This window comes from Lolium rigidum, chromosome 1, assembly GCF_022539505.1.
Source record: "Lolium rigidum isolate FL_2022 chromosome 1, APGP_CSIRO_Lrig_0.1, whole genome shotgun sequence".
NCBI lineage: Eukaryota > Viridiplantae > Streptophyta > Magnoliopsida > Poales > Poaceae > Lolium > Lolium rigidum.
In genome coordinates this window covers 325949156-326021244 of record NC_061508.1, presented here as the reverse complement: position 1 = coordinate 326021244, position 72089 = coordinate 325949156, and the positions used below count along the sequence as shown (strand labels likewise).

General features: G+C 43.4%; 1 protein-coding gene and 1 pseudogene across 1 annotated transcript; one reads left to right on the top strand and one right to left on the bottom strand.

Moving 5' to 3' along the window:
* Window positions 1-40855: 40855 nt before the first annotated feature.
* Window positions 40856-44056, top strand: LOC124684329 (annotated as a pseudogene).
* A 23623-nt stretch (window positions 44057-67679) lies between these two features.
* Window positions 67680-70933, bottom strand: LOC124684328 (plasma membrane ATPase-like). Its single transcript, XM_047218667.1, has 5 exons — window positions 70889-70933; window positions 70660-70779; window positions 70001-70552; window positions 68405-69898; window positions 67680-68324 (listed from the first exon to the last, which is right to left on the bottom strand). The coding sequence occupies exons 1-5, from the start codon at window positions 70931-70933 to the stop codon at window positions 67680-67682; spliced, it is 2856 nt and encodes a 951-aa protein (XP_047074623.1).
* Window positions 70934-72089: the final 1156 nt, after the last annotated feature.

Below are 72089 nucleotides of genomic sequence, written 5' to 3'. Positions count from 1 at the left end.
CTTAGAACGTTTCACTTTGATAATCACAGTTTGATTATCACAGTTCATGAGGATGGCCGGTATTGGTTTTTCAACCATAGGCAAGTCCATCAAGAGCTCACGAAGCCATTCCGCTTCGACAGTAGGCTGTATCTAATGCTGTGAGTTCTGCTTCCATAGTTGACCTCGTTAAGATGGTCCGCTTGCAAGACTTCCGGGAAACGAGCGCCACCACCAAGAGTGAAAACATATCCACTTGTGGCCTTCATTTTAGCATCGAAATCCAATTGGAATCACTATACCCTTCAAGTCCTCTTGGATACCCGGTATAATGAATTCCATAACTCATGGTTCCCTTTAGATAGCGCATCACTCTCTCAAGAGCATGCCAATGATCATCTCCCGGGTTGGCCACAAATCGGCTAAGTTTGCATACAGCAAACGAGATATCAGGCCTCGTAGCGCAAGCTAAATACATGAGTGAACCAATGATTTGAGAGTATCTCAATTTTGATCTCTAGTTGCCTTTTCATTCTTTCGAAGCAAGACACTAGGATCATAAGGTGTGAGAGAAGATTTGCAATCAGCATAGCCAAATCTGCTCAACACCTTCTCAACATAATGAGATTGCACAAGTTTAATCCCATTATTCTCATCTCTCAATAACTTGATGTTCAATATAACATCAGCTTCTCCAAGATCTTTCATCTCGAAACATTGAGATAAGAAGGTTTTTACTTCCTTAATCACTTTGAGACTTGTCCCAAAAATTAGTATGTCATCCACATACAAGCATAGGACAACTCCCTCACCCCCACCATAGCGGTAGTACACACATTTGTCGGCTTCATTAACAACAAATCCCACAGATGTCAAAGTTCTTTCAAACTTCTCATGCCATTGTTTGGGTGCTTGTTTGAGACCATACAAAGATTTCTTTAATTTACACACCTTTCTTTCTTGACCTTTTAGTACGAAACCATCAGGATGTTCCATGTAAATTTCCTCGTCCAACTCTCCATTTAGGAAAGCCGTCTCAACATCCATTTGATAAACGAGAAGACCGTGTGAGGCAGCCAATGACAGTAGTACTCGAATTGTGGTCAATCTCGCCATAGGTGAGTAGGTGTCGAAGAAATCTTCGCCTTCCTTTTGGGTATAGCCTTTGGCTACAAGCCGAGCTTTGTACTTCTCAATAGTACCATCAGCTCGAAGCTTCTTCTTAAATACCCATTTACATCCTACAGGTTTACACCCATAAGGACGCTCAATTAACTCCCACGTTCCATTAGCCAAGATGGAATCCATCTCGCTTTGAACCGCTTCCTTCCAGTAGTCTGCATCAGGAGATGCGAGAGCTTCTGAAATGGTAGTGAGAGTATCATCCACAAGATACACAATGAAATCATTACCAAAAGACTTTGCAGTCCTTTGTCTCTTGCTCCTTGTGGGAGCTTCATTGTCATCTTCATCGGAATCTGAACTCTCATCATCGGATTCCTCATCGGACTCCATAGGAGTTTCATGTATTGGATCAGATTCCCAACTAGACATGCCATGCATATCTCTCATAGTAAATATATCCTCAAAGAATGTAGCATCTCTTGATTCAAAGATGGTGCCAACATTCATATCGTCCACTCCAGATTTCACCACAAGAAATCTATAAGCAATGCTATGGGCAGCATAGCCAAGAAAGACACAATCCACGGTTTTTGGTCCAAGCTTTCGCTTTTTGGTGATTGGCAAATTCACTTTAGCCAAACAGCCCCAAGTTCGTAGATAGGAGAGTGTTGGTATTTTTTTCCCATTCCTCATAAGGGGTAATCTCTTTATTCTTGGTTGGAACACGGTTTAGGACATGACACGAAATCAATATAGCCTCCCCCACCATTCCTTGGATAAACCCGACACATCTAACATGGCGTTAACCAAATCTGTTAGAGTACGGTTCTTCCTTTCCGCAATCCCATTGGATTGTGGGGAATTGGGAGGCGTCCTCTCATGGATTATACCATGTTCCGCACAGAATATATTGAACTCATTAGAAAAGTACTCTCCACCACGATCGGACCGAACCCTTTATCTTTCTTCCAAGTTGGTTCTCAACTTCAGCCTTATAGATTTTAAAGAAATCAAGAGCCTCATCTTTAGTTTTCAGGAGATACACATAACAATACCTAGTGGAATCATCAATCAAAGTCATGAAATATTTCTTTCCACCTCTTGTCAACTCACCATTCATCTCACATAAATCTGAATGTATGAGCTCTAGTGGTGCCAAATTTCTTTCCTTCGCAGGCTTGTGAGGCTTGCGAGGCTGCTTTGTTTGCACACAAGCATGGCACTTAGAGCCTTTGAAAAAGGTGAATTTCGGAATTAAACTCATATCAGCAAGCCGCGTCATACAACCGAAATTAACATGACAAAGTCGTGAATGCCAAACATTAGTTTCATTAACACTAGTGCTTACATGGTTCACAACATTATCACAGAAGTCTTCTAGAGAGAAACGAAACATTCTCTCACATTCATAGCCCTTTCCAACAAAAGTTTCATACTTCGAAAGTACAACTTTATTGGACTCAAACACCGACTTAAACCCATCTTTTATAAGACGGGAGCCACTAACGAGATTCTTCTTGATAGAAGGGACATGCGCATGTTCTTCAGTTGCACGATCTTTCCCGAAGTAAACTTCAGATCTACCGTGCTAACACCACGAACAGTAGCATGTAACCCATTCTCCATCATCACTGAGGAACCTCGTGCCTGATAAGAGGTAAACATGGAAATGTCAGCACACACATGAACATTGGCACCTGTATCAACCCACCATTCTGTGGGCTGAAACACCGAAAGAATAGTAGGTAACATGTTACCATACCCTGTAGTTCCTTCCTCTGTGTTGCCAATGATCATGCTGACAGACTTTGAGTTCTGTCCAGCTTGACATTTCTTTCCTTTGCGTTGTGGACAACGATTAGCCCAATGGCCTGTCTCGCCACACATCCAGCAAGGATCTTTCTTCTCCGTTTTCCCCTTCTTCTTGAAGTTGGTAGTCTGGGAGACTCCCTTCTTTCCCTTGGATTTGTGGGTATTTTTCTGCACCATATTGGCAGCAGAACGTCCCTCGGTTCCTCAAGTGTGTTTGTCTTTTGCCCTCGCCTTCTCCTCAACATCCAGAGAGCCCATGATATTCTCAACAGAAAACTCATGCCTCTGATGTTTCAGAGAAGTGACAAAGTTTCTCCATGAAGGGGGAAGCTTAGCGACAATGCATCCCGCGACAAACTTGTCCGGTAGCACGCACTTGAGGAGCTCAAGTTCCTTTGCCATGATCTGTATCTCATGAGCCTGTTCCACTACAGATCGGTTCTCAACCATTCTGTAGTCACTGAACTGCTCCATAGCATACAGTTCACCTCCGGCATCGGCAGCACCAAACTTAGCGTCCAGTGCATCCCACAGTTCCTTTCCATCTCGAATGTGTAGATAAGCATCAACCAACTTGTCTCCATGCACACTTAGGACGGCACCCACAAAGATTACGGTGGCATCCCCAAACGCTTTATCCTCTTCAGGAGTAAGCAGACCTCTGGGAGTAACTTCCGCAACTCGGTGCACGCCCATAGAAGTGAGCCACAAGAGGATCTTATTCTGCCATCTCTTGAAATGAGAACCCGTAAATGGGCTCGGTTTAAGCGCAGCAGCAAAACCAGACGGTGAAAATTGCCTAAGCAAATAAGGTTTTTGGATTGTTGGATTATTAGGCAATTTCCGTATGAGATCTTATCGCCCGTCTCCCGGTGCAGGATCTCAACGGACGGAGTTTCGGAGGCCTGCTCTCCCGGACAGCTGTGCACGCAGTCGCCGGGATGGGAAATACTAGAGAGTAGCGCAGCAAAAGGAACTTCGCGAGAGAGATGGACTAGAGAGTTATGAGAACTGTATAGACGACCCGACCGCATTGCCACGCGTAGGAAGCCAGGGACACGCGGCGAGCATGCACATGCAGGCCGACACGTACCTAACACAGTTGGTGCGCCAAGCAAAAATTTAGGCTTACTTGAGTGTGTCTCGAACTCGAACTCGAGTCACGAAACGCGACGAGCGTGCGTGACGAGGCGGGGCGGGCGGAAGATGAGGAGTGCACGAGGGCTCTTTCTATTCTCACTCACTTGGAAGGACTAGAACAGCAGCCCTTATATACCACTCCAACTCTCTCCCAACTAGCAATGTGAGACTAAACTTTGTCCCTCAAGGCTGTCTCAAGCTACCAACGTAATGGGTCTTAAGATTTCAGGAATTATACACTACATAGGCTGACTTACGGGACTGCAGCCTATCTACATTCAACATATGTTGCTGCAAAAGTTGGCCTTCATGATCATGGTGTGTAGCCGCGCCGTCGCGATGCCGCTCAGGGCCAGCCGTCCGTGCCCAGTTGCCGGCAGCTCGCTGGAGAAGTGTGCTCCAAATGCCCAGACTATCGGCCCTGGTGCCTGCCAATAAGTCGCCGACCTCCTGAGTTGCTCCGCCGTTCGCCAGTGGCCTGCCCGGTCGGCGGCCGTCCCCCGCTCGCACCGATTAGAGGTCACGTCGCCACCAGCACGATCTCTCGCTCGGTCTGGCACTCTGGCTATCTCTCTCGGTTGGTCACGCGAACAGAAGAGACGACAAGCAGTATGGAGATGAAACAAGTCGGCCAGTTGGCCCAAAGCCACACCGGCAGCCGGCCGAACAGGCCAAGTTTCTCGCTCTGTTAAGAATTCTTCCGGCCCAGCCGGCCCAACAGGCAGAGTAGTAGGTATAATCATCATTTTGTCACGAGCCATAAGCCAAGGTAGGGCGTGCGCCCATCCTTGTGTACTACCGAGAGCTTCGCCGTAGAAGTACTGCGGTACATTCTGAACTCCGCCGAGGGTATACGTCCCGACCGGTCCTAGGCTGTGTAGGGTAGTCGATCAATGCGATTGAATGTACAGCCACCCTCCCAAGCACGGGAATTCGGTGACGATTTTGAAGTCGTATATTGATTTACAAGATTCAATGCAACGTACGTACGTATACTAGTAGTGCTAGTAGCATCGTTGCGGCACAATCGAGCGATCTCTAACGGCTAGTTGATGATTACTCTTGATGCAGCATATCATGTGAAAATGCACATCATTCTGAAACTTTGGAGGAACCAATTTAAAAGCGCAGGTAGAAAAGTTTACGGATGCAGCAAACAATAATTATATACAGTACTATGATTAAAGAGTGAAAGAGCTATGCCAAAGTTGCTAATTGGTTCATCAGCTCCTTCTAATTCAAGAATGAAAACATATTACTAGTTTTTCCCCAGACGACTGTGAGGTTGGGTTCCATTAGCTCAGTGATAACTCAACACACGTACCAAATAATCCAAGTGCTGAAAGAGAAACTACTACTAAAAGTTCTGTCCGCTGGAAGCTAGATTACAAAGTCAATGTTTACGGCCCTTGGCGGAGCACAATAATGATATTAGAGCATCTTTATCGGCGGCTCTGATAGCGATTCCGATAGCTATTTGGAGCTGGCATTGTTTTTGCGCTTACATCGGGGCGTCCTAAAATACATCGGTGCGGTTTCGAGTCTAATAGAACAGCCAGCAACTCCGTGTTGGCCCCTCGCGAAGGGCGCGAATCGGGCGCGTCGGCGGCTCACGGCACGTCGGTTTTAACGGGTGGGGCCGTCTTGGCATCGACTTGAAGCAACGGCGGCATCATAATTGCGACGCCTCGGCTATTGTGCGGCCGGCCGCCGATGAAACCATCGGTCCACACGCAGAAGACGCCGTAAATGCGACGCCTCGGCTGCTGTGCGGCTAGTTGGCACCGCTTATTAGTATGCCCTCCACCGCGCTATTCCCTGTACTCTCCATCGCCACCGCGCTATCCTCTCCTAGTCTCCTCTCCACCACCACCGCATTCCTCTGCAGAACAATGTCGCGGCGGCTGCATACCACGTATTCCATGCTTGGCCATAACGGCCGCACGCCGCCATCGGCGCCGCATCCACCACCGCAACCATAGCCGCCGCAGCCACAACTTGACGCTGAGATCGACTTCAATTCGAACGACTCTGGCGACTCCCAGTTCGATGAGTGGGACGAGGCGTACATAACAGGTGCAAAAGCCGAGGCGGCGGAGGAGGCGGCGCAGTGGGGTGAGCAGCATCAGGTCCCCGGCGACCCGGATCAGGCGGTGATCCTGGCCTCCTTCAACACTTGCTTCCAGAGGCTAAAGGAGGCGCATGAGTTTTTCAATGACGCCAACTTCGAGCCCGCCGTCGAGATCACGCGCCAGCGGGCAGCCACAGAGGAGGCGGGACGTCTCCTAATGGCAGCCGAGCGGCAAAAGCTCCTTGAGCTCAACGCTCAACGCCAGGCCAAGGCGGCCGCCCGTGAGCAACCGAGGCTCACCCATAACGAGGCGTCTCACGAGTGGCTTGCGTCTTTGACGGGGCAGCGCTGCCGGCAAGCTCCACTGTCATCGGCGGCCATGCTCCACCCCCAGATGCGCGAAGCAAGCGCGGAGAGGCGGGACGGACGCAGGCGGCAAAGAGGAAGAACGACGACGAGGCAGGCCCATCGCATGCCCCAACCGACGGTCATTAGATTAGGGTTCGGTCTAATTTGAAGTTCAAGTTTCATTAAGTTTAAATTCGAGTCACTTTTGTATAAAACTAGCCTAAAATTCGTATGATTTCGTTTTTTTAATGTTTTTACATTTAATTCTTTTGGGGAGCAACGGCGTGCGAATGACATCTCCAAATACAGTATGCAGTGCCAGCGTCCCTCATACGACGGCGCCGACGCCCCTGCCGACGTTTATTTGATGAGCACCGGTGGAAATGCTCTTAGGTGGGCAAACTTCATATCGGAAAACCTTCCTAGCGCGAGACAAAATAGGATCCATGCTACAAGGTGCAGCACAGGACCATAGACCGTGCATTCAAAGGTTCCGGCGTCTCCGGCCAAGGCACCGAAAGTTTCTTTTCTACGAATCTGTTTTTTCTTCCGAGTGGCGTTGATCTGTCGGAGGAGGCGTTGTTCGTTGGCTTCAGGGGATCCTCACGGAAAACCTTGTTCGTGCACGAGCCTCTCTGCTAAAGCGCTGCCGCCGGGAGATCTCCAACGGAGCGACCTATATCGGACGTCTAAAAGTGATCGCGAGCGAGATCATTCGCGTCACACCGTAAACATATTTTATCAGCGCGTTCGTTTCCGTCTGGGTGTGCTCCCACCGAGGTTTTTAAATTTACAACATATTTAAAAGCATAGAAAGTAGTATATTTAAAAGCAAAAGAAAACTATACAAAGTAATTCTAGAAAATCGGCTGCTCCTCCTGCGATCAGAGGAGCCGGCCTCTCCACCACCGACCAGAGGGCACAGCAGCGGCGTCCTCGTCATCCGCGACCAGGGGCACTGCTCGTCGTCTCCCTCGCGCGGCCGCAAGAGGAAAACCTCGAAGAAGGAGGCCGCAGCGACCGCCGCCGCGTTGCAGCTCCCCGAGGAGGAGGCCAAGCGTGCTGAGGACGCCGCGGTGGCGGAGGCGATCGCCAGGTCGCTCAACGACCTCGTCCCCGCCGACAACGCCCTCCCCATGGACGCCGCGCTCGACTGGTCCAGACGGGACTGGGAGCGGCAGGAGGCGGAGCAGCAGAGGCGCCAGCTGGAGTTGGCTGCCGCGGACGGTGTGGCGCCCTGCTGAGTATGTGCTAATACATAGCACTATTACCGTGTTTCAAGACTTGGTAAAACACTATTGGGAATAGCTTCCGCAATACCTACCGCTAGCTACTGGAGTACACATCTATAGCTCAGACCTGAGCGCACGAAAAACACAATTTACAACCTTGTTAGAGACAGCAAAGGTATATAATGTCATATAGTTTTGCAAGATAAATACAATAAATAAGTGTCTTTGATGTTCAGTCCATGTATACACATATTAGTGGACAAGGTTCGAAAGCATGAACTGCCAACTTATTTATGCTCTTATTTATAGACAAAGTGAGTACAATATATACAATTAAGATGGTACATTCAACCAACCAAGCTATGATTTTTCGAACAAATAGAAGCAACTAAGTTATAGATATCCTTTGACAGTTGGTAAATCAATAATGGTTTGAATCATGAGCACGCTTTACATATTTGACTTGGTACCACACCGCATATATACATCCCCGGATGTTTAATATGCCAACACGAAGAACACATAACAGATTTCTCATCGCCACTATAAAATTCGAGAATTAGCAGTGGATGAGAATGGAAACATTGAGAGATATAACAATGCGGAGGAGTGAACTCCAATAGAAACAGGAGGCGTGGATTCTCACAAGTCAATCAGTTAGGGTGTGTTCGGTTTGGGGATGTGGTGAAATGGAATGGAACCATTCCATTACACTGTCACGAACCGTTTCATCTCTGTATTCGGTTTGGATAAAAAAATGTCACGAAACGGTTCCATCCCTGTGTTCGGTTTTGGAATGGAATGAGAATGGAATGGAATGGGTGAGATAGTCACCCGATTAATTATTCTAAACTCGATTAATTATTTGCTAAACTTGATTAAGTAGTGGTAAACTTGATTAATTATAGCTAAACTTAGTTAATTATTGCTAAACTTAATTAATCAGCGTGTGACAGTCACTCGTTCCACCTCGTTCGGTCGAATCGGGGGAACCACTTCATTCCAGATCTAGAGGGAATATTCCATTTGAAGGAACCACTTCATTCCATTCCAGTTTGCAACCGAACGCAGGAACGGGCTCTGGGTGCGGAACAGTTCCATTCCGTTCCACCCCATCCCCAAACCGAACACACCCTTAGGCCACGATGATGGAACCTGTAACAACCCGTGGTGCTACTACCGCCAAGCTTACCTCTACCTGGACTACGATCGGGCCAGTCAACAACGTCGATCTAGGTGGACTGCAAGTGGGTCAAACTGAAAGAGGATGCAAGCCCAATCCACTCTACGGGAAATCATGGCCAAGAACTCAAGAACCCCACGTTTACGCAGAGCCACCGCAGGAGATGGCGTGAGCTCGCGCGGGACGACGAAATCTCGGCGGGATGAAACCAGTCACCGCGTTTGAAATTTCACCACCGTATATAGGGGCGGCTCTCTCACCGCCAAATCCAAATCCCCCGTTTCCCCCCTTTCGAGCTCATTCACCCTTCCCGATCTAGCGACATGGCCGACTCTTCCTCACCCGCACGGTCGGCGAGCCTTGCGGCGGCGACGGTGGCTGTGCTGGCGGCTACTGGACACGGATGGTCGTCTTCTTCCTCTGCGTCGATGACTTCGGTTGTGGTAAGCTTCTGCAAACCCTATCCTTAGATCTAGATCTTGTGGGTACACATGGGTGGTTTGAACGAATCCATTGTAGGACATTCTTTCGTCCCGGTCGAGGTTGTGAAGGTTGTCCGGGTTGTATCTGACTCTACCACTAGGGTGGTGATGTCTGCATCTTCGTCATGGTCCCCTGCTTCCCCGACATCGGTGCTGCATGTTGCTTCTCTGACTGTAAGGCCGCTCTTATTTTTCTCGCTCTTCATTGATGTGGTACTGTTTAAGGATGTGGATGTGGTAGTGGTAGTGCTTAAGGATGTGGTACTGGTAGTTCATTGATCTGCTAGTGGTACTGCTTAAGGATGTGGATGTGGTAGTGATAGTTCATTGATCTGGTAGTGTTTGTCATGTAGGCGATCACACCATTGGGCTCCCCTGATCTTTCTGCTCCTACTGTCAATGCTGAGCAATTTCTGATTTCAATCAAAACTGACATGGTTTGGAAACCTGAGCTATCAAAGTTTGTGCTGAACTGGTTGGTTCAGCTCGTCCGTAGCGGCGTCTTTTTCAACATGGGATTCAAAAAGCAGTAGATGAAGAAGGTAGCTGCTGATGTTGTTGCATTCGCTGGCATACATGTGACCACTCTTCAGCTCTACATCCACATCAGAAACTAGAGGACCAAGTGGAGCGTCATACTGAAGATGAAAACCGATGGCAATCTGGACTGGAGCGAGGATGGTTGCTGTTTCTATGCTGCTGATGAAGATATGGCGGACGAGTACATTGAGGTTGTAAGCCTCATTGAGTTCCTTCATAGATCTGTATATGTGAATGTCATCCGCACTAACAGTTGTTCCTTGTGGATTGCTGCACAACCCGAGACATCGTCAGTGCCGAGTATTGTAACCTGCTGCCAGCGGAGAGGAGGAGCTGGCTTAGGACCTGGCTTCGCAACCAGTTTCCTGCTTAGTGCTTCTGCATCCTTGGTCATGATCTGCTCATTTTGAGAGGTGGTCTCGTATCCCTCCATTAGCTAGAACTTTCTTGAAACTGATCCCCGGTCTGTAATGATGAACTTGTTTGAGGTGGTATAGACTAACCCTCGTGTGATAAATTTGCGATGCATCACGAAGTATAGTTGCTTCGCCCGTGGAAACATCGCCCACAAAGTAGTTGTTGTGTATTACCAACACCTTTTCTAATGAACTGAATCTGTTGTTTGTAGTAACTAGCATAGTGGCCCTCACAAATGCGAGGACATCACTTTCATTCACTTGAAATTTCTTAAAATAAATATTTATAATTTCATAGACACACATTTCATGAGACTGGAAGCTAGTAGTCCTATTTTAGAATATCGTAAGAAAACATACATCTTTAATTTATGTCTTAATTATTAATATGTCATCTAGGAAAAGTAAAATTTCAACGATTTATTGTATGGTCCTTCACATATGTAATTATATATGACTAAAATAACATTCTAGAATTTTAATTCTTTTATACGTCTGGCGCTGCTAAAGACAACCGATCGGCGCTGCTAACAATGGCCTCAGATTATCCCTAGACGCTGACCATTTACTCATCGGCCGGCGTTTGTCGCTCCCCGATCATTCCTCTTTTTGGCCTTTCGTCTCTCCGCTAATTTTTTTACCAGAATTTACTTTTCGTCGAGAAAAAAAGGAAGTGCGGGGCCTACAACTTAAAATCGTAGAAAATCATCCCGTCCAAAATCACACTTTAAGTGTCCTAGATAGCTCGTCTGGCGCTGCTAAAGACAACCGATCGGCGCTGCTAACAACAGCCTCAGATTATCCCTAAACACTGACCATTTACTCATTGGCCAGCGTTCGTCGCTCCCCGATCATCCCTCTTTTTAGCCTTTCGTTTCCCGACATTCACTAATTTTTTTACCACAATTTACTTTTCGTCGAGAAAAAAGGAAGTGCGGGGCCTACAACTTAAAATATTAGAAAATCATCCTGTCCAAAATCACACTTTAAGTGTCCTAGATAGCTCGTCCGGCGCCGCTAAAGACAACCGATCGGCGCTACTAACAACGACCTCAGATTATCCCTAGACGCTGACCATTTACTCATTGGCCGGTGTTCATCGCTCCCCGATCATCCCTCTTTTTGGCCTTTCTTCTCCCAGCATTCGCTAATTTTTTTTACCACAATTTACTTTTCATCGAGAAATAAAGAAAGTGCAGGGCCTACAACTTAAAATCGTAGAAAATCATCCTATCCAAAATCACCTTTTAAGTGTCCTAGATAGCTAAGCTATTGCATCGATCACGTCTTTTGTCGTGAACAGACTCCTCTATTCTGATCCTATATACCAACCTGGCTTGCTAGCGATTTTTTTTCTTTTTAATCGGACTACTTTGTTTTGTTGCATTTTCCAAATAGACTTAGCCAGCTACAGTTTTTTTTTCCCAATCCGAGACCCTATTCCCACGGATATCTATCACGTAAAAGTTCTTTGCATGAGTCTACACGTTTTAAACGTGTCAACCGGAACCTACATGGTTATGTTATTAATTATCTTTCTTTAAATATTAGCCACAAAATTTAGATCTAACCATTAAAATAATTAAGATGATGTGGATTAATGTGGTATCTCTATTTTAAACATCCACATTTTGCTTTTAATATATAATAGATTTACACAAAACTCACCTTCACTCATTTTAAAAAACATATATAACAACTTAAATAGATCAAAAATATTTCATATGTGGTCCATAAAAAGACACAAATATTTTAAAATTGGAGTTATTTTTGACCTTTTTAAAAACATGGTTTTGTGATTTTTGTGTAGCCAAAAACACAATGCATTATTTGGAAAATTTCTGTATGCATGTCGAAAATATATGCATGTCTCCATATTATTTGGAAAATCTTCATGTAAATACTTTTAGAAAAATATTTAAACACTAAAATATCTTTTTTAATTTTTAAAATCCTAAGTTCACTGGAGCTCGCGAGCACTTAATTGAAACTCTACACTTATCCTTATATTTCTCTTATTCAGGTGTAACGTGTGAGCCATAACCATCGCATATGCAAGTGGTCTAGTATAGCTGGCATATATTGTTGTGATCAATTTACACAAAACTCACCTTCACTCATTTTAAAAAACATATATAACAACTTAAATAGATCAACATTCTCATGAATATCATGATGCTCAGCCGGTCGGCGTAGTAGGGACTCTCCTTCTCCCATCACGAGCACGGAGTAGGAGCAGCTATTTTTATGAGAAGAGTAGTATTTTCTTTGTGCTAAAATAAGTGTCTTATTTTTGTCTAGATACAGATATTTCCAGGTTTATTTTAATTATAGATTTATCTATATTTATAAAAAAATATTAAATATATATTTTAGATAGAGAAAACACATTCCAAGCTTGTTATATGATATGTGAAGCAGCAGGCGTTATTTCTTTACTTACATGCATTTGCCAGGTTTCTAGTGATCAGCCCACGTGACGGAGACCCTTTATTTTTTCAAGTCCTGGATGGTGTCCTAGCGATGCACGCTAGGTAGCTCTTTTCTTTTGTTTCCCTTTTAAATTGGAATCCCCTATCTATTTCTATTTGAGTGGTTCACGTATAGAAACTTGGATAATTTTGGTTGTTCCTAGCCAGCTAGGTTCTCCTGTATCTTTCATACGTGACAGTTCCTAAGAAAGGGACTTCTTATATATGTTATCCTTGACCACTGTACCTACCAACTACAGTTTTACGTAACCTTTGTTATCTTTAAATCTCCACCGTATATTATAGATCTAACAACCACAATAATTAGGATGATGTGGATTAACGTGGCGTCTCTATTTAAACATCCGTATTGTGCTTTTAGTATATAATAGATTCAGTTATTAGCAGTGCTAGGTAACCTCACCACTCTAAGGGGAGGGGTTACCACAGCCGCAACCAAACAACGTGTGGGCTGCACGAGCAGGGAAAAAAGTAGTGTGCAAACACCTAAACAATGGGATCTGGCTTTCCTCTCCGGCGCAGAAAAGGCTGCACAGGGTACCAAATGACCCGTGTTTCATGACCCATGGCCCGTTCGCGACACGTAGGGAGACCCATCTTACGCAGTGATGCATGAAATTCATGCAGGCTACCACCCGCCCTAATAGTACAGAGTACATGTAGAAGTAGGGCTGTACATTGATAGGATTGTTCATCACTGCGGTTTAATGTACAGCAACCCTCCTCCCAAGCACGAGAAATTGGTGAAGTATATAAGTCATATATTAATTTTCCAAATTCAATGTTCCATACGGTACACAGGTAGTAATACAATCTTCGTTACTTGCTTCATCGTCGCAGAACGAGTAATCCCTATACCGGCTAGTTGCTGATTAATCGCTACCGGCCGTTGCATATCAAGAATGAAACCATATTGTTTTAACACAAACGACAGTTTGTGGTCAAGTTCTATTACTTCGATATATCAGAGCCGCCGAAGAAAAAAAAAAGTCATGCTATACTTCTCCTTACAACACCCAATACATCGCCAGAAGATAATCCTGTTTACAGCAACTAACACAAAGTAAGGTTCCTATTAATTCAATCGATCAACATCTTTAAGACTAGTACTCGATTGCCACATAGACTGTTTTAGAGATACCAAACTATATATAATCCTAACTAAATCTCACGTTCTGAAATCAGATGTTAAACTGATGCAAGTTCAGAATTTTAACAAATATTTCGTCACTCAAATGTTACCCTATAAACATTTTTTTGAGTCAACAGCCAGAAAATAGGCAGGGACACTAGTTGTTTCAAAGCTTAGTTGAACTTTATTATATTTTTCATATTAAAAAATGTAACCTCAAAAGGTATATTGTATTTGCCTCGAAGGTACAAAACACTCTTCCGTGACATGACCATTTTCGAATGCGCTTTTTCACTTGTGGTACATTCATATTTTTTATAAAAAATATCAATTTTCGAAACACATATCCGAAATTTTGCGATCTATCGATGTTGGCTTGTATGGCTTGTATTGACCATGTGCTAGTCTACCACCATTCCATTTTGAATCACTAATAATGGCGCTAGGCCCACAACGAATGCATTTATTTTACATGTTACAGTATTAGTCTGACTTTTTCAGTGCTTCCAAACTTGATAAATGGTGTAGAGATATATTAGCACATATATATTACCATGCTTCCAGACTAGGTACAATGCTATTGGAAATAGCTTCTACAGTGGCCGTTAGCTATAGCTCAGACCTCAACACGAAAATGTGGTTTAAAACCTTCTTAAAAGTAGTAAATGTATATATTATACTAATTTTTTACAAGATATATACAACAATATCTTTATTGGATGATCAATCCATAAATGTTTACACATATTTGTGGTTAAGGTCTAAAGATATGAACTACACGTGCAATTTATGTCCTTGTATTTCTAGACAGAGTGAGTACATCATACAATTAACATGGTGTACATTCAACCAACCAAGTTATGATTTTTCCAATAAAAAAGCAACAAAGATGTCAATATCCCCTTAAAGATGGTAAACTAATAATGGTTCAAATCATGAGTTAACATATTTATTGATTCGGTGGCGCGCCACATATATATTTTTGTTGAAATATGTTAATACGCCATCATAATGAGTGAAGAACAAATTTATCATCGCCACTATAAAACCAGAGAAGTAGCCACATAGGAAAATGGAAACAGTGAACCATATGAGCAACACGACGTGTGAATTCCAGTAGAAATGGGAGGCATCAGAAGTTTGTGTTCTCACACGTTTAGTGATCTTACTACATGACTTTAGAAAACTCCTATTCAATGTCTTCGGTAGTACAGGAAGATGGGCGGAGAAGCCATTGATTAGAGTGATGGGTTATATTGGATATGGGTACTTGCGCTTTGTGCGGTTTAGGTACATAGGGTTTAATTGTCCTAGGCTTGAGAAGAGGATGTAAGCATGAGATTATCTTAACAAATATTTCGCTATATAGAGAACATAAAAGAATATTGTGTACTTTCAGTGAAGATACTAAAAGAATACATGTCCCTGTGTCCATTTCTATTCACTTATACGAAATAATTCGTGACAATTCATTGTGCAATCACCGAGTCATGAAGCTAACATTAGATATGTTGCGGCAAACCTCAGCCTTAATGATCTTGTTGCGTAGCCGCGCCGTCGCGGTGTCTCTCAGGGCCAGTTGCACGTGCTCAGTTGCCGGTAGCTTGATGGAGAAGTGCGCTGCAAACGCCCTTGGTATCGACCCTGGTTCCTAGCAATGAGTGGTCGCTCGCGCGATTGCATCGATGTAGAAGTCACCCCACCACCAACACACTCTTTCGCTCAGTCTGGCTGCCTCCCTCCCTCGGTCACGTGAACAAACGGGAGGATGACATTTGGAATATGGAACGAGTCGGGCAGTTGGCCCAATGCCACGACAATGGAACCTCCGATGACCATTGATGCTATTACCTCCAAGCCTTCCTCTACATGGACTACGACCAAGCCAGCCAATGGGTCGACCTAGTATGCAAGCCGAACCCATTCTATGGGGAAGCCTTCCCAAGAGCATCTGACCCGGAAGCAACACAACATCACTAATGCTAGCACCTACCAGTGAACTATGGATTGTTTTGTATGGAGCCTTATTTTTATGTCTTTGATCTATGGATTTTGAACGGATATGTGCATCTTAGTTATGCAGAGGCCGGATATAATGCTTAAACGTTTTGGGAAATAAAACACCTTTTAAAAAAACCTTCAATGCACTAACATCTTTAGGACTAGTACTGATTGCCACATAGACCGTCTTAGAGACATCAGACTATATACAATCCTAACAAAATGTCATATTTTGAGATCAGATGTTAAACTGATGCAGGTTCATAATTTTAATAAATATTTCGTTACACAAATGTTACCCTACAAACATTTTTATGAGTCAACAACCACACACAAAAAGACAAGGATTCAAAGCTTAGTTGAACTTTATAACATTTTTCATATTAAAAAATCTAACCTCAAAAGGCATATTTTGCGATTCCTTCGAAGGTAAAGAACACTCTTCCGTGACATGATCATTTTCAAATGCGCTTTTTCACTGGTGGTACATTCATATATATTTTTTAAAAGATGTCCATTTTCGTAGCACATGTTCAAATTTTAGGACTCTATCGATGTTGGCTTATATTGACCATGCATCCATTTTTAATCGCTAATCTTGCCACAAGGCCTGCAACAGATGCATTTGTTTACTTGTTACAGTACTAGTCTGACTTATTAAGTAATTCCAAACTTGATAAATTGTGGAAAACTGTATTAGCACATCTATTTTACCGTTCTCCCAGACTTGGTACAATGGTATTGGAAATAGCCTCTACAATTGCTAGTGGTAGGTACCATAGCTATAGCTTAGACCTCAACACGAAAAAAGCGGTTTAAAACCTTGTTAAAGTAGTAAATGTATATATTATACCAATGGTGTATAAGATATATACAATAATACATTTCTTGGACACTCAATCCATAAATGTTAAGGTCTAAACACATGAAGTGCACATGTGATTTATGTCTTTATATTTTGTGGTGACCCGACATACCACTGCATGGTGTAGTATGCAAGTCTGACATAACACCAATGAAACACCGTTTCACTAGTATTACATCGCTCAGAGTGGTACAACAGAAACATATGCGGGTCCAAGGCATGTCTATAGAATTACATACAGACTCTGCTACAGAAGATCAGCACAGCCTCCTACTTTACAATGAGGTAAATCTGCAAATAAACTCCAGAAGAACGACTCGTAGTCTAAGCCTATCACGAACTCTACTTGTAGAGTATTAAACTAGCTATAGAGGCTACAAATAGATTCTAGCTAAATAGGAGCTAGGTTTTGGAAGCTAGTTCCTTTCTATTGCTAATCTAGGTTTTGGAAGTTGTTGAATGTGGTATCCGACTCTCCTGATATGGTCCTGTCTCTTGAAGTAGTTGTGGACTCCTCGGCCTTCGAGTTGCACTGTAGATCCTCCTTTGATGCCTCCATACCTAAGCAGGGGATTTAAGAGTGGGATGAGTACGAGCGTACTCAACAAGTTCATTTTAGGGAAGAGGTGTTTAATGCACTAGCTACAGCCATAGACCAGAAAGTCATAGGCAATGCAAGTTTTTGTAAACATTTCTTCAAAAGGTTGCTTTTATTCTGAAGAGCTATGTCCGTCAGCCTTCACCGGTTGACTAGAACTTCATGGAGTTCCTTTCCGGCAGCGTTCGCAGTTCCATATCCCGGAACAGGGAGTGACTGGTCACAGTTCGTTACACTCTGCAGAGGTGTGTTGCTTTACCCATAAGAGATCTTAACCTTGGTGCCAACCGGGCATATGTTCCCGTCCACACTTCCTTTGGTGTGAGGCCCGGTATAAGGTCATAGTCAATCATATTCCTCCGCTACCTCGCACACCCACCCTTTGTTGCATACCCCGACCCTGGGTCCTCGTCGGTCCCATTATTCCCACTTACGGGTGGACCCCGACCACGACAACAGTTTGGGATCGAACCAAACTCCTTCGCCGGTAGATGCAACCCATCATAGACCGCAATACCGTGGGGACTTTAGGCTTCCCCAGCCACCAAATGCTCCTCGGGCTACAAGTGTCTACGGACAATGCCGTGGGGACTTTAGGCTTCCCCAGCCACCAAATGCACCCTTGGATTACAAGTGTCTACGGTAAAGCGCGTCCGTTGATGTACAAGAGGTGGAAATACAATTGACTATACCGTCCCATTCCAGATCTTATGGTTAACACGGGTATTACGGCACAAGAATCACTGGACGACATTTGTTGTTTAATCCTAGATGGATATAAACCCTTTGCAATGGAACCTCCACCATATCAACACAATCCATGGTTCCATTGCCCACCACATAGTCATATTCATAGTTATGAAAATAGTGGTTTTGCTTTTTATGCAATAGTGATAAACATAGTACTTTGCAAGTAATTTGGTAAAAATACTCAAATGACATGAGCAAGCGATGAACTTGCCTTTCTTGACTGCAAGATTATGCAGGCAAGGTCTTCGATACGCAATAACTCCAAATTCTGAAATAGCATCATCGTCCGGTAAGGACAATGTTTAAAAGATTGGCAAGTATGCAATAATGCATAAGTATGAGATGCAATCGCTCTAAGCGTGACCTATCCCCGATGATTTAGGATCAGTGAGTTATAATGATTGGTTCAGGGTGTGTTTCACTTTTAGGGTGATTCACAAACAAGGTTCTTATTCAGGGTTGTGTTGTTTTAGAATCATAAGCAGGTGGTACAATGCATAGTAATAATCATACACACCCAGGAATAGTAGTTGTATAATAAGTAAAGAGCAGTTGTCAATTTTAAGTCTAATATTGCATGGTTGATGATTACTTATTATATATTTAAAAAGAATAACTTTTGAAGAACATGTTCTTGAATAAAGAACAAGTATGATAATTAGGTTTGTGGGGTTCCATGGTTTACTATGGTTTTGATAAGCTTCTGGAGTAATGATTAGATGGATCTCAACGTTGTTGGACTCGTCAATAGCAAGGGCTTGTAAGGTTGAGTTAAGCCTAAGCATCTTAAGCAACTAGTTATACATAGGTGCTATCAAAGTTGGTTATATCTTATTGGTGATAGATAGCTATGGTTTATAGGTCCTTATAGGCAGGGTTGATGATGATTCTTTATTTACTTCAAAAGAATAATTTTTGAAGAACATACTTCTTAAATAATCAGAAGTATATCAATTAGGGTTGAGGTGGTCTAGGTTTTACTGTTGAGTCTATTAAGTAAGGAATAATTGGCTCCTAAATAGGATGGTTGGTAAGTATCCAACACTAGTAGGGTTTAGTGGAATATGGTTAGGTAATGCTCAAGATTTGGCATAGTTGCTCCTGAGGTTCATCACATTAGTGTGATGCTAAATAGGAATGAATAAGATTGATGGATTTGGTAATAGGATCTAGGGTTTACACATGGTTAACCCTATTTGATCACCTAGGTCTAATGAAGATGAACATATGGGATACCATTTTATTATTGGCGGGTCTCTATTATTTTATGAAGACATGACAAGTATTTAGTTGCAATTATAGTTCTATGAATGAAAAGAGAGTATCATGATCACATGTTAACTTGAGTTTTAGGTTTAGGAACCATCTAGGGTTCATATGGAGCTAGGGTTCTAAATGGCATTAGGGTTTTAGGAATTTCATGAAATGATAGGGTTGTAATATCATTCAATATGGAATTAGGGTTTGCTATTTACCATATAGTTCTATGATTAATAACTTCATTTTAAAGTTGAAGTTATTAATAACTTTGAAATAAAAATAATATTGAATTTGGCATTTTATTATTTTTAATGAATCAATAATTAAGGTAATTATTATTTAGGGTTTAAATCCTTGTAATAAGGATTTAATGAAATAACAAATAAAGAAAATTAGTTTTAGAATTTTCTTTCATTTCCAATTGGTTTTTATTTAATTTAGAAAGTTATCCTAATTATTGAATTTTTAATTCAATTAAGAATAAAAGAAATGCTTAAATAACCATCATTAAACAATTAAATTTTATTAAAAATAAAAATTTCATATTATATTTTTATTGGATAGATTTTATTTTTATAATTATTATGATATCTCATTTATATTTTTCTGAGTGATAATGAATTTTATATAAATTTACAAAGTTTCAGATTTTATGAAATTTGAATTAAACAGAAACAATTGCTACCGGTACCCTAACTAGTGTTACCCACTGTCACTGACCAGTGGGCCAATGGTCCACTTCATATGCCACATGGGCGAAGACTAGTCAAAATGGAGGACGTGGCATCGGGAGCTCACTGCCGGCGGGGAATTGGCGACGGCGCCGCCGCTCCAGCGCTCGGGCGGACGGGATCTTCATACCACTCGGTTCAGCACAACGCGGTGAACCTAATGGTACTAGCGCCGCTCTCAAACGGTCGCCGGGGCTCGCCCGCCAGCGAGGCCGCGCGGTGGTGCTCACGGGCGTGCGACGTGACAGCGCTAGGAAGCATGCGCGAAGGAACCAGAGGGTCCACGAGAAGCAGGAGCTCACCGTGATCACGGAGAAGGTGACGGCGAGGTCGGAGGTGGTCGGGCGGAGAGGTGATGGTCACGGCGGTGCTCGGCCGTCTTCGGGGAAGACGAGCTCGGTGTGGTCGCTGATACGTCCAATTTGCATCACTATTTTGTATCATAATTTGCTGTTATTCATTGATATATTTCATATTGGGATACAATACTTATGTTATTTCATCTATTTTGCATGTTTCATCATTATTGGAGGATCAAACACCGGAGCCAGGATTCTACTGGAAAAAGCACCGTCAGAACGCAATATTTCGGAAGATCAAGCCGTGGAAGGGAATTTCACGTAAATTCCTATTTTTCCGGATGACGGAGGGAGCCAAAAGGGGAAGAAGAGAGGGGCCACTGTGGGCCCGGACCATAGGGCGGCGCGGCCCAAGGCCCGGCCGCGCCACCCTATGCTCGGGGGCCCACGACCCCTTCGCCTCCTTTTCTTCGCGTACTCCTTCGTCCCGAAAACCTAAGCCACGAGAGGGATCCTCACGAAGGGTTACGGCCGCCTCGCGGGGCGGAGAACACCGAGAGAGAAAAGAGCTCTCCGGCGGGCAGGAATCCGCCGGGGAAATTCCCTCCCGGAGGGGGAAATCGACGCCATCGCCATCGTCATCGAGCGGGACATCATCTCCATCATCATCATCATCATCTCCACCATCTACACCGCCATCACCACCGCTGCACCTCGTCATCGCTGTAGCAATTCGGGTTAAATCTTGATTGTTTGATAGGGGAAACTCTCCCGGTGTTATTCTATACTTGTTGTAGATGCTATTGAGTGAAACCATTGAACCAAGGTTTATGTTCAGATTGTTATTCATCACCATATCACCTCTGATTGTATTCCATATGATGTCTCGTGAGTAGTTCGTTTAGTTCTTGAGGACATGGGTGAAGTCTAAATGCTAGTAGTGAATTATGGTTGAGTAATATTCAATGTTATGATATTTAAGTTGTGGTGTCATTCTTCTAGTGGTGTCGTGTGAACGTCGACTACACGACACTTCACCATTTATGGGCCTAGGGGAGTGCATCTTGTATTCGGTTGCTAATTGCGGGGTTGCCGGAGTGACGAAACCTAAGCCCCGTTAGTATATCGATGCGGGAGGGATCGCAGGATCTCGCAGTTTAAGGCCGTGGTTAGATTTATCTTAATTACTTTCTTGTAGTTGCGGATGCTTGCAAGGGGTATAATCACAAGTATGTATTAGTCCTAGGAAGGGTGGTGCATTAGCATAGGTTCACCCACACAACACTTATCAAAACAATGAAGATTAATCAGCTGTATGTAGCGAAAGCACTAGACTAAAATCCCCGTGTGTCCTCAGGAACGTTTGGTCATTATAAGTAATCAAACCGGCTTGTCCTTTGTGCTAAAAAGGATTGGGCCACTCGCTGCAATTATTTCTCTCGCATTTTATTTACTTGTACTTTATTTATCCGCAATATCAAAACCCCCGAATACTTGTCTCGTGAGCATTTACGATGAATCCTTCATCGAAAGCTGCTGCCAACACCTTCTGCTCCTCGTTGGGATCGACATTCTTACTTATCGAAGATACTACGATACACCCCCTATACTTGTGGGTCATCAAGACTATTTTCCAGCGCCGTTGTCGGGGAGTGAAGCGCTATTGGTAAGTGGAATTGGTAAGGAAAACCTTTACTCGTTGTGCTGATTTTATTTCTGTCTCGCTGCTATAAATCATTATGGAGAGATCTTCTCTTCAATTTCTATTTGGGAAATCTACTACTACTGCAACGGTAGTGGATGAAGCGCCAGGTGAGGAAGTAGTACCATATAAAATACCTATGAAAATTATTGAACGTGTTATGGATAACCGCTATGAAGGGGATGGAACTGTCCATCCTGGTGATCATTTACTGTTTTTGCATGAATTATGCGGGTTATTCAAATGTGCAGGTATTTCTATGAATGAAGTTAGGAAGAAACTATTCACTATATCGCTGTCTGGTAAAGCGGCGCACTCGGTATAAATTGCTGAAGAATGGTGATTCTATTGATTGGGAGGACATTGTGCCTTTATTCTATTCCAAATTTTATCCTCCAAGTGAAATTCACAAAGATCGGAACCGCATATATAATTTCCGGCCTCATGATGGAGAGAGTATTGCCCAAGCTTGGGGAGATTGAAGTCTTTAATGCTCAAATGCCCCATTCATGAGCTTCCTGGTAATGTTATTATTGATAATTTCTATGCAAGACTTTCTTTTCAAGACAAGACCTTGCTGGATACTTCTTGTTCTGGATCATTTACGCGCAAGAATGAAGAGTTTAAAAGGGACCTTCTTGATCGGATCCAAGAAAATACTGAAGGATGGGAGAACGACAAAGATAGAGAATCAGGTATAATTTATGATTATAAATGCATTGAAGCTTTTATGGATACTGATAAATTTCGTAATATGAGTGCTACATATGGTCTTGATTCCCAAGTTGTTGCAAATCTTTATAGAGCTTTTGCCTCTCATTATGAACTGCCTAAGAAGAATTTTGATAAGTATCATGAACCGTATAAAGATAAAATTGATTCATCTGTAAACAAATGTGTAGTGGTTGAAACTGTTGATCATGTAATTCCTGAAGCTTATATTGAAAAAACTCCTTTCCCTGCTAAAATGAAGGAGTACTCTGTCATATCTAGTGCAGTTAATAAAAGTGAAAAGAAACCTAAAGAACCTGAAGAACAAATTAAAATTGAACCTGCTGTTGCAATAGTTAAAGATCTTGTGACTCGAAAATGTGGAGGATGGTCATATTATTTTCGTGAAGATGCTTCTAATATTGTTTCACATCCTAATAAATCCAAACAAGTTAGTGTTCCTATGCTATCTCGTTAGAATTGGTGATCATTGCTATTATGGTTTATGTGATATTGGTGCAAGTGTTAGTGCTATTCCTTATGAGCTTTACACGGAGATTATGCACGAAATTGGTTCTTGTGAACTTGAAGATATTGATGTGGTTATTCATCCGGCTAATAGAGAAACTATTTCTCCAATTGGTATTGTTCGGGATGTGGAAGTTTTATGTGGTAAGATTAAATATCCTCGTCGACTTTTGGTACTTGGTTCTGCTGCTAGTGATCATTGTCCTATCATTTTTGGTAGACCTTTTCTAAATACTTGTGGAGCTATTATAGATTGTAAGAAAGAGAAAATTTTGACTAGATTTGCCGGTGAACCTTATGAATTTAACTTTTCTAAATTTACCAAAACTCCTTATAAAACTGACTTGCCTAGTAATGATTTTAAAATGGAGCAGTGTGCATCTATTGTTCTTGTTCCTAATAATCCTTTGCAAGCAACATTTGGAGAATAGTGAAAGTGAAGCTTTTAGGAAAGAAAGAGATGAGCTTGAGGAAATTTTTCGTCGCCAACCTATTCTCAAGCATGATTTACCGGTGGAAGATTTGGGTACAACACCGCCACCGAAGGAAGATCCTGTTTTCGATTTAAAGCCTTTACTCCGATAATCTTAAATATGCTCATATTGATGATAAGAAAATATATCCTGTTATTATTAGTTCTAAGCTTTCAGAGATTGAGGAAGAAAGGTTATTGGAAATATTGAAGAAACACCGAGGAGCTATTGGCTATACTCTTGATGATTTGAAAGGGATTTCTCCTTCTATTTGCCAACATGCTATTAATATGGAAGAAGACGCAAAGCTCTGTTGTTGAACATCAACGTCGTCTAATTCGAAGATGAAGGAAGTGGTAAGAAACGAGGTATTAAAACTCCTTGAAGCTGGTATTATATATCCTATTGCTTGATAGTAGATGGGTTAGTCCTGTTCATTGTGTTCCTAAGAAAGGAGGAATGACTGTTGTGCCTAATGATAATGATGAGCTTATTCCTCAAAGAATAGTTGTAGGTTATAGAATGTGCATTGATTTTCGTAAAGTTAATAAAGTTACTAAGAAAGATCATTACCCTTTACCCTTTATTGATCAAATGTTAGAGAGGTTGTCTAAAAATACTCATTTTTGCTTTCTTGATGGTTATTCTGGGTTTTCACAAATTGTCGTTAAAGCTAAAGATCAAGAGAAAACCACTTTTACTTGTCCTTATGGAACTTATGCTTATAGGCGTATGCCTTTTGGTTTATGTAATGCTCCTGCTACTTTTCAAAGATGCATGTCTGCTATTTTTCATGGTTTTTGCGAAAGTATTGTAGAGGTGTTCATGGATGATTTTTCTTTCTATGGGAATTATTTTGATAATTGCCTGCGAAACCTCGATAAAGTTTTGCAGAGATGTGAAGAAACTAACCTTGTTCTTAATTGGGAGAAATGCCACTTTATGGTTAATGAAGGAATTGTATTGGGACATAAAATTTCCGAGAGAGGTATTGAAGTTGATAGAGCTAAAGTCGAAGCAATTGAGAAGATGCCCTATCCGAGGGATGTTAAAGGTATTCGTAGTGTTCTTGGTCATGCTGGGTTTTATAGGAGATTTATTAAAGATTTCTCTAAAATTTCAAAGCCTCTTACTTATCTTCTTCAAAAAGATGTACCTTTTGTTTTTGATGATGATTGTAAGGAAGCTTTTGAAACTCTAAAGAAAGCCTTAACAAGCTGCTCCTATAGTCGAACCTCCTGATTGGAATTTGCCTTTTGAAATTATGTGTGATGCTAGTGATTTTATTCGTAGGCGCTGTTCTTGGACAGCGGGTAGATAAAAAATTAAATGTTATTCATTATGCTAGTAAGACTCTTGATGCTGCTCAAAGAAATTATGCTACAACCGAAAAGGAATTGTTAGCTGTAGTCTTTGCTTGTGATAAGTTTAGACCCTATATTGTTGATTCGAAAGTTACAATTCATACTCGATCATGCTGCAATTAGATACCTTATGACAAAGAAAGATGCTAAGCCAAGGCTTATTAGATGGGTACTTCTGTTGCAAGAATTTGATTTACATATTATAGATAGGAAAGGTGCTGATAATCCCGTTGCTCGATAATTTGTCTAGATTGGAAAATATTGCTTATGATCCTGTTTCTGTTAATGATAGTTTTCCAAATGAACAATTGGCTGTAATAAAGGTGAGCTCGCGAGAGAGCCCTTGGTATGCAGATTATGCTAACTTTATTGTTTCGAAGTATTTGCCTCCAACCTTTTCAGCTCAGCAAAGGAGGAAATTCTTTTATGACTTGAGGCATTATTTTTGGGATGACCCGCACTTATATAAAGAAGGAGTGGATGGTATTATGCGAAGATGTGTTCCTGAATATGAACAACAGGAGATATTGAATAAATGTCATGGAAGTGTTTATGGAGGACATCACGCTGGAGATAGAACCGCGCAAAAGGTTCTACAATCAGGTTTTTATTGGCCAACACTTTTCAAAGATGCAAGGAAATTTATTCTATCTTGTGATGAATGTCAAAGAGTTGGTAATATCTCTAGACGCAATGAAATGCCTATGAATTATACTCTTGTTATTGAACCATTCGATTGTTGGGGATTCGACTTCATGGGTCCTTTCCCTTCTTCAGACGGTAACACTCATATACTTGTCGTTGTTGATTATGTTACTAAATGGGTAGAAGCTATACCTACAAAAAGTGCTGATGGTGAGACTTCTATAAAAATGCTTGTAGATATTATATTTCCTAGATTTGGAGTACCTAGATATATTATGACTGATGGAGGTTCTCATTTTATTCATGGAGGTTTTAGAAAAACTCTTGCTAAGTATGGTATTAATCATAGAATTGCTTCTCTTATCACCCTCAAACTAGTGGTCAAGTAGAATTATCAAATAGAGAGATTAAAGCTATCTTAGGTAAGACTCGTTAATAAATCTAGAAAGAATTGGCCTAGCAAATTGAAAGAAGCACTATGGGCTTATAGAACTGCTTATAAAAATCCTATGGGAATGTCACCTTATAAAATGGTTTATGGAAAAGCTTGTCATTTACCTCTAGAACTAGAGCACAAAGCTTATTGGGCTGTTAGAGAATTAAATAAAGACCCTAAATTAGCTAGGTAATAAGAGGTTGTTGCAATTAAGTTCTCTAGATGAATGGAGAAGTGAAGCTTATGAAAATGCTAAACTCTTTAAAGAAAAAGTTAAGAAGTGGCATGATAGAAGGATCATCAAAAGAGAATTTAATGTTGGAGATCAAGTTCTATTGTATCGGTCTCGTCTCAGATTCTTTGCAGGGAAATTACTCTCAAAGTGGGAAGGACCATATGTTGTTGAGGAGGTGTATCGTTCAGGAGCAATTAAAATTAGCTCTCTCCAAGGCAATGCCACACAAGTGGTGAATGGACAAAGACTCAAGCATTATATCTCGGGTGATTCTTATAATGTTGATGTTGATATTATTCAAGTGGAAACACCGGAGGCCTTCATCAAAGGACAAATTGACGATCCGCTGAAGCGAACTTTGAATAGGTAACGATACGAGTAATAAAAAGTCCGCGTTTACCTTTCCGAACATTATTTCTGCTGTTTTTAGAAAATATGAAAAATTACGGAATCGAAACGGAGTGGAAAAGACGCGCGAGGGCCCGTCACCACAGGCCGGCGCGGGCCCCACTCCCGGCCGCGCCGACCTATGGTGACGGCACCTCGGCGTCCCGTTTCCACTCGTTTTCGACCTGGAATCTTCCTTTTGTCGTAAAAATATTTGCTATATAATCCCCGGACCCCCGGAGGCCCGTAATATCGTTTTCTCGTCGTGTTTTGTTTCGAGCTGTTTTCATGCCAGATTTGTTTTGATCTAGAAGCACCATGGCCTCCAACAACAAGGACAAGGAACCTTTGAAGGAAAATATTCAAGATCCGGAGCTGAAGAAAGAAGATGCAAGAGATGATGAGGAAGAAGTGGAGGAAGCTTCGCAGGAACACCAGACAAGCCACCGTTGCAAGTATTGGCGTGATATCAAATCCATCCGACGTCAAGAGGAGTGCACGAATCACTACCGGAGGAGCGGTTCCACGTCATTACTTGGCTCCAAGGACATCTTCTCCGAGCCATTACAACCCTTACCGCAATCTAATCTACGATCGTCAAACTGAAATAACTCCCAAGGTAGTGTTGCCGAGTAATTGGGATATAAATCGTTCTGACAATGCGGGAGAGATGAAATGGAAGCTGAAGGATGGGGAAACAATTCTAAGAGTTGGGATTCACCACCGGATATGATTATGAGCCGCGTTGAGCACAACTCGGAGATGATTCGCAACCTCACCTATGAGATTGAAGGTTTACAGGAGCTTGTCAGGAAGCTTGTCGAGAAGAATCCATCACCACCATCACCTAAGGAGTAATTCATCATCGGTATTGGCATCCCCTTGGTTTGTTCCAAGCTTGGGGGAGTGCCGCGGTATCACATCATTACCTTTATCTTTTACTATCAAGTAGTGTCATATCATGAGTAGGGAAGTTATTATATAGAATAGTATGCAATGTGGAAGTATCTCTCTTAGTTATCTATGTATCCATTGGTGTGAGTTATCGTTATGGAATATTAATGAGAAGTCTTATCATTTACTTTTTGCACACCTTATTTTAGTTTGCAATCTCCATTATATGATTACTCTTGATATGAGTATTGATATCACTTTGGGAGCATTAAGTAAATCTATTTGGTTTTGGCAAACTTAGCATTGGTCAATAGCAACAACATCTTGATGTTTAATAGAAGAGAGAAATACACTTAGATACATTACTCTATTATCTCTATGCTTAGTATTCTGAGGTTAAAATTGCTTGTGCTTATGAGAAAGATGCATGATTGTTTCTATCATATGTATATTTGTTTGTTTCCCTCAACCCCTATGCTTGCTATCAAACCTTGCTAGCCAAAGACCTGTATCGAGAGGGAATGCTTCTCATACATCCATAACCTTAAACCAAACCTTTGCCATTTGTGTCCACCATACCTACCTATTACATGGTATTTTACTGCCATTCCAAGTAAATACTTCATGTGCTACCTTTAAATAATTCAAACTATACTACTCCTTATTTGTGTCAATGTTTAATAGCTCATGAGGAAGTATGTGGTGTTTTATCTTTCAATCTTGTTGGGCAACTTTCACCAATGGACTAGCGGCACATCCGCTTATCCAATAACTTTGCAATAAGAGCTGGCAACGGATTCCCGAGTCCCAAAGTAATTAATCAAAATAGACACTCCTCCATGGTTTGTGATTGTTGGACGGCACCCGAAGGATTCGGTTAGCCATGGCTTGAGAAAGCAAAGGTGGGGAGGAGTGTCAACATAATAAAACTAAAATAAAAAGGCACTCCTTCATGGTATGAGATTGTTGGCGGGCACCCGAGGATTCGGTTAGCCATGGTTTGTGAAAGAAAGGTTGGAAGGAGTGCCACCCAAAAATAAAATAAAATGGGAGCCGCTTCTTTGAGAGTTTGTCTCGGCAAGGGGGTTAGAGTGCCCGCTACCATTCGTTGACAACAACAAACACCTCTTAAAATCTTACTTTTATTCTCTTTATATGATTTCAAAACTTGAAAAGCTCTAGCACATGATTTAATCCCTGCTTCCCTCTCGCGAAGGGCCTATCTTTTACTTTTATGTTGAGTCGATGAAACCTATTCCCCTCTATCTCAAGCAAGCAATTGAGTTGTTGTGAACCAATCATTTATGCTATGATTCAGCTAATCATGTCTTTTATACTTTCTTGTTTAGTACCAATTTTATCTGAATGAATATGACTTTGAAGTTATCAATGATTATGAAGAGATTGTCATGCTTAAATATGAAGGCTCAGCTATAAATTCTAATATGAAAGCTTTGCTTAGAAGAACAATCCGTTAGTAGTTCTCTGACCAAGAACAAAGTTTGCCATCATCAATTATGATTTCTTATGCACCTTTACTTGTGATTTCTCTTTACTTATTTCGAGATGAGTTATATGAGGAAGTTGTTTACTAGAATGTCTTGTGCAAATGAATATGATGCTTCTTGTCCGTATTTTATTTATCGACTCTTCACTCCATAAACATGTGGTCTTGTTTATCGAGCTCGGCTTCGCTTGGGGACAAGCGAGGTCTAAGCTTGGGGGAGTTGATACGTCCAATTTGCATCACTATTTTGTATCATAATTTGCTGTTATTCATTGATATATTTCATATTGGGATACAATACTTATGTTATTTCATCTATTTTGCATGTTTCATCATTATTGGAGGATCAAACACCGGAGCCGGATTCTGCTGGAAAAAGCACCGTCGAACGCAATATTTCGGAAGATCAATCGTGGAAGGGAATTTCACGTAAATTCCTATTTTTCCGTATGACGGAGGAGCCAAAGGGGGAAGAAGAGAGAGGCCATCGTAGGGCCCAGACCATAGGGCGGCGCGGCCCAAGGCCTGGCCGCGCCACCCTATGCTCTGGGGGGCCCACGACCCCTTTCGCCTCCTTTTCTTCGCGTACTCCTTCGTCCCGAAAACCTAAGCCACGGAGGGATCCTCACGAAGGGTTACAGCCGCGCCTCGCGGGGCGGAGAACACCGAGAGAAAAGAGCTCTCCGGCGGGCAGGAACTGGGGAAATTCCCTCCCGGAGGGGGAAATCGACGCCATCGCCATCGTCATCGAGCGGGACATCATCTCCACCATCATCATCATCATCATCTCCACCATCTACACCGCCATCACCACCGCTGCACTTCATCATCGCTGTAGCAATTCGGGTTAAATCTTGATTGTTTGATAGGGGAAACTCTCCCGGTGTTATTCTATACTTGTTGTAGATGCTATTGAGTGAAACCATTGAACCAAGGTTTATGTTCAGATTGTTATTCATCACCATATCACCTCTGATTGTATTCCATATGATGTCTCGTGAGTAGTTCGTTTAGTTCTTGAGGACATGGGTGAAGTCTAAATGCTAGTAGTGAATTATGGTTGAGTAATATTCAATGTTATGATATTTAAGTTGTGGTGTCATTCTTCTAGTGGTGTCGTGTGAACGTCGACTACACGACACTTCACCATTTATGGGCCTAGGGGAGTGCATCTTGTATTCGGTTGCTAATTGCGGGGTTGCCGGAGTGACAGAAACCTAAGCCCTCGTTAGTATATCGATGCGGGAGGGATCGCGAGATCTCGCAGTTTAAGGCTCAGTGGTTAGATTTATCTTAATTACTTTCTTGTAGTTGCGGATGCTTGCAAGGGGTATAATCACAAGTATGTATTAGTCCTAGGAAGGGTGGTGCATTAGCATAGGTTCACCCACACAACACTTATCAAAACAATGAAGATTAATCAGCCTGTATGTAGCGTAAAGCACTAGACTAAAATCCCGTGTGTCCTCGGGAACGTTTGGTCATTATAAGTAATCAAACCGGCTTGTCCTTTGTGCTAAAAGGATTGGGCCACTCAGCTGCAATTATTTCTCTCGCATTTTATTTACTTGTACTTTATTTATCTGCAATATCAAAACCCCTCGAATACTTGTCTCGTGAGCATTTACAGTGAATCCTTCATCGAAACTGCTGCCAACACCTTCTGCTCCTCGTTGGGATCGACATTCTTACTTATCGAAGATACTACGATACACCCCCTATACTTGTGGGTCATCAGCCGCCTCGGGACGCTTCGGCTCAATTCCTCGCGCCGGTAGAGCAAGTGGAGTATGGCGGTGACGATGGCGTCCACGGCGGGGCCTAGGGCTTTCCCAATCAGCGGCGAGAGGTGGTGGTCCTTCCCTCGAAGACTGTTGCGATCCCCTATACTTGTGGGTCATCAATCACGCCGGTGTGCTCGCCTTGGCGCGGCGAGGCTTCTATCGCCGGTGGTAATGGCGACTGGCGGAGCCATGGTTTCAGTATCGAGAGAAATTGGAGCAGAGGAGGACGAAATTCGGAGCTAGGGTTCTTCCAGGGGCTTTTATACGGCGACGGAGCAGGCCTCGTCACGCCGTCGAGCACTGGGAGGTCGCCAGCGAGACGTCGAAGCCGAGCACGGCTTCGTGCTGTCTCCCATGCGAGACGAAGAGATGAGGATGAGCTCCTCTGGAAATTTTGACGAAGGGGTATTCGGGCTGATCCTGGGCTGGTGTTTGGGCTGCTGAGCAGGCTGCTGCTGGGCTGCCCCGGTGGGTTGGTGTTGGGCTGCCTTGGCCTGCCCAGGTAAGCACCCCTCTCCTCCTCTTTTTTTCTTTTATTTGTTTTCTTTTTCTGTTTTATAATTCTGTTTTGAATTCTAATTTGATTTCCTTTCTATTTTGCAGGTCTTGCTTATTTGAGCCATACAATTATTAGTACAAGGCACTGCAGATACTTTAAAGATTATTGTGGTGTGTTATAAAATTTCAATAGGAATACTAGAGCATATATTTATTAATTACTATTAGGATTTGAATTGAATATCCATATTTGCATTGATTTGAATATTGCCCTTGGAAATATCCAAATTACTTTCCCAATGATTGGTGATCTTACTTAATGATGTATAGAGTTTTATTTGGTTATATCTTGCAAGAGACAATTCCAAAGTAATGTTTATTTATGAATTTCAAATAAGAGAGTGATTGGGATGGCATACTTTCATGTGCTAAAATATCTCTAGGGTCTTAATCTCCTATTTGAGAATATTGTCACCCTCATCATGGTTGGGTCTTGTTATGAAATTAAGTGGTTGATCACCACTTATGGTTTTTAATTAGAAAATATATCACAAGGGTTTCTTATGTTCATGAATTGAAGCATAAGATAGTATTGAGGGTGCCATTCTGGTTCCAGGGATGAAATACCACCATATTGCATTGGCTAAATTTACTCTTCCCAATGCTTGATGAAATGGTTACTTGCTTAATATTTCCTGTGCTTCTCTAGTTACTAAGATGTTGAGTATCAGTTTTATATTCTACCAATTGGCTTCTATTATTAACCTCAATTTATCATTTAAGTAACTATATGGGTTATAGTTCTTTTTATAGTTAACTTTGGTCATATGAATGGATGGTTTCTCACTATATTAAAGATGGAGTTTGACTCTAAGGTTTTCTTATGTTTCTTAGGTGAAGAATAAGTGGATTGTAGATGTGGTAAGATTCTTCTTATTATCACCAATTGGTTTCCAATTATAGATTGGGATATAAGTCTAGGGTTGCTTACTAGTTATCTCCCTATAATTTTAAGTGGAAATGAAATCTACTTATTCTAGTAGGGTTTAACTTATCCTCACATACTTCAAGAGCATGATCATGGTTAGACATGATCCACTTGTTCTTGATATCTTTACCTCAAGTTCTTAGGGTTTATGATCATCACTTAATTTATAATGATCATATTTTGGCTTCCTAAGGATCTCTCATTAAATGGGGTTCTCACCTCCATGATCAAGTATTATCCTAATCAACTAAGGTATAGCACTTCTATTTTACTTTCTAGTATGGACATGGCTATGGTTGCCTTAAGGAATTATATTCCAGGGGAATATCTGAGATATTAACTTAGAGTTCTTTCCAAGGTATGATGATATAATCATCTGGATATATGGAATAGGTCTTCCTCACAAATTTAAGTGTTGACTCAACTATCTTGAGTATAACACCATAGCTTGAGTTCTCTCATACAGGAATAGTTATTCTAGGTTATGATGTACTCCTAATACTCTAGTTCAATGGTTGTCCTCTGTTCATTAATAGGTAAAGCTAGGTTTAGAATAAATAGTCTCTCTCATTTGGGAAAGCTTGAATAATACTCTAGGTTCCTCTTGAAGATTTTGTTGTGATCATCTGGATATTTATATCCATTGTTTAGCTCTGAGTTTGTCATTGCTTCTCTAATAAATAAAATAGGACTCTCTCACCTCACTAGGTTTGATGTATAATAACTTGGAATAGAGAGAAATATCTATTTCTGGATTTGATCTCCTTGTATTATTTCCAAGAATGAAGTAAAATGAATACCATGAGGTTCATGGTAGGATCATGGATTAGTTTTAAGACATGGAGAAGATAAGTGAAGAGTAGTTTCCCAATTATTGTTACTTGATTTCCAATTAAATGGATGTTCTTATGTTATGGCAAAGAATATTATGTTGTGATCTTTAATAAGATCAAGTAGTTGATCATTGAGTAAGGTGTTGTTGTGTTGATTATTAGTTCCATTTGATCTAACCCCTTAGATCAAATCATCTCTACCCAAAACAATGTTTTAACAAAGTCACATTGAGGTTTATAGCGCTTGACTTGATGAGCTACTTCAATTCCACCAAGGTCAAGTGAAACTTCAGTTACTGTGACTGTTTTACTTTAAAGCGCGAAAATTCTCCAGATTTTCTATGCATGAATGCAATGCACACATCTGTTTCCTCTATTTCTGTAACCCCATTACCTGGGATATTACACGTATCACGGGCCTCGATTTAGGGTTCCGCGCAAAATTATTTCTAGGTCGGGCTCTTACAAGGTATTTGTGTTGTTTAGTGGCAAAAACCGAAAAAGTGGGCCAAATCCTTTTGGCTAGAGATGCTCATTCAATTGTATGTTGTTGCGAAAGCTGAGGAAACTCTTTTTAAGTGTAGTTAATCCCACATGTCTCCTTCATTGCTGGTTGAAAGGAAAAGATGTCGCCTAGAGGGGGTGAATAGACGTTTAGAAAAACAATTAGAATTTGGCTTGTAAGGTTGCAGAATTAAACTAATCTTTATTTTTCAAGTACAAAATCTAAATAAGCTAGGCTCAACCAAGTGCGCCAACTAACAAGGGTTTAACTTGTCAATGCCTACAAGTTGTAGACTAGGGTTTCGCGGAAAGTAGAGATCAAGTAGATCTCGAAAGTTCATCCGAAAAGGTGCTCGTTATGAAAAACTAGGGTTTGTGTTGATAATGATTCGATCCCTTATTTCTCCCTCGGCTCCCCTTTATATAGGAGGTCCTTTATATAGGAGGTGAAGCCGAGGCTTTCGTATCGTACAAGTTGAAAGGACACATATGTCGCCTAGAGGGGGGGGGGTGAATATGCGGTTTAAAACTTTTATGAGATGGGCTTAACAAATGCGGAATGAAACCAGCGTTTACTTTTTCAATCCCAAAGTCTATATACTAGTATGATTCACCTATGTGCACCAACAACTTATGCTAAGCAATATAAGCAACTAGGTGATAGCAAGATATATAACTTCAAGCACGATGGCTATCACAAAGTAAAGTGCATAAGTAAAGACCTAGGGTATAGAGATAACCGAGGCACGCGGGAGACGAATAATTTATCTCGAAGTTCACACTCTTGCGAGTGCTAATCTTCGTTGGAGAGGTGCGGTGGCTTAGTGCTCCCGAACGCCACAAGAGGCCTCACCTTGAGGTGTGGTTGCTCGATGCACACCAACGCCACAAAGGCATCACCCCCAATATGCGGTACTCACACCACACACCGAGCGCCACGAAGGCGCCTCACCTTATTCTCCGGTGACCCTCGCCACAAAGGCCTAGGTCACGGTTCCACTAAGGGATTTCCTTCGAGGCAGAAACCGGGCCTTACAGAAAGGTTGAGGCACACATCCACAACTTAATTGGAGGCTCCCAACAAATCGCCACAAGGCCTAGAATCCGTCTAGGGTTCCAAGAACCCAAGAGTAACAACCTTCTTGCTTTCACTTCCACGAATCACCGTGGAGAAATCAAACCTCTGCACCAAATGCAATGGCAAGAACACCACAAAGATGCTCAAGTCCTTCTCTCTCAAATTCCGACAAAGCTACACAAGTTATTGGCGGAATAATAGAGGAAGAACAAAGAGGAGAACACAAAATTCTCCAAGATCTAGATCCCAAAGATTCACTCACAAAGAGATGATATGGTTTGGTTAATGTGTGGATCTAGATCTCCTCTCTCTTTTCCCTCAAAAGGGGGCAAGAATCATGGAGGGATAGAGAGATAAGGCAAGCTTCTCAAAATCAACAATGGAGGAGAGAGAGAGAGAGAGTAGAACAAGCACCAGCCCAAGGAGGAAGAAGGGGGGTATTTATACCCCCCCCCCAAGAAAATCGAGCCGTTGGGGATATTTGGGGGCGGATAATCCGGCCTAAGTGAGGGCCGGATTATCCGGCCACCCCGGATTATCCGGCCCTCTAGAAAAGTTCGGCCAAAAATCCGGCCTGGATCCAGGGGAGTACTGAGAGCCTCGCCAGAAAGTCCTTAGCCGATTTTTTGGCGCTGGATATTTTGCAAATATCTCGTCCGGATTATCCGGCCTAGCAAACTTGTAAAATCAATATCTGAAGATTGGTAGCTCCAAATACAGTTAAATCAATTTTTTTGGAAAGAGGACGACAAGAGCTACCCCAAAAAAGTGAAAATATGGAAACCAGTGGGGGTGATTTTCTATTATTTTTAGAGGTGCAACACCTCAACATGAGAAACCGAGAAAATCACCAAACTCGAAAATACAACAAGTGATCTATGCGAAATCCGTTTTCGATGAACTAGAGCTTGTCATGAGAATAAGCACAAGATCTAAAACATCACATGGATAAGATCCAAATAACAACCAAGAAAGATGATGCAAAGATGCAAAGGTTTGAGCTCTCCGAAGGATACGATCGAGTTACTCACAAGAGAGTCCTCTTGATAGTACGGCAACTAAACTATAAACCGGTCTCCAACTACACCATGAGACCGGTGAGAAAGAAACCCTATCAAGAGCAAACCTTGACCTTGCGCATTTCACTTGAGCTTGATGATGACGGTCTTGACCGCAACAAGATGGAACACCTTTCTTGATTTTGTGCTTGCTTGATGAAGTCATGCGAAATGCTCCCCCATACTCCACTATGGGAGAGCTTCTTCTTCGGCGCATCTTCGCATATCCATGATCACCATATGGATGGCAAGCTTCAAGCATATGTTCTCTTCAAGTTTGGCTCATCTTAAACTTGCACTTCATTTCTTCATTCTTCATCATGTTGATGTCTTGAAGTAACTTGAGGGCTCACTTCATCTTCATCTTCAAGACATACTTGACACTTGATTTTCTTCATCAATTTCATCTTATTGCAACCTTGAAGCCAACATATGGTTCAAGCATTGCCTATGTACAACTCCTACAAATATAACTCAATGCATTAATTACCAAAACCACACATGGGGGCTCCATGCACTTTCAATCTCCTCCATTTTGGTAATTGATGACAATCTCTTTGAGATGGTTTATATAAGGAATTTAAGTGACAAACAAGTTGAATACATAGAGCAAACTCCCCCATAATATATGCAAGAGCATACATTGACATTCAAAGCCTAGTGGAGTTTTCTCTAAATATTCAACTATGCAAACCAACAAGATGCAATGCAATAAATGCACATGCTTAAGCACAAAGCAAAGACATAACCAAATTCCCTTAAACCCTCCAAACTTCTCCCCCATTGAAAAACCAATTGCCGAAATGGGTGAAAAGTTTAGAAGGCCAATATAGTGATAGTTCCTCCATACCATGTGCATTTCTCATAATTTGAGTGGAATCAAATGCACCTATCCAATGACGAATATTCAGAAGGAATCACACTATAGATAGGATCAAAGATTGTAAAAAGATAACAAAGTCAAGAAGCCTCAACAAATGAAGCAAGCAACCAAATGAACCATAAAGAAGATACCAAAAGAAATATAGATATTATGATAACATCAAGAAGATTGCTCTAAATAATATGAGGAAGCTCCCAAGTTTTGTGCACAAAAGTAGACAACTTAAATTGGAATATGGGTGCACAAACATGGAATCATTACTCCCATAATATCATTCAAAACAAAGGATACCAAGTTAATCAAACTCTAATGATCATCACAAAATAATGCCTTAAATAAAATGAGGAAGCTCCCCAAGGTACATGCATAAATTAAAATCTTGCATTTGAATACAATATGCATAACATGGAATTCTCACTCCCTCATTACCATTTAAAACACACATATTTGCAATAGATCATAGATAGAAAATTAAGCTTCCAATGAAGCCTGGTGATCACGTGTATACGTGAGCACGCGTTAGCTGCTCGACACGTGTCTAACGGCGTGAGCTAATCCGTTAGCACGAGGGAAGCGCATGTGGTCGCGTCTGAAAACTAGACCCGCGTATGTCATCCTCTGTCCGTCCCATGGAAAGTATCGAGCGCTCTGTACAACTGGACTTCCCTTGTGGTTACATTTCTTCTGCAGCCAGGTCCTTAAAAATGAAATTAAAGGTCGCTCTGTTCCCGACCATCCCAGCCGGCCGCCGCCGTCCGCCGATGTACGCCTCGGCCGTCCGCTGCCGTCCGCCGATGTACGCCTCGGCCGTCCGCCGCCGTCCGCCGATGAACACCTCGGCCGTCCGTAGATCCTTGCGCTCGACCAGGAACTTTGTTTCCTCCTCGTTTCGCTGCTCGACCAGGAGCTCTACCGGTGGGGCGCACAAGAGGAGCTCCGCATCCTCCTCGCTCTCATTTGATCCGCCGCCCCAAGCGTCCCCTGCAGCCGCCACTCCCCCCGGCGTCCCCGGTGGGAGCATCATCACCAGTTCGCTGTGCTCGTCGCCGCGAACGCCACGGGCACAGCAGCTCACTGTGCTCGTCGTCTTGATCTACAGCTGCAGCATCAATAAGTGAACATCCACAAAGATCGACATGGAGTTGTAGCCTTCCTTAGCAGGTAACCCATTGTTTTGGAGTGCTGGCTGGTTGCAGATAAGCTGCAAGTCTGCAACTAGGTTCGCCTCAGCGTTTTGGGTATGCTGGCGCCTCCCCCCCTCTCAATCCCTTCTCACACTCGCAGTGGTTGAACAATTCTAGCCTGCAGGCCATCTCAAATCGAACGGCACATGCGCGCGGCCAACCTCAATTCACGAATGGAGGTTCCTTCGCTGTAATTTCCAAAACGGAACAAGCTCCTCAATCATTCACTCCCTGCACAGCATCCCGTGCTGGTCTGAGCTGACCACGGCGGACGGCGCCACGCTCGTGCAAGCTCGCCAAAGCACCCACAGCAGCTCCCCTTCTCACCGCATCCGCTCCCCGTCGCGCAATCCGCTCCCCGTCGCGCAAGCCGTCACCGGAGAAGGAGATCTCGAGCCTCAGGCAGAGGTGGACGAGCTCCTCGAGGCGGCGCGCCGCGCCGACGCCGGGGACTCCACTGGCGCACGCGACATATTGGCGTGGCTCAATCAACGGTTCCCCTCGCCACCTGCGCCTCCGGGGCACCCTCCCCTCCTCCACGCCGCCGCGCTCCTCCGGGACGCGCTCCTGCAGCGCCTGCCGCCCACCGCCGCGGCCGTCCCGTCCGCCTCCGTCCGCTCGACGTCGCGCTGAAGCTCGCAGCGCAAAGGCCCTGGCGGACGCGTCCCCGACCGTCCAGTTCGCCGGCTTCACGTCCACGCAGGCCTTCCTCGACGCGCTCGGCGCCGGCGCGCGCCGCATACACGTCGTCGACTTTCTATGTCGGCTTCGACGGCATCCTCCAATGCGTGCTCGTATGGATGCAGCCTCACACTGCGCCCTTGACGACTGCGGCCTCCCCTCCCCAGAGTGTGCCCGGCGGCGGATTCCCCTGCGGACGCGTGCTGGCGTGGAGGAAGGATCCCGATGCGTACGTGGCGCCGGCGACCGGCCTCCCGTCCCGGAGCGTGGCTGGCGGCGGTCTCTGTGGTGGTCTGGAGAGAGAGCGAGAGAAACGTGTGGTTCAGAGAAATAAAGAGGGGATAAGGTGCATCGGGTGTTAACGGAGCGTGCGAGAGAAAGGTATTAACGCCGTATGGTTACCGTGACCCAGAAATGAATCTCAAAGTTGATCCAACGGCAGCTAGGGCGTGCTCACGTATCCCCTAGTCACTAAATCCACTCTCAATTAAGCTTAACACCTGCAAGAAACAAATGGTTGATCAACAAGTAAGAGGCACCATAATAAAAAGGCTCAACCAAGAGGATATGTGAAAGGCATGCCAACGCATATTATAAGACTATTACAAGGATGAGCAAATAGCATCATCATAGTCTTCCATGAATTATATTGCTTAGCATGACCAATCAACACGCAACAAATAAATAAGATATCAACATGCAACGAGCCGGCCTCTCTGCATCTGCAGGCTGCCTGCGGCTGCTGCCGATCGATTGTGGATGTGATCCGCGACGCGCGCGGCAAGATGTACCTCCACATTGGTTGGGAGAAGTTCGCGCGCTACCACCACCTCGAAGCCGACTTCGTGCTCACGTTCTCCTACCTTAGTGAGGTCGACATGAGCTTCAAGGTGTTCGATGAGACGCGCTGCCGCCGGCACTACCACGGGGAAAACATCGAGGAGGACGACGACTGAGTGTTGTTTCTTCGCAGCGAAAATAGGCACGCATGTGTTTTGGATGTTCTTCCTCGAAAGAACCAACAGCGGTACCGTCACCAGGTGGATTTTCCAGTTTGGGTGTCAGGGAGTGCCTGAGAGTGTTCTTTCTTGGCAGCGAACACACGAAACCTGCGATGGCAACACTAGTTAGGTTTCATTATTTTGCAATGTTTTATATTTGTGTCAACCATGGTTTAAACCATGTATTAGTTTGTGGAAAACCATGATCCAAATTATATCTTCGTGTAAACCATCTTCCCAATTATGTATTAGTTTGTGAAATGTTTTTCTCTTTATTTGTAATTCTATGCTTTTATTTGAGATTTTAATTCAAATCATCTATCGGGGCCGTCGGTTTGGAACGTCTCTGCCAGCGACTATTTGAGACGTGTCGATGGAGATGTCTTACAGACTTAGGCATCGTTTCTAGTCTCCATAGACAAGGATGGACACAAGTTATCTTTTTACGTGCCACCTTCTCCAAGCGGGAGAATTATTGGAAGATGAGCCTCAGGAGGAGGAGGAGGAGACAAGACTTTTCTACCTGACCAACCTTGTTTGTTTCGTCTGCGTGCCCGCCTGACAGGTTCAAACAAGCAAACTCTTCCAAACAAAAAATAGACGGGACAGGTCCAAAACGACGAGATGATCGCAGTTGCAGCAGCTCAACTGGGCAAGAAGCCAAGACCACGAGGCGCACAACCAAACAAGGAATTCCTCTGTCAACGCCATAGATTAGATCAGATGCACAGCCTCACATCAGATGATCTCTCTCTCTCGCTCTAGGTAAAAAACACTGCCCGTGAACCGTCTCTCTGCCGCGCGGGCCCACGCTGCAGTCCGTGGCTCCGTCCGTGCGTCACCCGTTTATAGTCTTTTTTGACTCCGTTTCTTTTCTTCTCCTTTTCTTTTGGCGTTCGGGTTCCCTCACTTCCATGCCGTCTCGCCGCAGAGACGCCCTCCAGCTTTCTTGCCTACCCCCGCATCCAGTAGGGTAGGATTTCTCACGCAGACAGAGGTACCAAGGAAAGATCGAAGTTATGGAGATGCCGACGGCGCCGCCTCCATTGCCGCTCCTATGCATGTTCTTGCTGCTGCTGCTGTCTTCGTCCTCATCGGCAAATGGGAGGACTGCGGTTTCTTCTCCGGCGCCGTCGTCGGTGGCCGCCACGAGCGTGCCCGCTGCCGCCGGCAATGGGACCGCTGCCTCCTCTTCCTCTCCAGCGCCTCCTCCCTTCGGTAGGTGACTGGCTGGCACTGAGGGACTCCTCGGGCCCTGCATTTCTGCCTTCTTCATCTGAATTTTTGTGTGTACCGTGTTCTTGCTGTCTACTGTTCATAGTTCCGTACGGGTTTACCGCCTTTGCTGTTTCAGAGTATCCCCTCCCCTGCGAATTTAGCTTTTCAGCTGTTGCTTCAGTTCAGAGCGTATTTGGGATCTGCGTGATTCTGTTCTCGCAAATATCAACGAATTGTGATGCGTCAGTGTTCTAGACGGGGGAATCTTCTTCCTCTTTTTTGTTGGATTTTTCTGGGATGATAAAATGCATTTCTGGATCTTACGTTTTGTTCAAAATCAAGGGGGAGAGAAAGTCGTTCTCCAACGTTACTGCGGAAATCTCGCCGCGAGTTCAATGCCATCAAACCTGTTCTTCCGTTAGAGTTTATAATTTACATCCTTCAAAATTAAAATAAAATCCCTCCAAAATTCAGGGACGTTCCCAATTTCCACTCACTGAGCGAGCTATCTGCCCCCCTGTGTTGCAGTGATCACAGTGGTCAGGCACCACCATTACCACCGCGAGCTGGTCATCGCCACCGTCCTCGCCTCCGTCGCCACTGCCATGATCTTCCTCTCCACGCTCTACGCCTGGACCATGTGGCGGCGGTCGCGCCGGATCCCCCGCGGCAAGGGCACCCGGAGATCAGGTCCTGTCTCAGTTTGTTATTTCAGCTCATAATGTGTTTGGTGCTAAGCCAGACCTCCTACCCACTTTACATTGTCCAGACACCACAAGAGGGATCACACTGGTGCCAATCCTGAGCAAGTTCAGCACGGTAAAAATGAGCAAGAAGGGGCTCGTGGCGATGATCGAGTACCCATCGCTGGAGGCGGCGACGGGCAAGTTCAACGAGGGCAATGTGCTCGGCGTCGGCGGGTTCGGCTGCGTCTACAAGGCAGCGTTCGACGGCGGCGCCACCGCGGCGGTGAAGAGGCTCGAGGGCGGCGGGCCGGACTGCGAGAAGGAGTTCGAGGTGATTGTTCGTCTGTTACTGTCCATGTCCATTGACTCCAGTGCTAGTGGTGGGTTAAATCTTTGGGCTGGGGTTGTTGGCAGAATGAGCTGGATTTGCTTGGCAGAATTCGGCACCCCAACATAGTGTCACTCCTGGGCTTCTGCGTCCATGGTGGCAATCACTACATTGTTTACGAGCTCATGGAGAAGGGATCATTGGAGACACAGCTGCATGGTATTGCTTTTCTATGATTGCCCCTGCTGCCACTTATTGGCTGCAGCTCTTTCTTGAGATCTTCCAGATTGAGCTTTTCATAAGTGTCTTGTGATTGTCTTCAGGGCCTTCACATGGATCAGCTATGAGCTGGCACACTAGGATGAAGATTGCGCTCGACACAGCGAGGTTCTTATGACCCCTGCACTTTACTTCACACTAGGTGATGATTTTTTTAATTGAAGAGATGATGATTGACAGTCTATAATATACATTGGAAAACTGAAACTGGGCAGGGGACTAGAGTATCTTCATGAGCACTGCAATCCTCCAGTGATCCATAGGGATCTCAAATCATCTAATATACTTTTAGATTCAGACTTCAATGCTAAGGTGCACTCCTTCAACTTTTGATTAAGGTCAACTTATTTTTCATATTGACTGCAAGTAATAGAGTTGGGATGCACTTTTTTAATGTTCTCAATTGCACAGATTGCAGATTTTGGACTTGCAGTTACCGGTGGGAATCTCGACAAAGGGAACCTGAAGATTTCTGGGACCTTGGGATATGTAGCTCCTGAATATTTATTAGATGGTGCGGCCTCATTTTGTTCTAAAATTCTACTCCTATTTGTAGATAAAGCTTAACTGTCAACATAAAAATTCTACTTTGATCATGTGAATACTTAGCGACTGTCGATTCCATTCCAGGGAAGTTGACCGAGAAGAGTGATGTATACGCATTTGGGGTAGTGCTTTTAGAGCTCCTGATGGGAAGGAAGCCTGTTGAGAAGATGTCACCATCTCAGTGCCAATCAATTGTGTCATGGGTAATCAGCATTTTTGCTCTGAACTTACTAAAGCACTGAGTACTTATTCTTTCAATGTTTATGATCTGTTCTACTTTATTTTATAACAAAACAATGAATAATTTGATGTTTATCGTCAGAGAAAACAATCCAGCTATCAGTTGCAATTTATCCTCGATAATGAAAATCGATCCCCTGGTGGGTCGCTTGGAAAAAAAAGCTATCAGTTGCAATTTATCTGTCCAGTTGTATTACTGACAATGTTTATAATTACGTGCAGGCCATGCCTCAGCTAACCGACAGATCGAAGCTCCCCAACATAATTGACCCAGTGATCAAGGACACAATGGACCCAAAACACTTGTACCAAGTACTCATCCCCAACAAACTGCTAAGATTCTCTAATTCAGATACATTTATCTTTCAACAGTTTATGCTGATGTTCCATGCATGTGCAGGTTGCGGCAGTAGCTGTTCTATGTGTGCAGCCTGAACCGAGTTACAGACCACTGATAACAGATGTTCTCCACTCTCTTGTTCCTCTAGTGCCCTCGGAGCTCGGGGGAACACTTAGGGTTACAGAGCCACCTTCTCCAAGCCAAATGCATTGTCCTTCTTGAAATGTCATCCTACAAGTTTCATCGAAGCAGGGTGAATTATACTGTCCAATGTTGATTAGTGTTTATTGTGTAACTTATCTTGCCTGTACCTGCTGCTTGTCAATGAGGGTGGGATTTCCAACCTACTGATTTTGCTGGGTGAACAGCGAGAATTCGGCTTTGGAGAGAATTGTCTCATATATCTTTTCATGTACAAAGAAGTGAAGAAAGCAATTTTCTTTTCTTTGGATCTGGCACTATGCTGTACAGATCTGAATTTTCCAGACACTGTTGTCTCAATAGCATTTGAGAAAGCTATGATCTGGCTCTACAGAGATGTCAATAGTTATGTTTACTACACAATAAATTTGATTATTGATTTCTGATAGCGACTGCAATAATTTCTCCCTAAAATAGTTAATATCTAAAATAAAATGCAACAAGTGCAGATGTGCATGTTAGGTAGGAGAAAATAATTATGTGGTTGCATTATTTTGAACCGACTAACATTAACAGACTGAAGCAACCAGCCATGTATAATTTTACAGGAACATGTCCATATAGCTTTGCCACCGGCTTTATGTGGGAGTGACTTGAACATATTTATTAGCCTAGGTCATTTTATAGCTATGCTGATAAGTGACAATCTCCTCTCAACTAAAACACAATGGTTGGCTTGTGCTCAAGGTAGGACATCATGGGCAACTCTGGTGGCCAGTAACATCAAGTTCTTTTTTCCAGGGTAGTCAAATATTTTATATAATTCAAACACATCCGACTTCCCATATATAAAATATATTACATGTCATCTAGAAAATCTGTCTTGTGTCTGACACTGGTGTCTTCCGCGTCATGCTGGACATGGTCAAAATTCAGAAACGGCGATGAAGGAAGAAAGAACAAAACGAAATCAAAAGCTCCTCAAGGTGGCAACCTCTGGATGCATCTCATTGAAGCCCCTGCAGGGTCGGGAGAGAAGAAATGCTGGGCACTGGATATGTTTTCTTGCTTGACAGGGAGATGGCATCTGCTTCATTCAATTCAGACAATAACTCCGTATGCATGCACTGCCAGCTTGGGCAGAGCTGCTACTGCTCACTCCACAGGTCCCTGTCCTGTCCACCTCTTGATCTTTGTTTTGCTGTAGAACCATCTCAATCTCTTTGATCAATGCTAGCAGATTAGTCAGATGACTGGAGCTTTTGCTGCTGTAGTTACACTGAGCTATTTCAGGTACATGCTTTCTGCCTGCCTGTACTTGCTGGCCCCTTTTATGGGTTTTACCTTTTTTTGCATTTGAGGATGATTTGACAACTTAATTTGTTTCAAAACTAGTAAGAGCATCTCCACCGGCGCCCCCGATAGCGGATCCGATAGCTTTTTGGAGGCCGGGAGCGAAAATGGACTCGCACCGGCGCGCCCCAAACGGCGCCGGCCAATTTTCGAGCCCAATAGAATCGCACGCAACCCCGTGCCGGCCCCTTGGCCAAGGGCGCGAATCGGGCGCGCCTGCGCCTCGCGGAACGACGGTTTTCGCGGGTGGGGGCGCCTTGTCAATGAGGGGACGTGGCGGTTCGCATTGAAAATGACGCGGGGAGGTTGGTCATCGGCGTTAGTGGCCTCCCGCACGGAAACCAAAACGGTGAGGGCGGCGACTGGCCAGGCGGCGTCCACCTACCTTACCCATGCGCCTTCAATGTGCGTCCGCCGTCTCCCTTAAAACCCCACCGGCGCGCACTTCTCGCTTTTCCCCGCCATCCAATCCTAGCCCCTCCGTCCTCAACCTCCGCGTGAACCACCACTCACGCACCCCGCCGACGCGATGGCGCACAACGACCAGGTCGGCGGCAGCGGTGGCGGCATGCTCCGCTCGACGCAGCTGACCTTCGACGAGGCCGACGTGTTGTACTGGCACCGCATCCCCATGCCAGTACAGTACAAGTTGCCACGCGGCTGGCATGTCTCCAACGGCGGCTTCGCCGTGCCGCCGCCGCCACCGCCAGGACCACAGACACGGGACCTCGCCAGGGAACGGCGGGCTAAGATGACGCCGGAGGAGAGGAGCCTGCCGGAGAACGCTGTCGAAAGCCCGTCCTGGGCAGGACGCTTCGAACACGAGCGCGCCATCGAGCTCGCGCGGACGGACAACCCCTCGGGCGGCCGCTTCAACAACGTCGGCCGCCGTGCCTGGTGGTATGGCCGCTCCGCCAATACGGGTTCCGTCCACGCGTCCGTGGGCAACGGGAGCCGCTATACTTCAAGCAGGCGGCGAACATGGCGCGGCCGCCTACCCGGCAGAGGGCGCCGGAACTGACCGCGGCGTCCGGAACCTCACGCACCGTATCGTTTGCCGTCGCGCGCACGTGCTCGGCCGCGCCCGCACCTCCTTCCGGAGGCATTTGTAATATCCCAGGTATTGGGGTTACAAAAAATAGAGGAAACAGATGTGTGCATTGCATTCATGCATAGAAAATCTGGGGAATTTTCGCGCTTTAAAGTAAAACGAGTCACGATGACTCGAAGTTTCACTTGACATTGGTGGAATTGAAGTAGCTCATCAAGTCAAGCGCTATAAACCTCAAAGTGACTTTGCTAAAACCTTGTTTTGGGTAGAGATAATTTGATCTAAGGGGTTAGATCAAATGGAACTAATAATCAACACAACAACACTTTACTCAATGATCAATTGCTTGATCTTATAAAGGATTACAACATGGTTATCCTTGCCATAATATATGAACATACATCTATTTGGAAATCAAGTAACAATAAATGAAGAAACTATTCTTCACTCATCTTTTCCATGTCTTAAAACTAATCCATAATCCTACCATGAAATCCCATGGTATACATTCCACTTCAACATTGGAATTATAACAAGAAGATCCACTCCAGAAATAGATATTCTTCTCCATTACAAGTTATTACACATCAAACCTAGAGAGGTGAGAGTTCTATATTATTTATTAGAGAAGCAATAACAAACCCGGAGCTAAACCTTGGATATACATCCAAGTTTTCAAATCATCATCTTTAAGAGGAACCCTAGAGTATTATTCAAAACATAGCTTTACCTATTTAAGAATAAAGGACAACCATTGAACTAGAGTATTAGGAGTACACCATAACCCTAGAATAACTATTCCTATATGAGAGAACTCAAGTTATGGTGTTACACTCAAGTTAATGAGGCAACACTTGGACTTGGGAAAGAGAACCATCCATATACCTGCATGATTATATCATCATTCCCTGGAAAGAACCCTAAGAATTATCTCAGAGCAATCTCCTAGGATATAAACTATAGAGGCCACCATAATAACTCATCTTAGAAAATAAAATAGAAGTGTTATACCTTAATTCATCAATACAATACTTGATCATGGAACTGAGAAACCTAATTAATGAGAGATAATTTAGGAAGCCAAATCTTGATCATCATAAATTGAGTGATGATCATAAACCCTAAGAACTTAAGGTAGAGATATTAAGAACAAGTTGATCATGTTTAATCCATGATCATGCTCTTGATGTATGTGAGGATAAGTTAAACCCTAAAAGGATAAGCAGATATCATTAGCCACATGAAATTATAAGGAGATCAATAATAAACAACCCTAGACTTATATCCCAACCTTTACTTGTGAACCACTTGGTGATCACAATTAGAATCCTACCATATCTATAGTTCATCAATTAATGAACCTAAGGGAACCTTAGAGTTAAACACTATACTTCATATGGTGAGAAACCATATATCCATATGACCAAAGTTAACTATAAAAAGAACTATAATCAATATAGTTACTTTAATGATAAGTTAGGGATAATAATAGGAATTAATTGGTAGAAGATAAAACCTATTCTCAAATCATTAGTAATTAGAGAAGCACATAAGATATGAAGCAAGTAACCATATTACCATGGTTAGGGGAGATTCAACCCTAGCTCATGCAATATGATGTCATTTCATCTCTATAACCTAGAATTATGCCTTAACCCTAGTTTGGGTAGCACTTGAGTGATTACAACTAAAACCTAAGCCATAGTTGAGATTCAAACCAATTGCCATAAGATGAATATGATGAGAACCTAGAATTGCTCACTAGTTCAAGCTTATGCTTAAATATGGAACTTAAGAATAATCGGTGCTAAACTTTATAATTAGACCCATAGGTGGTGATCAACCACTTATCATTATAACTAAGACCCAAACTTGAGGAGAGTAATATCTACTCTAGGTAATTCAAGGTGTTATTAAATATAATCCTAGTACCACTTTTGAAATGTGGTTATAATAGAAAACCACAAAACTTTAACAAGAAAGTGCTCACTTGAAATAATATGCAAGAGACCAATTTCTCAAATAGAAACCAAACCTTAAGAACAATCTCTCGAAATACTTTGGGTTGAAAGCATCACCCATAATAATCATTCAAAATAAAATTGATACATAAGATAAGAGGAATTAAAATAGTGCATAAAAAAATCATGCTTAATTAAAAATTTACAATAAAGCTAACTTATGTCAAATGATTATTCCGGAATAACTCGAAATACAAAGGCCCTTTATTTAGTCCTAAAATGTTCACGGTATAATTACCTGCAGGGTATAAAAATAATTTGAATTGGATTTATAAACAGAATTCAAAACACTAAAAAGAGAAAAAGAAAACAGAAAAGAAAATAAGAAAGAAGAGAGGCTTACCGGATGGGCCACCGCGACCCGACGACCACAAACCACTAAGCAACCCGAGCCGGCCCAAGGCCCAGCTCCAAACAGCAGCCCAACACCAGCCCGTACCTCTTCGCTCGGATAAAGACGAGACGAACGTGTTCGTCTTCGTCTCCTCCTCCACTCGCACAGGAGCTCGACACGGCGATGCTAGCGCCACGTCCCGCGGTCGCCGCCGCCGTTGTGGACCGCCAGCTCGCTTCGGAGACCCTATAAAGCGCCGCGGTAGCCTCAATTTCTCCTTTCTTCGTCTCATTTGCGCCAGAAACCGAAACCCTAGCTCGCCGGTGCTCTTCTCGTCCCACCAATTCCGGCCATCCCAGAGCCAACCGCTAGGTCCAGGAGGTGCGCCCCGTCGCCCTAGTCATCCTGGTGGAGTACCGCGTCCAGGGGAGCTCTGGGGAGGAAGAATTTAGCTGTTCCCTTCCGCGGTTCTGCGAGGGAAAAGTCGGCCGTAAGCGTCGTCTCCGGCCATCTCCTTCGCCAATTCGAAGCATTACGCAGCAAGGGTGAGTATGCGCTTCTCGACGACCTACTATTAGCCTTTATCATCCGCCGTAGCTCACTAGCGTCGTAGTCCGCCGTTCGCCGCCGTTGTTTGAGCTCGCCGGAGCTACTCCGGCGACCATTAGGGCGCGGCGCCGCCACCTTTTGGTTCAGCACCGTGCCGCGCATCCACCCAACCCCTTCGTACAGACGCGGGAGCACCGAATCCGCGCCGTCATCCCCGACTGGCCGTCGGCCTGGAGCTTCCTTGGCCACGTTGGCCATTTGACCAGTCCACGCCTTCGTGGCTATGGACGTGGAGGTTGGACCCACTGGTCGGTGACCACGAGTAGAACCAGTATGGGTACATTTAGCTATTCTTCTGTTTTAATTTCAAATTCATAATTGCTGCAACTTCAAATGAATTTAGAAAATTCAATTCAAATCAGAAAAATACAAATGAGATATCAAAATTCTTAGAAAAGAAAAATCTATCCAATAAAAATACAATATGAAATTTTTATTTTTAATAAAAATTCAATTATTTAATACTTATTAAATGAGCCTTTTCTTTAATTCCAAATTGAATTAAAAATTCAATAAATTGGAAAACCTTCTAAAATAAATAAAAACCAGTAAGAAAAATAAAGAAAACATTAAAGTTATTTTCCTTTATTTGTTATTTTGTTAAATCTTTATTAGTGGAAATTTAAACCCTAATTAATAATTACCTTACTTATTAATTGTTTAAAAATAATAAAATGCCAAATTCAATATTATTTTTAACTCCAAGCTACTAATAACTTCAACTTTAACATGAAGTTATTAATCATAGAATTAAATGGTTAATAACAAACCCTAAATTCCACATAGAATGATTTTATAACCCTATCATTTCATGTGACTCCTAAAACCCTAAATTAATTAGGAGCCCTAGTTCCATTATTACTCGTGAACCTAAATTGCTTCTAACTTAAACCCTAGGTTAGAACTTGTAATCATGGTACCTTCTTTCAAATCATAGAACCATAGTAGCAACTAAATACTAGTCTTGGTCACATAAAATGTAGAAGACCATCACTAATATATGGGTATCCCATATATTCATCTTCCTCGAACCTAAATAATCGAGTAGGGTCAACCAAGTGTAAACCTAGATCCTATTACCAAAGCCATCATCCTTATTTATCCCTAATTAGCATCACACCATTGTGATGAACCCAAATAGCAACCATGCTTATTATCTTGCATTACCTAACCACACTCCACTAAACCCTACTAGTGTGAAATACTTAGGAACCATTCCATCTAAGAACCAACCCTTCTTTACTTAGGGAATTAAATAGCAAACCTAAACAATCTCAACCTAATTGATATACTTCTTATTATTTAAGAAGTATGTTCTTCAAAAGTTATTCTTTTGAAGTAAACCGAGAACCATCATCAACCCTGCTTATAAGGACCTATAAACCCTAGCCAGCTATCACTAGCAAGATAAACCAATCTTGATAGCACCCATGTGTAATTAAGTACTTAGGATGCCTAGGCTTAACTCCACCTTACAAGCCCTAGTTGCTTGATGAATCCAACTATGTTGTGATCCATCTTATACTTACTCCAGAAACTACTTGGAACCAGAATAAATTATAGCAACCCACAAACCTAATTACCATACTTGTTCTTTATCAAATTACATGTTCTTCAAAAGTTATTCTTTTGAAGTATATGATAATCAATCATTAACCATGCCATATAGTACTAAAACTAATCATTGTTCTTTACTTGTTAACATTATGCCAATAATCATTCTCTTTGTGCTCAATTGATTATTATGCTTTATTATCTACCTGTTTATAATACCAAGTAATCACACCTGAATAAGAACCTTGTATGTGAATCACTCTAAAAGTGCAACACACCCTAAACCAATCATTACAACTCACTGATCCTAAATCATCGGGATTAGGTCACGCTTAGAGCGATTGCATCTCATACTTATGCATTATTGCATCCTTGCCAATCTTTTAAACATCGTCCTTACCGGACGATGATGTGATTTCAGAATTTGGAGTTATTGCGTATCGAAGACCTTGCCTGCATAATCTTGCAGTCAAGAAAGGCAAGTTCATCACTTGCTCATGTCATTTGAGTATCTTTATCAAATTACTTGCAAAGTACTATGATTATCACTATTGCATAAAAACCAAAACCACTACTTTCATAACTATGAATATGACTATGTGGTGGGCAATGGAACCATGGATTGTGTTGATATGGTGGAGGTTCCATTGCAAGGGTTAATATCCATCTAGGATTAAACAACAAATGTCGCCAGTGATTCTTGTGCCGTAATACCCGTGTTAACCATAAGATCCGGAGTGGGACGGAGTAGTCAAAAGTGTTTCCACCTCTCGTTCATCAACGGATGCGCTTACCGTAGCGGTTGTGTCTTGCGGAGTAACTTGAGGGTGGGAGCCCCTTCTAATTCCCCACGGTATAGTCTGTTGCTTACCGTAGCGGTTGTCGCTTGCGGAACAACTTGAGGGTGGGGATCCCCTTCTAATTCCCCACGGTAATGTGGTCTATGATGGGTTGCAGCTACCGGCGAAGGAGTTTGGTTAACGAGTCCCAAACTGTTGTCGTGGTCGGGGTCCACCCTGAAATTACGGGAATAATGGGACCGACGAGGACCCAGTGGTCGGGGTATGCAACAAAGGGTGGGTGTTCGAGGTAGCGGAGGAACATGATTGGCTAGACCTTATACCGGGCCTCACACCATAGGAAGTGTGGACGGGAAGATCACCCGGTTGGCACCAAGGTTAAGATCTCTTATGGGTAAAGCAACACACCTCTGCAGAGTGTAAAGAATCGTGACCGATCACTCCTCGTTCCGGATATGGAAGCTGCGAACGCGGCCGGAAAGGAGCTCCATGAAGTTCTAGTAAACCGGTGAAGGCTGACGGACATAGTTCTTCTGAATAAAAGCAACCTTTTGAAGAAATGATTATGAAAATCTGCATTGGTATTAGACTTTCTGGTCTAATGTCGTAGCTAGTTAATTAAACACCTCTTTCCTATAATGAACTTGTTGAGTACGCTCGTACTCATCCCACTCTTAAATCCCCTGCTTAGATATGAAGGCATCGAAGGAGGATCTACAGTGTAACTCGAAGGCCGAGGAGTCAACAACTACTTCAAGAGACAAGACCTTGTCGGAGGAATCGAATACCACATCCAACAAGGAGAAAACCTAGTTTAGCCATAGAAGGGAACTAGTTTCCTAAACCTAGCTCCTACTTAGCTAGAATCTATCCATAGCCTCTATAGCTAGTTAATTACTCTACAAATGGAGTTCGTGATAAGATTAGACTACGAGTCGTTCTTCTGGAGTTTATTTGCAGTTTTACCTCATTGTAAAGTAGGAGGCTGTGATGATTTTATGTAACAGAGTCAATGATGTAATTCTATAGACATGCCTTGGACCCGAAAATGTTTCTGTTGTACCACTCTGAGCGATATAATACTAGTGGAACGGTGTTTCATTGGTGTTATATCAGACTTGCATACTACACCATGCAGTGGTATGCCGGGTCACCACAGTTGGTATCAGAGCAAATGCTTTGACCTTAGGATTAAAACCCTTCAAAGGAGACCTATAGGATTGGTAGTGTCTATAGGAAGTTGTCTTAGCTGAACCAAATATTCTTATGACTTGAGATGGATATTCACTTGGGAATAATCCTGACACACTTGAGTCAAATTTTTACCTATCTTTCCTAAGAGAAGTTAGTTAACTAATCCCAAACATATAGTACACCATGAAGTCCTTAAACAATAGATGAGTAGATCACAGTTGGTATACAATACATGGTAGTCCAAAGAGAGGATACAACCATAAGGAAGATATCCTATTGGAAGATGTGTACCAACACATGTCATGGTTAAGTAAGAGTTATCCAGACTTGTAATAGGAGTTATATTAAGTAATGAAGATAATTAAGATATCCTATTAGAAGGTGTAAACCAATACAAGTAATGAGTAAGTAAAATTTTCTAGACGTGTGAAACAACTGATAGTAAGTGATAACTATGAGTCATATGAGGTAGTATAGACCATGATGAGTCAATCATGGGAGATAAGGAAGAGAGATATGAATAAAATATGATTACTTACATGGTAGAGTTGTTAATCATATATGATTCACTTGAGAGTCATTATGTGATGGACTGGAACATCATAAACATTTGGTAGGAGTACAATAAGAAGCCAAGTGCTAAACAATAGTGCAAGAATTATGTTCCAAAAACCATGGGAACTGTGTCAAGAACATTAGGTCCATAGCCTTACGATACAATAACTTGGAAGTATAGGAGCTATATTCCAATAGTTATGTGTCTAGAATAGTGATGTTAGAACCAGACATATCATCGAAGTAGTCCTCAACAAAATGGAAGCTAAGTAAGTACTTCCAAAGAAAATTAGGTTAACCACAACTATCCTAGACCACTTTGTTTCAAGTTTATCTCATTGCAAATGTGCAATTAAGGTAAAGGTTGAGACAAATAGTAGAATTCCCTATATATGTGCTAAGTATCACGATATAAACCTATATTATGTGGTGTTATATACTACACATCAGAGCCTGATGTTTAGAGATGTCTTACTCAACTATTTTATTCAGGCCTATGATGATGTGTATTATATGCACAAAGCTGAATCTTCTTGGATTTTTATTGGATTTTCATTGATTGACTAGATCCATACATGAAGTTCGACTTTGATATGCAAATGCATGTTGCAATATCAAGTCCTTACTTGATGTTAAAGATCTAGAGGGTAATGATATTCGTGTGAGGAAGTGACGAAATCTGAAGATTCTGAAGACAAGAAGAAGGTTCATCAGATAAAGGAAACAAAGTTGTGGGAAGCAACCACAACACTCTGAAGGAAGTACCAACCTAAACTCATGCTTTACCTCAACAGAGGTGTACTTAGTACATGAGAAGCATGAAGGTAAGAAATATGGTGATTATGGTGAAGCTGAAGGAGATCCATAGTCAACATAGAAGACGGAATGCATGGGAAATCACTTAGGATACTATAATCATAGTGTCAGCTAGTGGTTTTCTTGCAAAATAAACCCTGAATGAAGGAAGATGATTTGTGAAACCATAGCAGATATAAGAAGACCATAGTTGATATCAGAAGACCACAATTGGTATAATATCAATACTACGAGAGAAAGTAGAAGATGTCTCGTCCAGTTGATCAGAACCTATAATAGTATCCATTTTTTTTTAGATATCAAATAGCCACAGTTGGTATAATAACCACAGCTGGTATCAGTTGGTATTACGAATAGTCCACAATTTAATTAGTTGTAACCAAAGTTTGTGAACAAATAAAAATCTTGTCAGCCAAATAGCTAGATCTATAAACATTTAGTCAAAGGATTCACATTAGATGTCCCCAATTGAGAGGATACACCACAAAGTTTCTTCACAAGACCTTAGAAGAATATAAATCATACGCCACACCTAGACCCATATTCTAACCATCAATCCAATGGTTGGAATAAAAGGAATTGAAGACCATAAGAAAACTCTAAGGGGTATAGTAAAGATTGAGTTGGATGTACAATAACTCAACACTTTGAGCATAATAGAAGAAGAAGGTCTGAACTGAGAGGAAGTTCGATCTTATTTTCATAAGATTGATGAACAATACTTTCAGAAGGAAGTCAGACCAGAAGCCGAGGTTTATACCTCGAGGAAGTAAGAAGTGGACTATAACTTGAGAAAGTGAGTAATATTTAATCAGAAGTACGAAAGCTCAAGTGAAATAAGTATAATGAAGTTGGACGAAGGGAATACCGTAGACCAATAAAGCCCAAGAGGGTCAAAGAATGAAGAAGATTGAACATACCAATATCAAAGACTAATAGAAGGATTCCTTTCATGGAACCTAAATAACCAAAAAAAAAAATAGTTATAGATATCAACTATAAACCATGATTGGATGGACTCAATGAGTCTAATCCATTATTAGAAAAATAAACCATCATGACCAATTCTATAGTTAGTACCCTACTTAGTACCATTATTGCAATTTTGGTACTAAGGGAAAACAAAGACCTATTTTATCAAATAGGAGAATGTTATCCAATTAGTCCTCAATTAAGACTGTCAGGACAAGAAGAAGTCTCAATCATTGAATCTTCAATGAGAAAGGAAACAAGCTTATAGAGTTGAAAGAAATCAAATAATTAAAGTTAGAAGCCATGGCTCAGAGATAGGTATCGGAGAACGGGAGTAAGAAATAATGTTCAGAGACAAACCCTAAGGGATTCCAGAAAGAATCTGGACAAGGGATATATTCAATTATATCCAGTGAGATCACCACGGAGTTCGAGAAAAGTCGTAGTCCGCACAAGTCAGATCCACACTTCGGAAACGTGAGAGAGATCAAACTTCGAGGACGAAGTTTAGTTTAAGGGGTAGAGACTGTAATATCCCAGGTATTGGGGTTACAAAAAATAGAGGAAACAGATGTTTGCATTGCATTCATGCATAGAAAATCTGGGGAATTTTCGCGCTTTAAAGTAAAACAGTCCACGATGAGTCGAAGTTTCACTTGACATTGGTGGAATTGAAGTAGCTCATCAAGTCAAGCGCTATAAACCTCAAAGTGACTTTGCTAAAACCTTGTTTTGGGTAGAGATAATTTGATCTAAGGGGTTAGATCAAATGGAACTAATAATCAACACAACAACACTTTACTCAATGATCAATTGCTTGATCTTATAAAGGATTACAACATGGTTATCCTTGCCATAATATATGAACATACATCTATTTGGAAATCAAGTAACAATAAATGAAGAAACTATTCTTCACTCATCTTTTCCATGTCTTAAAACTAATCCATAATCCTACCATGAAATCCCATGGTATACATTCCACTTCAACATTGGAATTATAACAAGAAGATCCACTCCAGAAATAGATATTCTTCTCCATTACAAGTTATTACACATCAAACCTAGAGAGGTGAGAGTTCTATATTATTTATTAGAGAAGCAATAACAAACCTGGAGCTAAACCTTGGATATACATCCAAGTTTTCAAATCATCATCTTTAAGAGGAACCCTAGAGTATTATTCAAAACATAGCTTTACCTATTTAAGAATAAAGGACAACCATTGAACTAGAGTATTAGGAGTACACCATAACCCTAGAATAACTATTCCTATATGAGAGAACTCAAGTTATGGTGTTACACTCAAGTTAATGAGGCAACACTTGGACTTGGGAAAGAGAACCATCCATATACCCGGATGATTATATCATCATTCCCTGGAAAGAACCCTAAGAATTATCTCGGGCAATCTCCTAGGATATAAACTATAGAGGCCACCATAATAACTCATCTTAGAAAATAAAATAGAAGTGTTATACCTTAATTCATCAATACAATACTTGATCATGGAACTGAGAAACCTAATTAATGAGAGATAATTTAGGAAGCCAAATCTTGATCATCATAAATTGAGTGATGATCATAAACCCTAAGAACTTAAGGTAGAGATATTAAGAACAAGTTGATCATGTTTAATCCATGATCATGCTCTTGATGTATGTGAGGATAAGTTAAACCCTAAAAGGATAAGCAGATATCATTAGCCACATGAAATTATAAGGAGATCAATAATAAACAACCCTAGACTTATATCCCAACCTTTACTTGTGAACCACTTGGTGATCACAATTAGAATCCTACCATATCTATAGTTCATCAATTAATGAACCTAAGGGAACCTTAGAGTTAAACACTATACTTCATATGGTGAGAAACCATATATCCATATGACCAAAGTTAACTATAAAAAGAACTATAATCAATATAGTTACTTTAATGATAAGTTAGGGATAATAATAGGAATTAATTGGTAGAAGATAAAACCTATTCTCAAATCATTAGTAATTAGAGAAGCACATAAGATATGAAGCAAGTAACCATATTACCATGGTTAGGGGAGATTCAACCCTAGCTCATGCAATATGATGTCATTTCATCTCTATAACCTAGAATTATGCCTTAACCCTAGTTTGGGTAGCACTTGAGTGATTACAACTAAAACCTAAGCCATAGTTGAGATTCAAACCAATTGCCATAAGATGAATATGATGAGAACCTAGAATTGCTCACTAGTTCAAGCTTATGCTTAAATATGGAACTTAAGAATAATCTGGTGCTAAACTTTATAATTAGACCCATAGGTGGTGATCAACCACTTATCATTATAACTAAGACCCAAACTTGAGGAGAGTAATATCTACTCTAGGTAATTCAAGGTGTTATTAAATATAATCCTAGTACCACTTTTGAAATGTGGTTATAATAAAAAACCACAAAACTTTAACAAGAAAGTGCTCACTTTAAATAATATGCAAGAGACCAATTTCTCAAATAGAAACCAAACCTTAAGAACAATCTCTGAAATACTTTGGGTTGAAAGCATCACCCATAATAATCATTCAAAATAAAATTGATACATAAGATAAGAGGAATTAAAATAGTGCATAAAAAAATCATGCTTAATTAAAAATTTACAATAAAGCTAACTTATGTCAAATGATTATTCCAGAATAACTCAGAAATACAAAGGCCCTTTATTTAGTCCTAAAATGTTCACAGTATAATTACCTGCAGGGTATAAAAATAATTTGAATTGGATTTATAAACAGAATTCAAAACACTAAAAAGAGAAAAAGAAAACGAGAAAAGAAAATAAGAAAGAAGAGAGGCTTACCGGATGGGCCACCGCAGCCCAGCACCACAAACCACTAAGCAACCCAGCAGCAGCCCAAGGCCCAGCTCCAAACAGCAGCCCAACACCAGCCCGTACCTCTTCGCTCGGATAAAGACGAGACGAACGTGTTCGTCTTCGTCTCCTTCTCCACTCGCACAGGAGCTCGACACGGCGATGCTAGCGCCACGTCCCGCGGTCGCCGCCGCCGTTGTGGACCGCCAGCTCGCTTCGGAGACCCTATAAAGCGCCGCGGTAGCCTCAATTTCTCCTTTCTTCGTCTCATTTGCGCCGAAACCGAAACCCTAGCTCGCCGGTGCTCTTCTCGTCCCACCAATTCCGGCCATCCCGAGCCAACCGCTAGGTCCGGGAGGTGCGCCCCGTCGCCCTAGTCATCCTGGTGGAGTACCGCGTCCAGGGGAGCTCTGGGGAGGAAGAATTTAGCTGTTCCCTTCCGCGGTTCTGCGAGGGAAAAGTCGACCGTAGCGTCGTCTCCGGCCATCTCCTTCGCCAATTCGAAGCATTACGCGGCAAGGGTGAGTATGCGCTTCTCGACGACCTACTATTAGCCTTTATCATCCGCCGTAGCTCACTAGCGTCGTAGTCCGCCGTTCGCCGCCGTTGTTTGAGCTCGCCGGAGCTACTCCGGCGACCATTAGGCGCGGCGCCGCCACCTTCTGGTTCAGCACCGTGCCGCGCATCCACCCAACCCCTTCGTACAGACGCGGGAGCACCGAATCCGCGCCGTCATCCCCGACTGGCCGTCGGCCTGGAGCTTCCTTGGCCACGTTGGCCATTTGACCAGTCCACGCCTTCGTGGCTGTGGACGTGGAGGTTGGACCCACTGGTCAGTGACCACGGGTAGAACCAGCCGGGTACATTTAGCTATTCTTCTGTTTTAATTTCAAATTCATAATTGCTGCAACTTCAAATGAATTTAGAAAATTCAATTTAAATCAGAAAAATACAAATGAGATATCAAAATTCTTAGAAAAGAAAAATCTATCCAATAAAAATACAATATGAAATTTTTATTTTTAATAAAAATTCAATTATTTAATACTTATTAAATGAGCCTTTTCTTTAATTCCAAATTGAATTAAAAATTCAATAAATTGGAAAACCTTCTAAAATAAATAAAAACCAGTAAGAAAAATAAAGAAAACATTAAAGTTATTTTCCTTTATTTGTTATTTTGTTAAATCTTTATTAGTGGAAATTTAAACCCTAATTAATAATTACCTTACTTATTAATTGTTTAAAAATAATAAAATGCCAAATTCAATATTATTTTTAACTCCAAGCTACTAATAACTTCAACTTTAACATGAAGTTATTAATCATAGAATTAAATGGTTAATAACAAACCCTAAATTCCACATAGAATGATTTTATAACCCTATCATTTCATGTGACTCCTAAAACCCTAAATTAATTAGGAGCCCTAGTTCCATTATTACCTGTGAACCTAAATTGCTTCTAACTTAAACCCTAGGTTAGAACTTGTAATCATGGTACCTTCTTTCAAATCATAGAACCATAGTAGCAACTAAATACTAGTCTTGGTCACATAAAATGTAGAAGACCATCACTAATATATGGGTATCCCATATATTCATCTTCCTCAGACCTAAATAATCAGGTAGGGTCAACCAAGTGTAAACCTAGATCCTATTACCAAAGCCATCATCCTTATTTATCCCTAATTAGCATCACACCATTGTGATGAACCCAAATAGCAACCATGCTTATTATCTTGCATTACCTAACCACACTCCACTAAACCCTACTAGTGTGAAATACTTAGGAACCATTCCATCTAAGAACCAACCCTTCTTTACTTAGGGAATTAAATAGCAAACCTAAACAATCTCAACCTAATTGATATACTTCTTATTATTTAAGAAGTATGTTCTTCAAAAGTTATTCTTTTGAAGTAAACCGAGAACCATCATCAACCCTGCTTATAAGGACCTATAAACCCTAGCCAGCTATCACTAGCAAGATAAACCAATCTTGATAGCACCCATGTGTAATTAAGTACTTAGGATGCCTAGGCTTAACTCCACCTTACAAGCCCTAGTTGTTGATGAATCCAACTATGTTGTGATCCATCTTATACTTACTCCAGAAACTACTTGGAACCAGAATAAATTATAGCAACCCACAAACCTAATTACCATACTTGTTCTTTATCAAATTACATGTTCTTCAAAAGTTATTCTTTTAAAGTATATGATAATCAATCATTAACCATGCCATATAGTACTAAAACTGACCACTGTTCTTTACTTGTTAACATTATGCCAATAATCATTCTCTTTGTGCTCAATTGATTATTATGCTTTATTATCTACCTGTTTATAATACCAAGTAATCACACCTGAATAAGAACCTTGTATGTGAATCACTCTAAAAGTGCAACACACCCTAAACCAATCATTACAACTCACTGATCCTAAATCATCGGGATTAGGTCACGCTTAGAGCGATTGCATCTCATACTTATGCATTATTGCATCCTTGCCAATCTTTTAAACATCGTCCTTACCGGACGATGATGTGATTTCAGAATTTGGAGTTATTGCGTATCGAAGACCTTGCCTGTATAATCTTGCAGTCAAGAAAGGCAAGTTCATCACTTGCTCATGTCATTTGAGTATCTTTATCAAATTACTTGCAAAGTACTATGATTATCACTATTGCATAAAAACCAAAACCACTACTTTCATAACTATGAATATGACTATGTGGTGGGCAATGGAACCATGGATTGTGTTGATATGGTGGAGGTTCCATTGCAAGGGTTAATATCCATCTAGGATTAAACAACAAATGTCGCCGAGTGATTCTTGTGCCGTAATACCCATGTTAACCATAAGATCCGGAGTGGGACGGAGTAGTCAAAAGTGTTTCCACCTCTCGTTCATCAACGGATGCGCTTACCGTAGCAGCTTGTGTCTTGCGGAGTAACTTGAGGGTGGGGAGCCCCTTCTAATTCCCCACGGTATAGCTGTTGCTTACCGTAGCGGTTGCTTGCTTGCGAACAACTTGAGGGTGGGGATCCCCTTCTAATTCCCCACGGTAATGTGGTCTATGATGGGTTGCAGCTACGGCGAAGGAGTTTGGTTAACGAGTCCCAAACCGTTGTCGTGGTCGGGGTCCACCCCGAAATTACGGGAATAATGGGACCGACGAGGACCCAGGGTCGGGGTATGCAACAAAGGGTGGGTGTTCGAGGTAGCGGAGGAACATGATTGGCTAGACCTTATACCGGGCCTCACACCATAGGAAGTGTGGACGGGAAGATCACCCGGTTGGCACCAAGGTTAAGATCTCTTATGGGTAAAGCAACACACCTCTGCAGAGTGTAAAGAACCGTGACCTGTCACTCCCTGTTCCGGGATATGGAACTGCGAACGCGGCCGGAAAGGAGCTCCATGAAGTTCTAGTAAACCGGTGAAGGCTGACGGACATAGTTCTTCCGAATAAAAGCAACCTTTTGAAGAAATGATTATGAAAACCTGCATTGGTATTAGACTTTCCGGTCTAATGCCGTAGCTAGTGCATTAAACACCTCTTTCCTATAATGAACTTGTTGAGTACGCTCGTACTCATCCCACTCTTAAATCCCACGCTTAGATATGAAGGCATCGAAGGAGGATCTACGATGTAACTCGAAGGCCGAGGAGTCAACAACTACTTCAAGAGACAAGACCTTGTCGGAGGAATCGAATACCACATCCAACAAGGAGAAAACCTAGTTTAGCCATAGAAGGGAACTAGTTTCCTAAACCTAGCTCCTACTTAGCTAGAATCTATCCATAGCCTCTATAGCTAGTTAATTACTCTACAAATGGAGTTCGTGATAAGATTAGACTACGAGTCGTTCTTCTGGAGTTTATTTGCAGTTTTACCTCATTGTAAAGTAGGAGGTCTGTGATGATTTTATGTAACGCGAGTCAATGATGTAATTCTATAGACATGCCTTGGACCCGCAAATGTTTCTGTTGTACCACTCTGAGCGATATAATACTAGTGGAACGGTATTTCATTGGTGTTATATCAGACTTGCATACTACACCATGCAGTAGTATGCCGGGTCACCACAGCATTGTCATCCGCGACGACACGAGGCGCGCGTCCTCTGCTCTGGCTCGTCGACGGGGTCGGGCCACCGCTCCCGCGTCAAGGAGGAGGACGCCTCGCCACCACTTCCACCGGCGAAGAAGCAATGGTCGGAGAAGGAGGCCGAGGCGCAGTTGGCCCTCCGTGGCGACGGCGACGAGGAGGAGTTCCCCGCCCTAAACTTCATCCTCGGCCGCTCCGTCGGACAAAGACTATCGTCACATCGCGATCGACCCGTGGCAGGCGGCGGTATGGTCCGCCAGGGACCACGACGCCAACTACGTCGACCTCGTCGGACCATCCGAGCTGCCGGTGCCAAAGGAGGAGAAGACCGACGAGGAGGAGGCCGACGATGTCGATAGCTGGTCCTTCGGGTCATCCAGCGGCGACGACCTGGACTTCAGCGCCTTCGACAACCAGCGCCGCTAGTTGTTTTTTCTAGTTTTTTAGTTTGAAATCGCGTTAAATTTGTACAAATTTCGTTCGAACTTCGTATGAATATCGTTTTGCAAATTTAAATTTAAATTTGAAAATCTATCGGGGCTGGCGTATTGGGGCGCCTGTGTGGGAGCAGCGTCCCCAAATAGAGGATGTTGTGCCGGCGTCGCCCAAACGGAGGTGCCGGCGCCCCTGCCGGCGCCTATTTGGGGGCTGCCGGTGGAGATGTTCTAAGTATTATTTTTCATAACAACTTATCTTTTCCAAAGCATATGCATGGAAGCTTTTGTTTTCACTTCTGAATGTTTAGCAAATATGCATCATTCATTTCCTCTGCTGCTAGTAGAATTAATGAAAACAACAACCAAATTGCAGAAAAAGAAAATAAGATGTTGATGCAGATTTTTAAATAGAAATATTCTTATCAACACAGAAAATACCACAGAAGCAATAACTATCTGAAAATAATTCTGGACTGACAGTGAGTGAGGTGCCGGTTGTTCGTGTCAGTTAGGCGTTGAAATGATCGAACGCCACGGACAGGATCGTAAGCCGTGGGCACGAGAGCTGAGCTGCTGCTGTGACTAGGAAGAGAATGGAGGAGCAGCAACACAGAGACGTGCCAACAGTTGGAATGGACCATGTCATCATACAAGGTGCAACCACCGGCTTCAATGATACCATCTCTCTTTTCGTCTTCTTTAAGAAGATTGGGAAATTTTCGTTTACACACGTGTGGCAATGTTTTTGTTTTTTTAGTAAATTGCAAATATTGCAGAAATACTACAGATTCGGATCCTTGCTAGGTGGTGGAACTAGCCGCGTGGTTTCTCTTGCTAAGTTAAAAAATAATAAATTATGCATGAATAATGATGTTTATCATTATTTACTATCCAATTTGGTTTTACATACCCTACCCGGAAATTCAATTTTTGTATGTAAAGTTTCACAAACTTAAGATTCTACATGTTTGTAGCATCTCACCAATATATATTATTTTATTTAGAAACATAGTTCTTGCCTTTTATAACTCATGGGACAATAGTAAAATATTCACAAAGATGAAATTTAAAAATTCTATTTTTTTTGTATAACGTGCATGTTATTGTCTTTCATATGTACGCAAAGTTTCACAGAGAAAATGCATATGTTGTGCCAGAAGGAAACACACCAGTGCTCCAAAATATACATGCACATTGGATACATAAATATAAATTGATTGAGAACTTCCAAATTTTCTTGCATAGGATAATATTTTTTTAACAGGGAAGGCCCCGAAGGTTCAAGAAGCTTCATTAATCATCGGTTGAGTTACAAATTACAATAAGGCCACACAGAAAAGGTGAAATTACAACACAACCTGATATTTTTGTACAAGGGACCCTAGATGTAAACTGGAAAACACGATAATGTCCTTCTCCTTCTCCACCTTGCCGGAGCTTCACAACGCAATCAACCTAGGCATTGCAGGGGATGGAATCACTTGGGACGAGCTAGTGGGATCAAGTTGGGCTTCCTCGATGGCATGTTATCCTGGAGGTTGAATAGATTTGTCATCTGCTGGCTGGAAGGAACCGAAGCTCACGAGCGAGATGGGAGTGGTAGCCCTTTAACCATCTGTATTGACAACGATCATGGAGCTATCGTGGATGAACTCTTGGGACTAGCTTCTGAAGCCCTAGAGCAGAGTCAACACCCAACAGCAGAAGGCATATAGATCTCCCTTCTCTAGATCATTACAAGAAGAGAGGGGGATTCCATAACTTCACTTTCAGTCGATCTGCGGGATAAAGGCCCTTTATTTGTGGAGATCCAACAGCCCACCCTCCTCGCCGCCTCCGGTCCTGACCATCAGAGCACCACTTCAGGGAAGGTAACCGCTATCCGGTTCCACATCCTGGCCAAAAGACCTAGAAACCACCTCCCTCCATAACACCAATGATCGCAAACCGCAGAAAAACCCTAGATCTACTACATCTACTACTACTACTATGCATAACCCTAACACCGGCGCCTCTCTTAGTCCATCTTTGACCGGCTACTATGGCGGGGAGGACATCAGATCGGTGGACTCTCAAGGTATTGTAGCTGCTCAAGAGGGGTCACGGGGAGAGGCGGTGGTGACTTTTGAACTGATGATACGACTAGACATACAATAATCATTTGCTTCCAAAACACATGCTCCTCACTGCCGATTTGAGTTTAGTGGAGCAAATGGTGCTACTCTAGAGAAATAAGAATTTCTTGTTTTGTATAGATTTTGGAGACAATTAGATTATACCATTTCAAAAGTAATGCTAAATACTTTGTTCCAAAAATGTTAATTGGGGTAGATGCTTGCACTAGGCCGCTTTTGTTTACTGGATCCCACTTTTTAGGTCACATATATATCTCACAGAAAGAAAAATCCTTTTTCCCTTGCTGGGCTTTTTCATGATAAAAACAAACAAATGGAGCATGTCATACATTCCATGGGCCCTAGTGTGATGACCCAGCAAGGTACTAAGAGCATCTCCACCGGTGCCCCCCATAGCGGTCCCGATAGCATTTTGGGGGCCGGCAACGAAAATGGGCTCGCACCGGTGCGGCCCAAACGGCGCCGGCTAATTTTCGAGCCCAATAGAATCGCCGGCAACCCCGTGCCGGCCCCTTCGCTAAGGGCGCGAATCGGGCGCGCCGGCACCTCGCGGCACGACTGAAAACGAGCGTGGGCTCCGCCTGGCAGCCAGACACAACGCCATCTCCTACACACGCTCGAGCCGACTCCCACCCCTCAGCAGCGTTTCGCCATTGTCAGGTACCCTGCTCTTACTTGGTCTGAGGCTCAGATGTGGGAGGTGGTGAACGCCTGTGTGATCGTCCACAACATGATTATTGAGAGCGAGCGCGACGCACCTGTGCAGGATGAGACTAGCTGAGGTAGAGCATGTACCCCAAGAATTTGCTGTTTTTCTTCATATGCACAATGAAATTCGAGATGCAGGTGTCCATGAAGGTGGATTTAGCTGCGCATTTGTGGGCGAGGAGAGGAGCCGCCAACAATGCATGATTTTATTTCTATTTGTTTGCCTGTAGTACTATTTGTTTGTTGGATTGTATGAATAATTTAAGTACTATTTATTTGATTGATTGTATTTAAGTACTATTTGTTTGATTGATTGTATGCATAATTTAATTTTATTTGTGTGATTGTATGAATAAAATGTGATTGATATGTTGTTTCAAAATATTGTAAAAAGAACAAAAAAAAAAAATTGGGGACCGCCGTTTGAAAGGCGCCGGTGTGGGAACAGCGTCCCCAAATGAAGGATGTACTGTCGGTGCCCCCATACAAAAGTGCCGGCGTCCCTGCCGGCGACTATTTGGGGCCGCCGGTGGATATGCTCTAACGGGCCAATAAAGTGGGTATAGTAGACGAGCATATAAGAATGGGCCCGGAAATGGATGTTGTTATTTTAGCTGCATGGCTCAAACCATCTATTGGCATGAATGAGTTTCAGTAGAATTTTGCAGTTCTACGTTTCATGTTTCATGTGATCTGCATATAAACGGCAATACTAACAAAGTAACCTGCACAAATTTTGTCTCAAGTGACAGTGACATGAACTTATTTTTTTGCAAAAGTTCCACCGATCTATTAATAATCATCAACAGTAGTACAAAGATGTCTAAAAGTAATAAAAATTACAAATAGGTCAGTGGACCACCTAGCGACGACTACATACATTAGCACGAGCCGAAGGCGCGCCACCGTCCTCGCTCCTCCATCACCGGAGCCAGGCAAAGCTTGTCGTAGTCGACGGACGGGAAGTCGTCATGCTAAGGCTCCAAAGGACCAGCGCACCAGAGCAGCAACCATCGCCAATGATGACAACCGTAGATCGGAAAAGACTGACCTGAAACCACACTATCGAACACGAAAGACCACCGGATTACGGGACATCCGCCGGACACACAACTCCACACGCCCTACGCCGACGGTAGATGCACCACCGGAGCGAGGATAGGACGGGGAGGACCTTATTCTGACTTCAGGAAGTAGCCGTCGCCTCACCATCCCAAAGAAGACACTGAGAACAAACTAAATGAAGAACTAAAACCTTCCCGCCAGAGAGAGGCCGCAGTCCACCATACCTCCAAGGCCCCAAGGCCACCAAAGGTGGAACGGACCGACAGCGTCGCTGATGAGAAGGACGAAGCCCTAGATGGGTTTTTGAGCCGCCTCCTGATCCCGCAGTGACATGAACTTCAGTGTACCACATCACGCTGCAGCAAAGAATTCAGCATCAGTGCATAAAACGGAGCATAGTTCACCACGAGTGCACTTCACCGTAACGTGATGTACTGCAGCCCAAAAGAAAGCAATGTCTCCATACCGACTTTAGCCATCTTCATTGTATCATTCTCATCATCTGCATTTTTCACAAATGTCTGCAAACCGGCAACTTCACTGCCATGATGTGTTACATTACATCTCTGCACTTGCAGTTCCCTTCCATGGTTCAGATAGTTGCTGCTTCATTCTCATGATAGCACGAGCAGACTCGATTGGGCGATAGTCGATTATGAGATGAGCACATATTTTTGCTTGAGTTAAAAATAAAAACTTGTAATGATTAGCTATACCGCATCGCACACAGAAAATAACAGTTCTGTCCCTGATGTAGTTTTTTTCCTTCATATAAACAAGGGATTTGCTTAGTTCTCAGTTCGTGCTCGGTGAAGGACTACACTGTTTGATTGCACGTGATTCGTGCATATGAACCGCATGTTGGGTTGCAATTGAATTTTTTCAGTTGCAACTAAAAAAAATTAGTTCCAACCTGAGGATGCACCTAAGAAAAAAAAATACGGACCGTTAAATTTTGCTTCAGGATTCGTGCTAGCTATCAATTGTAACATGAGTTGAAACTAAAATTTGATGACATCGTAAATAAGAAGAACAAAGTAAATTCTCACTGAGAAATAGTCACACTCTATAAATAAACAAGTGAGGGTGGGGGAAATGTGATGGGCCTGGCAGATACTAATTGGTGAGAATGTGATGATACAGCGAGATACTAATGGGCCAGTAAAATGGCCCTGTGGGACGAGCAAATAAAAATCGCCAAAGAGACTTCAGTAATCATGTAACCTTCATCAATAAAAAATCCCCAAAGAGACTTCTAAAATGGCCCCTACGGGACGAGCAAATAACAATATCTCTGAACTGAACAAACTAAATCACCAAAGCTAACCATGATTATTCATCATCATCAATCACCTGACCAATCTAACCTGCAACTTGACAAGAAAGAAAAGAGCAGAAAAAGGCAGTATCCTGAGTTCCTGACTACAGCTAAATATTTTTTGAGTGTCTGCTGGTCGTATGAAGCATCGATCACCTGTCTATCACTAACACACTATCCATCGATCAGACTGTGTAGTTGTGGTTGATGGTATCGATGTCGAGCCCCTTGAGCTTCACCACGGAGTCAACGTGGCCCTTGAGCGTGTGCAGCTCCCTCAGCCTGGCGATCTCGGCGCGCCGCTTGGCCTGCTCGGCGAGCTCCGAGAGCTCGCTCTTATCCTCGCTGGCGCCAACGCCGGACGGCTCGGCACCGTCGCTGGGTGCGTGCAGGCCGTGCAGCGACCTCTGCGCGACAGCCCACTCCGCCTTGCGCTTGTCCGTGCCGTAGTCCACCCCCTGCGCGAACGCCGTCTTGCCGTCGAACACGTTGCTCCACCCCCTGCCGGAGAGGAAGTACCTGATGGCGAACTTGAGCACGTCGAGCGGGACGTAGGTGACGATGGAGAAGAGCCAGATGACGCCAGCCCAGCCCCATCCGACGCCCTTCATCTTGGCAAATGGCATGTCTGCGTACACGGCGATCAGCGTCGCCACCAGCTGGGCCGCCATGAACGCCAGCACGAGCAGGGCACCCGGCCGCTCCACGTACGACCAGCTCCTCGATCGTGTCACGAAGATGAGCGCTTGGCTGATGATGCTCACCTGCAGGTACACCGCTGCCATCAGCTCCTCCGTGCTCCCGCCAATCGGGTGCACGTGTAATATCCTCTGCAAAATGCAACGACAATAATGTCAGCGCAGGAACGGTGGCCGGCGTTTGTAGTTCCTGTGAAAAGAAAGGTAGAGACCGTGAAGAAGTCGGTGGAGTAGACGGCCCAGAAGAAGAGGACGGTGGCGAGGGCCTGGTAGGTGCCCAGGACGATGCCGGTGGCGAAGATCTCATTGAGGCGCCACGAGTCGGGGGTCGGCGACGGCTTGACTCTGTCCTTGGAGATGGTCATGATGGTGCCGTCGTTGAGGATGGCGATGATGAGCACCATGAACGGCGAGAAGTCGAACTGCCAGATGAGCGCGAGGAGTAGGAAGCCCAGAACGACGCGGATGGTGATGGACACAGCGTAGATGGTGTAGTTCTTCATCCGCTGGAATATCGCCCTGCTCGTCAGCACGGCGCTGATGATCACGCTCAGCCCGGGCTCCGTGAGCACGATGTCCGACGCGCTCCGGGCGGCGTCGGTGGCATCAGCGACCGCAATGCCGATGTCTGCCTTCTTGAGCGCAGGAGCGTCGTTTACGCCGTCCCCAGTCATGCCGCATATGTGCTTCCGCTCTTGCAGCCGTCGCACGATCTCGTACTTGTGCTCCGGGAACACGCCGGCGAAGCCGTCCGCCTTCTCGATGAGTTCGTCGACGTCCATGCCGCAGCTGTCGCCGCCCTTGAGGAGAGAGGTCGAGGGGTACATGTTGGTGCCCATGCCGAGGCGGCGTCCAGTCTCCTTGCCAATGGCCAGCTGGTCACCCGTGATCATCTTGACGTTCACACCCAGGTGGAGCGCGCGGCGGATGGTCTCTGCACTGTCGTGCCGCGGTGGGTCGAACAGCGGCAGCACGGCGAGGAACTGCCACGGAGACCCCTTCCCCTCCTTGCTCCGCTCCGGCACGCTCTGCCGCGCCACGGCGAGCGACCGCAGCCCACGGTCGGCGAACTTGCCGATGATGGCGTGCACGCGCCGGCGGACGTCCTCACGCAGCCCGCACAGATCAATGATCTGCTCAGGCGCACCCTTGCTGACGCGGTGCCACGTCCCATCGGCGCCGTCAACGTAGGTTATGGCCGTGCGCTTGTCCACAGGGTTGAAGGGCATGAAGTGCACCTCCTGGATGCCAGCGCGGGCCTCACTGGGGTCGGCGAGCATGCCGACGATGGACGCGTCGATGGCATCCTGGTTTTCCGTCCTCGAAGCCCGGGCAGCGTAGAGCACCACGCCGTCCTTGTCCACGTCCCTGACAAAGGACTCGATCATGTTCTTGTCGACGGTTAGCTTGTTGAGCGTGAGGGTGCCCGTCTTGTCGCTGCAGAGCACGTCCATGCCGGCCATCTCCTCGATGGCGGTCATCCGCTTGGTGATGGCGCCCTGCTGCGAGAGGCGGTGCGATCCGATGGCCATGGTGACGGAGAGCACGGTGGGCATGGCGATCGGGATTCCGCCGATGAGGAGCACGAGCAGGTTATCGATGCCGTCGCGGTACGCCCGGTGCTGGATCGGGTACATGACGATTATCTCTACCAGCATGCCGACGGCGATTGAGACGATGCAGAAATTTCCGATCGCCGTCAGAACCTGATCCATCCATCATTGACAAAGCCCCATTAGTACCGGTCATAAAGTGTTTGAGAGTGAACAAAATAAATACGTGGTCAGTTCTTCCACGTACGTACGTACCTTTTGGAAGTGGCCGACGTTGTTGGTGGAGTCGACGAGGTGGGCGGCCTTGCCAAAGAAGGTGTGGACGCCGGTGGCGATGACGACGGCCTCGATCTCGCCCTGCTTGCACGTCGAACCCGAGTACACGGGGTCGCCGGGGATCTTGGTGACGGGCATGGACTCACCGGTGAGTGCCGACTGGTCGATCTTGAGAGGGTCACCTTCGAGAAGCCGCGCGTCGGCGGGAATGATGTCTCCGAGCTTGATGCTGACGATGTCTCCTGGGACGAGGATGGCGGCGTCCTGCTCCGACCACTTGCCGCCCCGGAGCACCTTGGTCTGCGGCGCCAGGCTCGCCATCAGCGCCGCCGCGGCGTTGCCGGCGTTGTTCTCCTCGATGAAGCTGATGGTGGAGTTGATGATGAGGAGGGTGACGATGCCCACGAAGTCCTGCCAGTCCGGGGGCTTGCCGCCGCCGTTGGCGAGGGCGATGGCCATGATGGCAGCGGATTCCATGACCCACGACAGTGGGTTCCACATGAACCCCAGGAACTTGAGGAACTTGCTCTCCTGCAGATCCACACGGATGAATACATACGCATGCACGATGAAGAATCGATCTACGGCACTTACGGGTTCTCCGTAGATCGGATCGGATAGTAGTGAGATTAAGGTACCTTCTTCTCCTCGAGTTTGTTGGGACCGAAGGTCTCGAGGCGGCGGGCGGCATCGTCGACGGAGAGGCCGTGCGGCGAGCACTGGAGCACTGAGAACACCTCCGCGATCGGGATCGCCTCCTGATCAAAACACGTACAGTACAACCGATCGAGTTACGTTAGCAATTAAACCGTACGGCGTGCATGCATGTTGGAGTTAAGATCCGAGGAGCCGAGGATGAGGACTTACAAGATCCACACTCTCGTTCCGGAGATCTTCGAGCGAGGCGGCCATGGCCGCCGGCGTTCGAGGTATCGAGCTCCCTCTCTCGGATCTGAGAGCTAACAGATTGTAACTAATCGCTAAATTTGTTGGCTGTTATGGCACCATGAGCAATTTTTCACGGCGGCTAAAGAGGTGGTGGCTGCTGAGCGAAGTCACAGAATGTCAATTGTCACAAGTGTTAAAACCCTTCCCGTAATGTCAGGAGATCTTATTTTCCACTGATTTGCATGCAGCGAAATTTTTGGTACAGTTAAATTGTTTTTTTTAGCAGCGCCTCGTAGAACAAGCCTAGCACCGTCAGATTAGCATCAGGCAAGAGTTGATTCGTTATCTCAGAACGTGCGTACGTATCTCAATCCGGTAGTTTTGCATGCAACGGGCCCATAGAGTTTGGTGTGCTTTCTAAAACTAACTCCACCTAAAAATCATGCACGTACGATCCCGCATAAGAAAATTAAGGAAAATTTTGATTTGTTTCCACCGAACACTTGCAGCAATTTAACTCTATTTTCTTAGGGTGCAAGTTTGTGCTCTATATGGAAGCATTGACTTTTATCGATTGAACGCGGCCGCGTAGTCATATTATTCGGATTCCACCCCAAATTAAAAAAAGACTCATATTTTTCGGGTGAAGAAAACATTTTTCTGACCGGTAGAAACCTTTTTTCGGTGATATGGTAATACTTTTTAAGTGTTTTCAAAACATATTTTAATCATTACACATGTTTCCCTTCACACAACACATCATAGATGCAAAGGTTTATAAATACGTACATACATTCACTCTAAGAAGGTACAGATGCACACCCTACACCCCTGAGCACCTTCGAAAAACTAAATACAAACTAAATACAAGAAACTAATTCAGTGGGTCTTCAGATTGATGAAGTCATGACACATCTTGTTGCATAATTAGGCATAATTTCCATGATTAATTCCAGAATATTAAGCATGACGATACTAACTACTAACATGTGAAACTCGAACATACTAGATGCATTTATCAACATGAATAGTAGCAGGGCAAACGGTACAACGTCCATCGCTAAACATATCGAGATATGTCGCACGTACCGATCTGGTGGAGGTGACGGTGAAGGTGTAGCAGATGATGTCGCAGCAATAACGTTGTTGATGACAACGTTGTTGACGACAGGGACGACGG

Coding starts and splice junctions, on each gene's coding strand:
- LOC124684328 (XM_047218667.1), bottom strand. CDS start 70,933: ATGGCCGCCTCGCTCGAAGATCTCCGGAACGAGAGTGTGGATCTT. Junction 70,780..70,888: donor GGAACGAGAGTGTGGATCTT/GTAAGTCCTCAT, acceptor TGTTTTGATCAG/GAGGCGATCCCGATCGCGGA. Junction 70,553..70,659: donor ACAAACTCGAGGAGAAGAAG/GTACCTTAATCT, acceptor GTGGATCTGCAG/GAGAGCAAGTTCCTCAAGTT.